Source organism: Lagopus leucura, unplaced genomic scaffold, assembly GCF_019238085.1.
Source record: "Lagopus leucura isolate 7727_CA_CO unplaced genomic scaffold, USGS_WTPT01 Super-Scaffold_100017, whole genome shotgun sequence".
Taxonomy (NCBI): Eukaryota; Metazoa; Chordata; class Aves; order Galliformes; family Phasianidae; genus Lagopus; species Lagopus leucura.
Window position 1 is genome coordinate 5,999,993 of NW_024962271.1, and position 61,961 is coordinate 6,061,953.

The following is a 61,961-nucleotide window of genomic DNA, read 5'->3' on the forward strand; positions in this document are numbered from 1 at the left end:
TGTTTCTTCCTAGCTCCTTACAAGGATCATACACACAGATCACACCCAAATCCTTGCTTCCCAGTCATTTTTCCCACCAATCAGCAAAGCAACACATTTTCACCCCATTTTTGCATGCCATTCCTCATGGCGAAAGCCTAGCTACCTATCCAGCAGGTATACTGGGGCAGGATGGGGTGATTTTTCAAGCACTACAGAGGTCACAATCATTCCCATAATTAAACAAGAAAGGTCTAAAAAAGACTGAGGAATACAATGGGGTAATCACATTTTATGAATAATCACCAAAACTGATGGTGGATGGAGAATTCTTAGGAAGTCAGAGTGGAACAAGTCACTGTTACAGTATGAAGAACGAAGACATTCCCTATCATACATCCTGGTTAGAGAATGGGGAGATGGGGAAAAAAGTGACTCAGACATTTAAGAAATCCACTTTTTTCTATTTACCACCCAAAACCCTGCACCAGCATTCCACCAACAAATCCCTTTTTTTTTATTATTAAGTTCAGTCCTGAACAATCAGCATATTCATAGCCATGAACCTGAACACCTTCAACAGTTGCAGAGGGGCAAGGGGCTGCGCAGACAGCTCTTAAGTCCCCACAGAAGGGAAACAGAGAATAAAAGCCACTCACAATTCAGAGGACATTGGGAATGCCGGCATGAAGTTTGTTGTGATGTTGATTCTCCAGTTTGTCAAAGGTTAGCTTCAACAGTCTTAGTAAAAGTCAGTTTAAAGAGTCAGTCAGCTCAGACACAAATCCAATGGAAACCAGGCTCCATTAGCTCTAGTCCTTAAGAAAAGACTTGCTAAGCAGTAGTTGTAAGCCACTTATGTCTCAACAGACTTTTTAAAGTGAATAAAATTACTGTTTATCTAAAACGTAAGCAGCCAGCCTCAATTCATTTACATCTGTGAAATAGTCAGATCTCTGAATCAAGTCAGTGTATAAACGAGTGGTCAGTAGCAACTAATAGAAAAGATTTTATTATGCTTGTACTAACGTAACATAAGCTTCTACTTACGTCTTTGGCATTTACACCCCTGTAAACTGTTCAGGTTAAAAAAGAGAAAAAGAAACACTACAAACACACACCCCAAATTGCTTTTTTAACTATGACAGCAGTCTGAGATCTTGCAGAAGTGATCACATGCATCTTAAACTAGTTGGGAGCATCACTTCCTTTCCTCAATTTTCCACATAACTGACATCAAGCTGATACACTTCCCTGGGGTACAGATGGCAGGGACTGCTGACAATGAACACATAGTAAGATGAGGAAGAAAAGCAGTTAAGATGAGTCAATAGAACCAACTCTAAAGATTTACACAGCCCAAGGAAATACTGCCACCAAAGCATGAAGTTAAAAAATTAAATAATGCCGACCAACTCGCAAAGCATAATCAGAACAACTCGGCACTTGGGCAGGTCACAGCTGGATGAAATGACATTCTTTAACAGTAGCATATCAACACCTTTCAACAAACAGCGGAGCAGAAGAAAGAGGACAGCTGCTTCACAGAAGTTCAGCTCCTGCAGAACAAAGGTGACTCAAGGTTAACTTCTGAAGCTCCTGCTGACCGCTTGGGAAACTTGGCAAGGTCTCCCGACTACTTGCTCCCTTCAGCTGAATTGCCTATTAATGTAGCAGCATTTTTTTCTCTTTTGCTCTTCTTAGTGCAGCACTGTTCAACAAGGAGAACAACATTAATCCTCCATAACAGTAGGCTTAAATCAGAATTTACTTGCAAGAGTCATATTTCAAGAAGAGGCAGATCATTCTCCGCTGAAGACAGACTGCCATTACATGAAATCTTGCATAGTTCTTCAACCTCAGGTTGATTTTTTGTATGACAAACCTAAGGCTGATAGCCACTTTCACTGCACAAAATATATAGAACCAGCCATAAGTCTTTAAAGCCCTGATGTATTCCAGTCCATTAGTTTTTACGGTTCAATTTATGTTGTATTACGAGGAGCTGTGCTGAACTGCCCGAAAGTACAGATTTGCCAAACTATCCAAAAATAATCTGGAAAGCAAGAAAGTCAGGATACCAGCCAAATCATAAGTAGTATGGGCATTTCGCTGCCGCTTTAGCTGGTAATAATTTTTTTTTAAGGCACTGTAAAACCTATCTATACAAATTTGCCTTTAAATCACACTTTCTGGTGAATGTTTAAACAACTATCGATTTTAAATGAAGCAGATATACAGACTAATACAGATTCACATACATGAATAATGACAACACAGAACTTCCTTTCTTTTAGCCTTGCACATCATACAATTTCTCAAGCTACTACACTGCCTCACAGTAATCAAAAGCGATTGCCTCTATCAGGATTACACTTCTACGTGAATTCTATGATATACAAGAGTTAAGTTGGCCGGCAAAGACAGAAGTCTCAAGGAAGTAGAGCTAGCCAGAGAAGGAAGACACAGAATCATTACCATCACAATATATCTTCCTACCTTAAAGGAGTGAAATACTGTTAATTTAAGCTTATCTTACACAAGTCAAACATATGTGTAAGCTTCTCTTACACAAGTCAAACACTTGATATTTGCTTTCTCTAAAATATACATGACAATTGAAGTGTTACCCAAATGCAGAGTCATCATACAAGCAAAGTACCTCTCTGATCACTTCCACACGAAACTATGGCAGGTACTAAATGTTTGAATTATTTCTGCTTCTATTCTGTGCAGTACTTGATTCAGAATTCTAGGCTCAAGGGCCATCACTGTGCTGCTTAGCAATTCAAACATATTCATGGAAAGACTTGCTGAGAGTCACTTCCACAACTGACGTCTGACAGTTCTTCTCTGACTTCCAAAGTGTGCAGCCATCTACAACCCCTCCTGAAAAAAGAGCTGATTAAAAATAATACCAAGGACACGTAACTAAACTTGGTGAGAAAGCTGCCTTTTTAATGGTGGCCCAATATTTAGAACTTTGTCCTCTTTTTTAAAGTAATGAGTTGGGGAAAAAAAGGCAAAACTATAGAAACTGCAGACAGTCTAATGCCATAGGTACCAAAGCAACAGGAGAGTCTGTCTTAGAGGAAAAACAGAGAGCTGACCTTCAAATCATAGCTGTCATTTTTACCAGGCACTTCAATGGTATTCAAAGAATTTGTTTAGCATATTTGTTTTCCATGCAAAAATAAGAAGTCCCATAAGCACAAATCCCAATTCACATGCACAAGATGAACAGCGATTTCAGAAAATTCTTAAGAAAATTTGGCCAACAACACATCCTGTGTAACGTTTCACAGTCTATCAAAAGACAGTATGCCAACTCCTTCTTATGTAGTGAACAATTTGCCCATTGCTAAAATCCTCTTCCTTTCAGACAGCATTGGTGGGTAAGTAGTATCTCAACGGACTTAATCTGAAGCCTGTTTTGATCAGTGGAAATAGTAGCACTTGGACTATAATGAGCCCTGCATCAAGATCTTCATGCTTTTTCATAAGGCATTATGAATATAATAGGAATAGGATGAGAAATGATAAATATCACACCCATATGAACATAAATACATTGAAGACTACTGGTTATGAAAGATGATCTTTATGTTACAGAAAAAGGACCTACTCCATCCTGTATCAGCTCATATTACAAGGTTCATTAAAGTGATACATGCCATCACCTCAATGCAATAGCTTCCAGTAGTTAAGTGGTTAACTGCTTTTACTGACAGATTTGATTTTTCATCCTTTCTACACAGAGATAAAAGCAATAGAATGTCTTGTTTTGATAGCAGTTTTGGTTGTGTTGCTCATGTATACAGACAGAAATTATTATCCTCTTATTTTAGAGGAGGTGAATCAAAGAAATGCACTTTACAATTGGCTGTGGCGGAGGCAATGTTTATGGCACTACTTTAAAAACATACAAATGAGTCAGAAACTTTCATTAAAATCTCACTATACAGTAATCCATCTCTAGCAAGCAATCTGTTTTTCCTTGAATTGACAGGTAGAAAGACACTGATTTCAGTACTTGCATTGGCAACAGTAAGGAGCTATGTTGAAGGTGGAAAACTTTCAGAGCAGTTTCTCTCTCAACTATTGGAATAATGCTAAACATTCACAAGGGAAGGACTGGTTTATATTGTTCTGCTTTGTTATTGCTGATTTGTATATGCAAGTGCTAAAAGGGATGAGGTAGTTACTGAGACAACACAATGGGTCAAACTTAGTACTTTCACATGACTGAACCATTGATTTTTCCCTTTTACCAGCTGCTTTTCTTGCCTGTATTTTACCATTTCTTCAGGAAATAAAATATGGAAAAATGCCATTGTGGCTCTTGATGACCATATTCAATTTCTTACTGTATGAAATTTATTAAAGAATGGCCTTTTTATTTCACAGCACCTTACCTAACCAACCTACGACTAGGATTTCTTGGCACTACCGAAACACCACCTGTAACAGTGACTACGAATAAACATAAATAAGAGTTTTAAGCTCCCAGTTGGTAGCTTCATGAGTCTCTATTTTTCACTCAGGAAGTTTTAAGCATTCCTAATGTTAAAGAAGCATACTCTGAAGCTTAACTAATTCTGGAGATAGGAAAATTGAAACAGGTAGGTCAAACAATTCCATAGCAAAATAAAAACCAAATCTCAATGCCCTTGTGTTAATCACTCAATCCCAAATACACCATGCAATGTTTTAAAGTATTATACTTAGATCTGTCAAATACAATTCAGGGACTTGCACAGAATAAGCCACAAAACATCCTCCACTCCTAGTCTTTCTTAAGGCCTCTTTAATTAGCAGGTCAGCAACATAAAAAAAACCACAATGGCTCCCTTAGTATCCATCAAGCAAGTATGTAGAACAGACTGCCATTTATTTTCTTTTAAACAAAAACTGTAATTATGTTCTAATTCCACATACTAACATTTCTTGCACATTTGTTTGCTGCAAAGTGGGACTAGATCTGATATATGAATTTCAAAGAGAAATCACAATGTTGTATTATTGGATTTGTAAACTGCCACTGACTTCACTTTCAACAAAAGTAACGCTGAAGTCCATAAGGAGAAGGGGAAATTACAGGCAGCTGTCACATATTACCCACATACCTTTTCATTCCATGCTCCATGCAGAAAACACACACCATGCAGTGTGAGATGAATGGCTGGAACAAAAGCCTGATTATGCAATGGGGCTGAGTGCCTCACCTACCTCTGAAATTGCAGGGGCTGAGATGCACAGCACTCTGCAAGATTGAGCCCCAAAGCATTATCAAGTCAGAATTTCAAGAAAAAATTGGTCCAGATCTCCAACTTACTGAGGAGTTGCATTCTCTTATTTAAGCAGCAAAGAACCTTGGGGAGGCTGAATTTCCACTGTTACAATGCCTGGCTGAGGAGGTCTGAATGACATCAATTAAGAAGAAACTTGGCAGGACGTAATCTGTTAATTTTATGCCATTTACATCCATTTTCTTAGCAATGCCAACTGTCAGCATTTGAACTGTTTAAGTTCTCTTTTTCTCCTTCTGTCTGCTGCACAGGATTGCAAAAGCTTAAGTCGTAAAAGGAACGTTCAGCAGCCATTGTCACTCCAGGCTTCAGTGGGTCTTTTCTTATGCCAAAAAATGTCACTGGCATCACTGTTATTAAGTTTCAGGAGCACACAATTCCCTGCGCATCTGTTAGTGCCAGGATTATTGCATATCTGTATGCTAGCTCTCCTCCCTCCTCTGTTCCTCAGACCCATGAGGTAGCACAGTTCAGATCTGCCCTGCTCTCAAACCTCCTTTATTGCAGCACAGAGAGAGCAGAACTGCTGGAAAACCTGCTAAAAACCCAAGAAGGCAGCTCAGTAAAAAATGGAGACAGACAATTTCAGTGAATTAGACTATGTAAGGAGATTGGTACAACATCATTTAGCTTCATTTGCATTTTCTATCTATTTCTGGCTGCTAGGAGAAAAGTTGCTTCAGGTATGCTTGCAGATAGGAGCTAAGCAGCAAGCACAAATACAATAAAAACATGGATAAATGTTTCTACAACAGCTGTGGCCAGCCAACATTGGAGAAAATATCGTATCATATCTGTAAATTATTACTGATGTTCACCAGTCTGACAAAGTGGTTGCAGGGATGATGGGCTCATTCACCACCCTCTCCTTATCCTCATACTAACAATGGCTGCTACAGCCCTGGACCACACAGGCAGGCTGATAAGACCTGACCCAGAAGCCAGGGGTTTCACCAGCATAAATCCTGATTTAAGCTTTAAGATGCCATTTCACTAATATGATAGTTTGCTTCATTCACCTGCAATAGCAGAAAGGTAAAGATGTATGTGTGATTTTAAAAATTCTTATTTCCTTCTTCACCATTGTGATTCACAAGTCTGCTCATTATTTCTTCCTTCTTGAACATTCCTTGTTGCTCACTCTTGTTATTTCCTTTTTCCTACTTTATCTTCCCCATCTCTCCATAATTTCTCTGTTTTCTTCTTCCCATAAGGTTCTCTCCTTTTTGTTTTCTCTCTCTCTCTCTCTCTTTTTTTTTTTTTTTAACACTCCTTAACTAATTGTATTTCATTCTTCTGGCAACCATGTATACTCAGTTGTTCCCCATTCACCTTCATGGCTACTCATCAGAAATGCTTACACTGCACAGACATTCTCAAAGCATTTATTTCCACTGACATTCTCAAATATACATTTCCCACTTTGACTCCAAGTCTCATTTTTTCTTATTCCTCTTCTTCAACTAAAACAGTTTTTCTGTTACCTTCACTGTTTCCTTTACCATACGTCGGAAGGAACCTTACAGATGAACCAGCTCCAACCCTCCCACCATGGGCAGGACTGCTAGCCTCCACATCAGGCTGCCCAGGATGCCACCCAACCTGCCCTGGAATGCCTCCAGAGATGAGGCATCCACAACCTCTCTGGGCAGCCTGCTCCACCAGCCTACGATTAAAAAATTTCTTTGTAACATCTATCCTAAATCTCCCCTCCTCTACTTTAAAGCCATTCTGCCTTGTCCTGTCACTATCAGACCAAGCAAAATTTTGGTTCCCTATCTGCTTGCACACTTCCTTCAAATACTGAAAGGCTGCAATGAGATCTTCCCAAGCCTGCTCTTCTCCAAGCTACACAAGCTCAACCCTCTTAACTTCTCCTCATAAGAGAGGTGCCACAGCCTTTTCACCTTTTTCATGGCCCTTCTATGGACCCACTACAACAGCTCCACGTCTCTCCTGCACTGGGACCCCATGGCTTGGACACAGTACTCCTCACAAGAGCAGAATAGAGGGGAATAATCACTTTGCTTTCCCTGCTGGCCATCACCCTTCAGAGTCCACCGGATGCCACTGAATACATCAGGTTCATTTGTTGTTAAGTATTCATTTAAAACACATACTTCTGCACTGTCAGCTGGAAATATTCCATATGCTTAAATATAGATGTTGCTTAAATTTTTGTACTTATAAAATGAAAAATAAAATGGGTGCTAATCGCTGTGCGGGGTGGATAAAACAAGTGACTTTTATTGGGCTTATAGTACCAAGATTACTCTGGTGAACATCACTGCAAGCAGTTTTCACAAATGTTGTAGAAAGTGAAGAAAACAATATTGGGGTTAATATTAGAAAAGCTTTCATATTAACCTTATATCAAAGAGCCTTGTCCTGTAAGATGGAATGTTTAATAGCTTGCACTAAAAAAATGGATGAGGAAAAATATATATATATATATATCCCAGGCTTGGTTTTGAAATACTCAGTGCATACAGTATTTTTGCTTGCACACAGGATTCCTGTTATATTTAATTCTGAGTCAAATACATGCCCTAGAAAATTAAAATCAGGAATATCCAGGCAATGTAGCATTTGGCTTTACTGCAGAATGTAATACTTTTTGTTGACATAATTACTGTTGAAATCTTCTGAGCAGCAAGTGCATTCAGAATGAGCCAAGAAAGAACACAGAAGTCAGATAACTTGGGTCAGTTGGGCAGCCAAGTGAAAAATGAAACAGAGCAGATCAGGAGACTGCAATCAACCTCATCTCCAACAATTTTCCTTTGAGAAGAACCCAGGAGAGGCACAGCCACCACTCGCCCGCTCCCAGCACACACCTGCACACCCTCAGCTCTGCAAGCTCCGAGCGCTCAGCAACTTCCAGCAACTGAACTTTCCTCTTCTGCACCACAAGCAGAAAGTGTCTCACAGAGATAAAAAAAGCGTGTTTTACTGCTCAGAAAAATGAGAAACATTGAAGTCTTGCCTTACTGTTGCTATAATGACAAATTACACGTTAACTTCTAGAAGGCTAAATTTTATATACTTCTCTTTCACAGAAACAACTTGTTTGAAACGCTGTCAAAATGCATCAATAACTTACCATTATCAACCCCGCAGGAAGTATCTAGGTACTCAAGAGAAGCTAGCATTCTAATACAAACTTTCAGGAGAGCTAGGAAAAAAAATAGCTATGGTGTTTATACCATAAAACCGTAATAATTCATCAGAAATCTTTAGCAGAAGGCAGAATTTGACCTGCAGTTTGTAGGACAGAGAATTCATCTCCCATTAACTAAGAATTCGTCTTGTTCCATTTCACTAACTATCCACCCTTCCGGCCAATACAGATTCATTCTCTTAAACCTTAACTTAAATCTAGATACATTCTCACTCAAATTTAAGGAAGCATCTCAAACAAGGATTTACTTTACAGTCAATAAAACTATAGCGTTAATTCAATTTCACAGATGCAGCAAACCAATTTATTATTCAGGGATAAGTATTTTTTTCTCCAACTTAATGATGATGAACTAAATAAGCAGCACTCTCAATTGCCCATCACAAGAAATGTTCAGCCCTCATAGTTAATTAGTAATATTTATTTACATCATCATTCTACAAAGATGTGCATGTGAAATAGAAAATGCACTGTAAGCATTTCTTAAGAACAATTCATAACTATTTAGACTGCCTGTGGACACACAGCACTTGCAGACAGAGCTTAGAGGGGTTAGGACTGGTAGGAGTCCCATAACCTCCAACAGTGTTGTGCGTTAACTTGTGTAACCTCCAGCTCAAAAACTAGCACCAAAGAGGTATCTTCTGAATTTAAAAAGTGTAGTCATTGTTTGAAATAATGTATAAGTTAAAAACTGTTGTTCTTTGCCTAACTAAGCCATCCACTTTTAAATAAAAGGTCACTTTCTGTTGGTCCCACCTGAAATATGCATATTTGCATTCTTCCACCTCCAGTCTGCATTCTCTCAGTCCCTAATAACGCAACAGTTCCCTCGGAAGGTAAATAACTGACATCACTCAAGGCAGAGTTTGTTCAGGCAACTTCATAATACACTCACAGCACTTCCTTTCTACAGCATGTAGGTAACAGTGCAACAACACCAAAACAGCCATTAGAGAAATCCTCTTGTATAAACTATAAGTAAATATATGTTTAACTAAACAAGAGCTTCCTGAACAGTGTAACAGACAACATATTTTCTCTTAACATGCAATTTTGTTGATGGCGTTGTTTAAATTAAATCAATGTTTTACACAGTGATTATTTTTTCAACATACCCCCAAATTATTTATCTAAAAATCTCAACTACAGAACAAAGAAAAAGGAAAAAAAAAAGATACCACTGCTGCATTTAATGCTGGCAAAGGTATAATAATTCAAAATGTAGTGAAAATATTTTGTTCTATGTTACAGACCAGATTTCCTACAAAAATAAAACCAAACACCATAATCCAGATGCAATTCAGATCGATTGTTTCATATTCTTTTGGGAACATGTCATAGAGATATCCAGACAGAAAGAACTGCATTGCAACAATCTCAAGGTGCACATAGTGATACAAGGTTTCCACGCTGTTTTTAATCATTATGCATCTTCTCATGCAGCTTTTGTCAAACTTTCTACTGACATGAAGAATCTATTACATAAACCACATTTTGGAGGCTGGGTTGAAGGGAGGAAGGTTGCGCTCCAGTGATTTCATGAAACCTGCAACATTTCTATGGAAAGGCACAGTATCTCATAGCTGCAGCAATGGTTCATTTTGATTCCTTTGTAAAAGCTATCAGTCAACAGCCAGTAGTGTTTGTTAAATCTTGTGACTCCATAAGATCTCAATGCCACCAAAAACACCAGTCTGCTCAGCTGATAAATAATCCTCGACAATTTATGGATACGTTCACTGGAAAATTAGCTACCACCATATTTTATGCCAAATGTATCTAATCTCTTATCAAACACAAACCAAACATCTCATCCAGCATTTCTCACCAGTTATTATACACATCATTCCTTTGGGACAGAATGTTTCCTGTAACCCTGAAAGAAGCAAACACTGAACAGATTACACTCTGGGACTGAGTTTTGACACTGCTTCACATGAGCTGCTAATATACTGAAAGGATAAGCTGGCTACGTTAACTCCCCATCCCTATGCAGGCTGTGGGCTACTCTTTACTACAGCAATACTCCTAGCAGTCATATGAATGTGACACATTTCACCAACACTAGCTGTTGTGTGATCATTGGTATCACCGATGCCCTGAATCTGCTATTTGACTGCACATAAACACTGGCTGCCTTTATTTTCATAAATAGAACATGTAGAAACTCAATGTTTATATAGAGATACATCACACCATCCTTCTCAATTTAAATGAGGAGAGTCTTATGGCTACCACTGTTAGGATTTATTTTTATTTTATTTAAAAAAAAAAAAAACAAAGAAAAAAAAAAAAAAAAAAAACAAACACCATTCCTCCTTACAAGTTGAAGCCCTGGGTTTCATAGGTGATATCTGACCTTGGAAACCTAAGTTTTGTAGTTGTCAATTAACAGCCCAAATTTTTGTCTGTGATCAACTGCACCCTCAGCTCATCAAGCTAGTCCAAAACTAAAGGGATGCCTTTCAGAGGGACCTCAACAGGCTTGAAATGTGGGCCCGGGTGAACCTAATGAGGTTCAACATAGTAAAGTGCAACGTTTTGCACTGGGGTTGGAGGAATCCCAGGCATCAATGCAGACTGGAAGGAGCAGTCCTTGAGAGCAACCCTGCAGAGAAGGACCTGGGGGTCTTGATAGATGAAAAGCTTAACATGAGCCAGCAGTGTGCTCTTGCAGCTCAGAAAGCAAATGGTATCCTGGGCTTCATCAGAAGAGGAGAGGCCAGCAGGGACAGGGAGGTGATTGTCCCCCTCAACTCTGCTCTGGTGAGGCCCCATCTGCATACTGTGCCCAGGTCTGGAGCCCCCAGGACAAGAAAGACAGGGAGCTGTTGGAGAGGGTCCAGAGGAGAGCCATGAAGATGATGAGGGGACTGGAACACCTGCCCTGGGAAGACAGGCTGAGGGAGCTGGGGTTGTTCAGCCTGGAGAAAAGAAGGCTGTGGTGTGACCTCATTGCAGCCTTCCAATACCTAAAGGGAGCCTACAAAAGAAGGGGAATCAATCTTTGAAAGGGTAGATAACAGCAGGACAAGGGGAAATGGTTGTAAGTTGAGGGAGGGAAGATTTAGGTAGGATGGCAGGGGGAAGTTCCTTACTGTGAGAGTGGTGAGGTGCTGGAACAGGCTGCCCAGAGAGGTTGTGCATGCCCCATTCCTGGACGTGTTAAAGGCCAGATTGGATGGAGCCCTGGGCAGCATTAAATACGGAGGTTGGTGGCCCTGCATGTGGCAGGGGGGTTGGAGATTCATGACCCTTGAGGTCCCTTCCAACTCCGGGCATTCTGTGATTCTGTAAACATTTGAAGTAGTCCTACTATCCACAGATTAGACCTGCTTTTAACTGTGGGCATAAATCTAGGGCACCAAAATTGGAGCCATATCTGTACATGGTCTGGCACTGCATCCTCACTCCCCAGTGTTCAGCTAGCTGCTGTATTTTACCTGGCTCTGCTCTGGTGACCCAGCCAAGGCACCACTGGGCTTCATCCTTATTTTCCCCAAAACAGATGGGAAAAACACTGACTCAGCAATCAAAAAATTACAAGTCATCATCTTCTTTCAAGCATAGTTAAAAGATTTTTAATATTGAAAGAGTATTCGGGGGAAAAAAAAATAATTAAGAGTCAAGAAGAAAGCAAATAAAGTTAGAACAAACTCACAGAATCACCAAAATTGGAAAAGACCTCTAAAGATCATCCAGTCCAACCATCCACCTGTCACCAACATTTCCTAGTAAACCACATCCCTCTGTACAACAATCTAATGTTTATTTCCTGAACACCTCCAGGGACAGTGACTCCACCACCTCACTTAGAGAATTCTTATTTACAAACTCTGACGTTCTCAAACTAAAGTGATGAGTCCTATTAAAGCGGAACATCAGCAAAGAGAACGTAAAGAAGAGAAAGTAGAGGTTAGAACATACAGAAAAGTAATGCATCTCTGAAGAATCCCTGCTAAGGAGATGCCAGCTGTCTCTATTGCACTTACTGTTTCGTAGTTTAATAAAATACATAGAAATTACTTTACAAGACCACAAATTAAAAACGTCACATTCATGCAGGTAAAAAGAAAGGAAGAAAGAATAACAGATTCATGGACAGACAGAATACTGCTATTTTCATTCAGAGCTCATAAAACCTTATTTCCTCCTTCTTCAGTAAGAGTTTTCACTCTTAAATTAACATGGTAAACTGAGTATTCTGTAGCTTAATCCTGTATTCTTTATATAGCCAAGACTCCCATCAGCTTCTGTAAATCCTTGATCCTACAGGGGCACATATAGAACCAAAGTACCAAGGGCAGAACTGCGTGTATCTGACAGTCATACCAAGGATCATTAAAAAAACATTAACCAAGAAAGAAAAAAATTACCATGTACATTCATGTTCAAAATGGACTATAAAAATGAGAATGTATTAAAAAAATTCCCCTAGCCTGCCTAATACATTACCTCCATACAGCATACACACAAGCATGAACAACTCCCTGCCTAATTGAGATGTCATATTTCCCCTGCCTGAATAATGAGTATTTGATCCACACACATTACAGAGGTCTGCATCAGAGTAAAACACCAGATTGCTCCTGTGCCTGCAAAGCAGGCTGTGCTGGCTAGAGAGCGTTGGAATGGCATTAGGCAAAACCTCCTTGTTCAGTCATTGTTTGCTCACAAGTCAGATCTCCCCTCTATTCATCTATGTCCATCTATTACAGATGATTAACTGAAGGAAAAAAAATTACTGGTTAAATCACCAAAAGACCACCACGCTATACAGCTCAACAGCTGCTCTGCACTCAGCCATACAGCTCAGTGTCTTGCCATTCTTAGAGCAGAAGGCTGAGTGGGCTATTTGCCTTCCAAGGGACAGAAACATCCTAATTCACTAATGCATCTTCTCCCTGCTCAGTGTAACAGAAGTTCCTCTCTGCCTGACATTTGCACACTTCCTTGGCGTTACAGGAAGGTTTTTTTATACACATGGATCTCTAGTTTCTTTTTTCTTACATGTTCTCGAGATTATACTGCTTACAACAGACTGAACTGAAAGTGAGGGCAAGTATTCACAAGCCCATGGTTATTTCAGTTGCAAAACCCAGTCAGATAATAAAAACATAACTGGGAAACTAGAGATGCAAAATGAACAGGCCCCTGCATACTGTGAAAGTTAAGTCCCATTCTTACCAAGGAATTCTTATTTGCCTTATTCACAAGCAGAGGATCCAGCATTGCTCCTCAGGGTCCCCATTTTTGCACGAGGGGTTTCCAGCCATAGCAGCAGCAGCCGCCTTGTATTAATAAAGCTGAAGCTAGGCTCTCTTGTTGACTCTAAGAAGCACAATGGTTTTAAAGGGCATATGTCTGCTTTCTGGCCTCGCAGGAGGATACACTGGATCCCCCTGAACATGTGCACACTATGCAACCCTCTGCTAATTGTCACAAATAACAAGCGCTCAAGCGTGACCATCTAGTGCACTCAGCTGTTCATCAAAAAAAGCCCCAAGAAAAAGGAGTGGATCCAGAGAACAAAGAACGGGCTATGGGCCACATGCAGCATTATGGGCTCCAGACATTGCCAGGCACTAGCTGGTTTCTCTTCTTCTGGAAATACCATTTCCACTCATACATGCTGCCTTTGAGATTTCAAAAGCCACAGAGAGCAAGGAATAGGGACAGCACTTGGAGCAAAGGGGAGGGAATAGGTTGTGAGACATTCAGGAAAGCAGCAAAGGATGAGCAACTACTTGCTTCAGAGTGCACACTCTGCTCTTTATATCCCATCCACTGGGCACAGTAAAGTGATGAAATGCACTTAAAACACAAACTTATTTTTGTTCCCAATACAGTCTTTTAACTTTGCATTTCCCCCTATTCCAGCTTTTTTTTTTCTTTTTGCAACCCTGTCCCAGCAGTTTGGATATTTGTAACACAAGCATGATTTTGTTTACGTTCCTTCACTTACACCAGCATTCCACACCAGACTAATGCTCCAATGAAAATCTGCCTGCACAGAAATTGAATGTCCTTACTGCACTTGTTCTGAAGACCATGAAGGCATAAGACACATCAGGAACATCCAGACCAGGGGCAATGGAAGGTCACCGTGTGCCAGCAAATCCTGTTCAAATGGATGCTTCCATAGAGCAGCACTCTAAATTAGAGAGTAATGTGTTTCTGTGGAAGCAGTCTCTTTGCCACATTAGCATATATTCCATAACAAGCGAACTGTAAATCTCAGGCATCCAGAGAATGGTACTAAAAATGAGTGCTCATAAGCTGTCTGGGGTGTCTGAACAGGTACTTAAGCAAAGAGCTGCAATATGAATTACACCTGCATGCTTCAGCTCTCACATACGTGCCCTAAACCATGACCAGCAGACAGTGCATTTACAGAGCACATGTAGCCAGTCCAAAATGTCTTAGATATCTCAAAGGCAATTCACTTACATGTATGCTTTGAGATATTCAGTCTTGATCCAGCGAGGTGCAATTTGGTCTCCTCAGGTCCCACTCAGACACATCTCAGAACTCTCCAGAGCAAGACTGCAGGCAGAGAACTAAACAGAGGCAGGCGTCGCTCCTGCATGAGGCCCAGCAGCACAGCAGCACCAGGACAGCCTTCTCTGCAGCCAGCTTGGGCCACGGGAGGATTACACAAAATCACAGTCTGGAGGTGGCACAGGAAACGCAGCTTAATGGCAAAGGCTCCCCTGGGGTTGTGTGACAAACTTGCCAGCTCAAGACTGAACGCTGGAACACAAAGACATGTTCCAAAGAGCAACTAAAAGGCCTCCCAGTGCTTCTACCTGCTGTGGTACGGGGCTGCCTGGTTCAGTTCCTCCTCCCTTCTGAGACCACAGAATTGCTCCCTCTGCCCTTTTGTTCTCCTTTCTTTCCCCACAGATGCCTGTCAGGGTTTTGTGCCAGTCGTTACTCATTTTTTTCTGGAAAGATCAGGAGGTCCATCCATGCGCTTGCCTTCAGAAAAGAAAATCTAGCTTTTCCTCTGATTATATTAAACATTTTTTCTTTTGCCTAGAGACTTCAGGCAGCCATTAGTCACACAAGCACAAAGTATTCCCAGAAGCAACTGAAATCAATAGCACCGAGGCCCCCGTTCCTCCCACCAGCAGGGCCAGCAGTTCCTCCAGCCCGCAGCACCACACACCAGCCACACCTGCCTGGCCTGCTAATCACCTCCTGGCCGCACTCCCTCCCCAGCTCACCCTGAGCTTTACCACTGCTCTCCCACCCAGCTGGCTGTCCCTAGGCATTTCTGGGGCACAGAATCAGGCAGCACCTGCCTGCCAGGCTCAGCTGGCCCGAGCAGCACAGAACACTGCACTGCAGATTTTGAGATTATACACACAGACCCCCAGCAGCACCTGGATCTGCTGATCAATGGGTAAGAACAGGCTTGTGCCTAAAACAAATATGGATTCTTCCTTGCAATGGATTTTCTCATCATGTTTGTGTTATGGTACTAAGTGAAACAGACCAAGATAGTTTTTTCTCTCTACCACGGTCTCCAAATCGATCTGTCCTACAAAACTTCAGTAAGAGGCAGTTAGCTTTAACGCCGCAGGTGAGAAGTAGCAACGATGTCCATGACAAGTTAACATGATCCAGACACACCTAGTCTCTCAGGCAAAAAGGTATAAAAAGGTGGCCTGGCTTCCACAAATATTTCTGTCACTGAAGTTTTTAAGCGTATGTACTAGAGGGTTTTTATTGTTGGTTTGGTTGTGTGCGTGTGTGTGTGTCTCCACGTGTTTCTTATGGGTTGGTCGTACAGAAGGAATGGAGATGTGATCACAGAGCTGACCAAGCACAAAGATGCCATCTCAAGCCTACCACGTCCAAGGTACTCAAAATGGCACATGCGCTGTTGCAAAGTCACTGCATCTCTTTCTCTTCCTGCCATGAGAAAAAAAGGTGCCAACAAAGAAAACCTGAGGCGCTGAATCCAGTTGTACACACAGCAATTCTACTGTTAAACACTTAATTGAGGCTCTCCTGTACGTGCCTACATTCAGATGAAGCGATTGGCCCAAAAGGGCACAAGACAGTTTAATTGACTGACCCAGCACCGGCTGACCTTTAATCAGCCAATTGCTCGGCCAGCCAAAGCTTTTTGCCATCAGAAAGAGTAATAGAACTGAACTATATTTAGCCATACCACATTCCCTCACCTATACATTTTGTTCAGCCATTGAAAGACAAAGTAACACACAACCCTGAAGCTACATAACTGTCCAGAACACTCCCTCCTTCGGAACTGCGAATTGCAGTGAATAGCAAGGAGGCTCTTGTTTATAAGTAGGGCGTTTCTTCTGCACAACACAAAAGGAGAAAGGACCAGAACTATTATTTTTTTCCTGAAAATGTTTTTTAAGAATAGATTTATGAGAACAAACCCAAGCTTGCTTTGGAAGGTAATATTTCATCCAATGTTCAAGGTACTACTCACTTTGACTTAATAATTTAAGTGCATTCAGCACTCTGCTCAAAATCAAAATAAAGAAAAGGTACGTGAGATACACTCAAAACTACTTGTATTTCCCTTATTAACAGCATATTCTCCATGCTTTATTTATCCTTTCTGCTGGCATATCTGCTGCAGACTTTGAATCAAAGTATAAAACTACGTTCTTTTTATCACCAATTTTGACTGGATCTCTGATAATAAACCATTAAAGTGACAAGCAGATATATAAAACAAATGGAATCATTGATGCTTATGCATCACGGTTCTTGAATATAATAAGCACATCTCTCCCCATTCCTTCTTGTCTTACACCTGAAAAGGATTTTTTTTTTACTTTTTAACGCAAGTCATAATTCAGAATTATCCTACTTAGGCATCAAACACACCTACAGCTAGCTCTTTTTGGAGTTTAATGCTATGTTCCATACAAAAGCAAGTGAAGGTAAAAGCAGTGCTCATCTGTGTAAACGTTCATACTATTTCCGTATTTATAGACTACTTTAAATTGCTTTAACCTTAACGAAATTTTGCAGTGAAAAGTATTTAAGAAATTAAATGTCCAGCGAAGTTTTCAATCCTCGGTATGATTTCTTGGTCAGTTCTAGGGGATGCCTCTTCCTCCAGCTCTTCCCCACAGCCAGAGAACTAACAGAAAATCTTAAATGTTAAACAAGCTCAGAGTGCACAGCACTGTAGCAGATGGTTACAAATAGTCAGTAAAGCACACATGAAAAGGAATTTAGAAAGAGGAAGAAGGTTCACTGCTGTTTCCTTTCAACACAAAAACCACGTTCTCTCACTCTCTTGACTGCGATGAAATCAACATTCAGTTTGGTTAGGACTTACAGAAGAGATCAAAAGTGGCCTTGCTCCCTTCCCCATGAAACCAGTTCACTGTCAATATGGACAGCATTGAGAGCTGCTTCCAAACTTTGTGGCTTTATAACTCAAGACATAATTCATAAGGGCATCCCAAGTTAATGTATTTGAGATTTTTAAGTCACTCTTACTGTTTCAAAGGAACCTAGTTATCGTTTAGGAAATGTGGGGCTAAGCAATACCACTAATCTAGTTCATCTTCTCAGAAATAATATAGCAGAAAATAATGCAGAATACAGCAATAATTAAATTACTGCAGTCTACATGTGAATATCACCTGTTTGTCGCCATCAGCTTGAGAATTCCCTACACAAAGAACACTTGCTTCCCTTATATATTATACACTTTCTAAGACTTCAGACTACTTCTGTAAGGCACATTTTCTCTTCTAACAGAAAGCCTCTCTCCCTAAGCTGAGCGGGTGCCTTTGAAATTCACACATTGGAATTCATTCCCATTACAAACCTGCTGATCCAAACAAGCTTACAAACAGCAAGACCCGTGTCCTATATTTGCTAACCTGCTCTCTATGCTTTCAGTTTCTTCCCACGTCCCCCGCTCGCCTTGCTGATAACAAACTCTCTGGCTGGGCCTGGCTTCCACCCTGCAGCAGGAGCACAGATTGAGTTCTGCCCAGCTTTCCCCTCTAGAAGCTTTCATGGACTTTTTTTTTTTTTTTTTCCTCTAGCCAAGTATTTTCACCAAACTTGTGGGGACTTGATATCCCTGAAGCCCCTACAGCTCTGTCAACTTCAGTGGAAACAGCCAGTGGCTTCCAAAGCAGTTAGCAGGAGCCCAACCAAGAGATGTGGGCTGGAGGGACAGGAGTCCCACGTAGGCTCAGCTCCCAGAGAAGACAGGCTGCAAGGCTACTGGGACATGAAGTACTGAACAAATTAGTTACAAGGACAAAAAATCTTTTTCCAAGAAGTGAACGTGAACAAAGTCAGAGGCTGTTCCTGCAACATGTGGGATTTTTAACTCACACTGGAGGCTGATGAGCCTTCTGCCAATGCAGCAAGTGCTGCAGAGCCCTGCGCTGCCCAGCCCCACGGCTCAGCAGTAACTGAGCACAGGCGTCCAGCCAGCACCAGGCAGAACACAAGGACTGAAGATAGTAAACTTAAATCCACGTTATCTGTGTGTATAGTTATAACCAAATTGAAGTCCGATACAGTATTTGAGCTTTTTCACTTCATTTATTTCAAAAATTCTGCTTCACGGATGCTGTAAAATAAAAGGCAATTCAGCCTTAATTATAGTGGTTTAGCTGCGCTTCTATAACTTTCCTGTCCCTTAATTCTCCCCATGTTTATAACTATCTAAGAGCTTAGACTCTGGTAAATTTTTTATTCTTTGTAATTGCAAAGCCTGAGAGGAGCAATAAGAGCTCCTCGCTTAGCATTTCCTCCTGTAACCCACCGGCATACTGCACCAAATATTAGACACTTGAAATAAGTCACCGTGGGTAGCAACATATACGCTTTACCTCATGGCACACTAAGCATCTGATGTAATTTTTCAAGTCACCCACATACCTATTCATATCAAAACCTACACCATAGCCAGACAAATGTAGTACTGCTTCTACAGTAAAAACAGTCCCTATTTTTGTCCTGTTGCCATCCTCTGTTAAATAGTTACAAGTTGTTTCTCCTACATTTTGATTTTACTGGAGCAATTCCCACTCAGAACCCAAATAAAGAGAATTAATGTACACCACCATGTTCATGTGATGTGCTCACCAAACTTGTGAAAGCAAAGACTGGCAGCAGGAGGACGTGTGAAAGCTCGGATCCTGTACCCAGCAGCTTCCTCCTCAGTGGAAGAGGATGATCTCCTACTGCACTCTCTCCTAGACATACATAGGAAGACAAGGAACCATTTTAGCAACAACTGAATGCCCTCTGTCTGGTCGTGACAATGTGCACCTTAGCTCCAATAGCGACAAATTAAAAAGATGCAATCTGCAAAAGTGGGGGAAACCTCACATAATATACAAGAATCTTGGACAGATTTAGGAAATTATTTCAGATGTTGCAATATCAGTTAAAGAAGAAGAAAGTCCCCAACTTCACTTGGCAGACAGCCATTTACTCAGAATTCCCATTTGCCAGCACACAGGGTAGCCATCAGTGATATGAAATCATCATTGCTTCTAATCCACCTCGGTGTTTGTGAGCACAGCTAGTACAAAACAAGAGAAGTTGAGCCCTAAGTGTACATCTGCAGAGTTTGTCATCCAGAAGGCTGCATCCCACAGGAGCAGTCCTTCTCACGCTTACCATTTTCATTTTCCTCCTGTCATGCATAACTTTAATTTTCAAAGGTGTTGCCCAGGACTCTTTGCTGGACTCCTTCACTTTACATGATTACAGCTAAATTCCCTTAGAGTACCACACTGTCCCTTCCAGCTTTGTCCAAGCTGCTTTTTCTTCCCTATCCCTTCCCCCCCCTCCCCCTCCCCAAATGATCCATATGCAAGGGCCTCAGAAGTTCAGTGCCTTGCAAAACAACTGCACACCTAACCCACAAGCTGGCTAGAAAGCACAAATCTGAAGACAAGTTTACACAGGCATCCTCACAAGGGCCCGAATCTCCAACAAACAGCTTGCTGCAGCTTCAGTTTACAGAGTTTATAATTGTTCTGGGAGGTGCATTACAGAGTAATCAAAATGATAACAATTCTCAAAAATTGCAGTGGGCTGTGTGGAAAGATTAAACAGCTTGGTCTTATTCTCACTGGGAAACAGGAGACTTAGCAAACACTGAATTAACATTTTTAATATTATGAAGGGGAATTAATAGCGTGATAAATTTGGGAGGGTGGAAATCAAGTAGTAACCTATCGACAGCAGGTATTCTGCTGCTATCTGGAGGCTAAAGAAAGAAAGAATTCCTCTTGTGAAATTTCAGTAAGGAATAGAGCAAGCATGCAAGCAAGATGCACGATCTGTGAGATAAACATGGTAGGCAGTGGCTGCAAACCATAAATTTGGGGACCCGCTGCAGAGAATTTCATACTGGTGCCATCGTGCTGCTGGGTCAGGCTGCACTGACTGCTGCTCATGGGCATCTGGTTGCTCACAAGCACACATGAAAGCACTGTGTACTTAAAGTCATCACAGATCCATTTTTACCTATACCAATTCCCCTCTGGCATACAACACATACTGTTCACTCTTTGTTTCTTTTCACTTCTAAGAAACGATTTCCAGGTTGTGTTGCCATCACACTTAATTTAGATTTTAAAATGCTCTGGAAACCTCCATGTGATTTAAAGATGGCTCTTAAAAGCATTCTCCAAAGCTGCTTTCTAGTCTTTACACTAAGTATAAGAAATGGCAAGGAGAAAAAGGCAAGCAGGCAGGGCATCATTTGCTTTCTTGTCTGTTATTTAATCATAAATATGCTTTTTTAAAAAATGATAGAAGAGGCCTAAGAACGGCCTTGTATCATAATCAAATATTTAGAATTAACACATCGAGATATGGATAAACTTTCATGCTCCCCTTACACAAGCAGAGTAATTTTCAGAAACTTGCATCCATTCCCAAAAAAAATCTGCATCTTCTTTTCACTGGGTCATGCAGGATTAGTGCAACCCACAGCCAAGGCTGAACACATCAGCCAGTTTTAAGTCAGTCTCAAAGCTCAGGTATTGCTGGAGCCTAAAAGCTGGAGCCATTTTGTGGCTTGCCTGCTGCAATATCCATCCAGCTACGTAAGCAGCTTTTGTCACAATCCCCAAGTTCCTAAAAGGCCCCATAGCTGCACTGGTAAGCTGGAGCTGGCTCAGAAAGCCACAGCAGAGAAAGAAAACGCCAGCTAGAAGAGTGCATAAACAACTCTGACGTCCAAAGACTGAAAACACTACAGCAAAACAACAGAAATTCCTGATTCAGAATATATTAAGCTACATCTAAATGTAGAGCATCCAAATCCTGTTACCAGGTAGTGCTTCTGTATCACTCTGAACAAAGCTGGCAAACAAAGTAGCCAGTGCTAGGTTCACCAAACACACCTTTCACAGTGTCACACCACACCACAAACATAGCATTCACCATTTGTCAGCGTAACTGACAAATCCAGCTCTCACTGTGCTGCTATTTTGTTAACCTTTTAATTTTTAATTTTTTTTCCAAAAAATTGATGTCATTTTAGTACTTTTTTCCTTTTTCCTAAGGCAATTCACTTGAGCTTCATAATGCAGAAAATGACAAGATGTGGGAAGGAAGGTTAAATAGCCAACTCTGGAGTACAATTAAAGCAAGACTTCACTCAGTGCAGTTCTGGTTTTGTAAACGTAATGATACCTTACTGCTGGGTTAAAATGAGAGCATTCATGTTTACTACTGACATATCTTGACAAAGGTTCCAAAAATCAACAACAGTCTGAATAATTGTAAAATAATACATTCTTCTCTACTTTTAATTATATGAAATAGCTTTTAAATATCAACATTCTCCACCATTAGAGCAGAATTTGATTAAAGGCATCGTATTATGCACAAAACCACAAACAAGATTGAGTTCGGTTTTTGGATTGGAAACAGGCAACAAAGCTAAGCTTATGGGCTCATCCTGCCCAAATCCTGCCAAGTTCTGGTGGTTTGAAGCAGAACTCACCTCCCTCCGAGAGACCTGCATCCCCAGGAGGCACCTGAAAGTTCTGCCAGGCCAACCAAAAGAGGAGTTCTGTGCTCACCAAATGTCTCCTCTAAGAATTTCTATCCCTTCTCACAGAAGAAACTGTGATCCCAAATTTGACCTCCGTTAATATCAGTGCTTTCTGGAGGAGTCCCTATGTATGGCTGTGTTAACCACAGCTGATGCAGCACAGACAGCCCACAACTAGCCTGCTCTTCAACAGCACCACACTTCTCATCCAGAAGAAATACACCACTGTAAAACAACACACTGATTGTTGGGGGTTATACAACTAATTGTGAAATGCACGTATCATCCTATTGCTACTCCCTCTGGGTACTGATATATCAATGAAACAGAATCTTTTAAGTTTGATGCATCCAGCTCCCGAAAGAAATGTGTTACATTTGGAGGTTTGAAGGACACACCTCAGGTGAGATTAAACTAAACTTTGTTTCCCATGTGAAGGACCCAGATCCTTTTGTAAAAATAAATAAATAAAACTAACATTAAAATTAAATGGCAGTCATTTCAAAATGCTCCAAACCAGTGAATGCAAGAGCTCAGGAAAACCAGCATGCTACAGTCAGTTGTTGTCTGCATCAACATCCCAGCACTCCACAAGCATGGAAGAACTGCCCCAAGGGACCTGCAGCCCTGCCGCCCTGCCCAAAACAAAAGCAGCCTCTGGTGAGCAGCAATCTGAAAGACTACATCCCCTCTTTGGGAGGTTACAGGACCTCTTCAGGGAGGATTGTAGAATGATTTAGGAAGCTGGGCTTGTGTGTATTTCTAATATGCATGGGTGGGAAGGAAAGGGATCTTCAGAAATTTATTTGTAGCTCAATACAGTCTTTCGCAGGACTTCGACTTGCTTTTATTCATCTAAATTTCTAAGTGGAAGTTGGGAGTTACAAATGGAACAGTAATGAGACGGGCAGCTACAGCTTCAATTTGTATGAAATGTCTCTCTGGAAAACATTCTTATTTTTTCTCTGCCTCACCTCCCAGTAACAAAATGATGGTTACACTTGTCCTCCTGTGTACCCATCTTCACACTAGAAATTACAACTAAATTACAAAACAGCTTGTCCAGTGCTCATGCAAATAAAATTCCTAGTCCACTCCGCTACAACTAATTAGTTTTTTTAAAACTGCATCCCAGAGTGATCAAATGAGACACAAGCTCTTTCATAACAAGAAAATCCCACTTGAGTTCCTTAACATCAAAAGTTAACAAACACCAATGTTCTAACATTTGCATCACCATGTTTGAACCTCCATGTTTGCATATGTAAGCACACATTTGCATGTAAGGATTATGTATTATTAATATCGATTAATATTATTATTCAAAAGTAGTAGTCCGCCTACACTCTGTGAAGCTTGTTTCCATGCATGCAAAGCCAGCTTGCGAAACAAACCAGAAGTAGATAGCTGCTGGTTAAGGTCATTAGAAGACAATATATGATCACATTGAGAAGAAAACAAGAACCAGGCTCCACCTCTCAGCATCTACTGCACACAATGGCTGCACTGCATTCCAACAGCACAGCGTTTCCTTTGTGTGTCCAGGCCTGGGAACCCTTTTGTGCATTTTCATATAGCTCATATTAAATATGAGAATTTCAGCCTCTCTCATGAGATGCACTTCTGCAGCTATTTTCCCTAAATAATAGCCATCTGTTCTGAATGACCTCCCCAAACAACCCACTCAGCTAATGGCAACTTTACTACAGTTAATACACCAGTTGGGATTACTCCAGCCAACTTTCCACAGGCCTCTATTGTTATGAAAAGCTATTATCAAGCAATTAAATGACAGCAAGAACGTAATAAAGTACAATAGTTTTACTTGTATCATTATCCTGGGTGCTGATGTTAATGAAAGGCTATCGCACCCCAGACTGTAATTCCTAGATACTGTCATGCAGGAGAACTCCAGTCAGCAGCTATCTGCAACCTTAATGGTCTGAGCAATTACAAGCCCTGCCTAAGCCCTTCCACGGTATCTTGCCCCAAATTAAACTAAGGACAGCTCTGAGATTATCTTCAGGGCTTGCTGCTGAAGGCCAGATGTAAGCCTGAGGCTCACCTAACCTCAGCTGCTCTGCCTAGGCACTTGTTTGTTTGTTTGCTGTCAGACAGGCAAGCCTCCCCCATGTGCATCCACAATCACTTGTCCTCCATGTAAACGAAACAATAAACCAACTTTCTGAATTCTCTGTTCCGTACTTGTCTCAGTAGAGAATAATGAAGTTGAATTGCCCTGGCAATCCTGTTAGCATCCCTCTGGCAGGTTGAATTTCCACATAACACCTTTCCCTTTCTCATTTCTAGAAACGAACATAAACTTAAATAAACCTCTCTGAGAAACAAGATGCACATAATTGCCAGAGATACCACATGACATCTAGAACATTTCATCTTTCTAAATTATCCTGGGCTTCAAATTTATACAATCAGCATTTTGTATTTCTGATATATAACTTAGCAGTAGGCTTAAAACAATTTCTTTTTTTCCCCACCATGACAATAATCTAAAAATTTATGTTGACATGAAGTAGTGCTTTCTCTATCACTGAGACAATTCAAGTGCAGTCATACTGTTTGGCATGGATTCAGCTAATATGCATTTATAGTTCTCCTTCCTTTACAGAACACAGTATATTTACCAGCCTGTATCTGCAGTTAGGCTAAAGTGTTGTTTTTCACTGGGACTCATAACCTCCACTCTCCGGAATATTTATTTTCTTCCTAAAATGCAATAGGGGAAACTTTATGCAACTTACTATATCACTTCTACATCAATACTACATACAGGCTTCTTCCAGATAGCTGATCAAAACAAGTACATGAAAAAGCTCCCCAGTCTAGCTTACCAGATGACAGATAGAATGAGAGCAAGAAAATGAATGAAGCATTTTTAGAATGTTTTAGTCTTATAGCAACACTTAATTGTTTAAGACAAAAGTGTTTAATCAGTCCAGTTACACAGGCAATGTGCATGCAGGCTGTCTCAGGAGGGACCCTGTAGAAAAATGTTTTCCAATCCAATGAGAAACTCAGCATTCATTTATACCGCCCCCTGGAGGAGACGCAGTTCTCACAAGAAGCCACAGCTGATGAGGAGGGACAGACTTGATCTCCAAACCCACTCCCTTTCCCATCACGTTATGCAACACCAGTCATCATCTCTTTTCCAGCTTTTAGGCCTATAATCCAAGCCAGAAATGGGAAGATCTAAAGTGATACCTTACTTCTCTTGCTATCCTGCTGAACCTACATGAATACTATGTTGTAAAATCAGGCCTTGAACAGCAAATAATATTCTTCCTGATGGCATTCATTTCAGAAGTCTTCTACGTTAAACTGCCCTAGAATAAGAGAGGTGAGATTAGTGTACCTGTGATAACCATTTGCTACACAAAATTAAGCATGTTGCCTTAAAATTAGGCTAGGAAATGAATGGAGAAAGGCTTGCAAATAAGGCAGAAATAAATTATTATTGCTATTTTAGGAAATTCTAACAAATTTTGCAAAATAGCATTTGAGACATCTACTTGCCTGCTTTAACCACAGAGACCAGGCATGTTTTTTCATTCCCCCTACCAAGTGCTAGTGAGGCAAACCTATTGCCTGCACATGTCGTTTGACATCCTGAACACAGAATGAGTGCTCCACTGGCAGTAAAGGAAAACAGAATCATTCCCAGCATTTGTCAAATTCCCTGGTTGGTTCTTATTGAGCTGTTTGGCATGGAAATGTGAGTAGGAATGAAGCTCTGTAGAACAGAGCACAGGAAAAAGCTTTTGCAACAAAGCATCATCTGCTCAGAGGTGAACACTGAGTTACAAGGCTGAGACAGGAAAATGCATCACAGTGATACATTCTGATAGCACTTTTATGCAAATAAAGAGGAACTTAATAACAAGTACCAATTAAGTATGTGTTCACTACTTTGCTAAAACCCATTTATTTTCAAGAAAGCATATGGAGACATGCTTCACTTCAAAGTGGATGCAGCTCCAGTTTGCACCTCAAGCTCAGCATATGACAGAGCGCTTTACTGGGTAAGAAAATAGACAAAGAGCTGGTGTACATCAGCCTCCTGAACTGCCCCATGCAGCCATAACACACTGACAGACAGGGAGTTAGCCTGACTGAAATTTCACATCCAAAATGACTGTGAAACATTTGAAATCCACAGCAGAAAAAAAATCAGAAGAAAATTGAATTATTCAGGAAAAATGTAGAGAACACCATGTTTACTTTGACCAAAATTCCTCTCCATTCACTGGAAGGTTTGTAATCTTTCCGACACCTAAAACTTAAGTCCCAGGGCGCAGGGCAAGGTACGTGGAACTTCTTCTCAAGGATTAATTTCATGTGGTTTCCTCACAAACTTCCACACTTTCATAGTTACACAGGCGCTCATCATCTACGTATCAGCAAACTCTCCTGTTTGTTTTAGAAAAATAAAAGTAGCTAGTGATGCCTACCAATAATCAGCTGACAGAAAAACCCCAAAATATCCTATAAGCGCGCAATGAGTTTTCATTTCTGAAGCCTCTCAGAAGAATAACATACATAAAACTCTTTAATCACGTAGATTATCTTGATAGTATCGAATCAGAGTTGATTCTGCCTTGACTTCAGCAGGGCTGACATAGTAGCTAATTGCTGTACATTGTGCCCTGTAACCCATGGGAAGTAGACAAGTATTCTTATCTCTAAACGCTTCACAAATGGGAAACTGAGGCAAACAATGGTTAACTGAATTACTCAAGGACACAAGAAAGGTGAAAAAGTAATGCTTTTGTGAACAGTGAATAGGAGAATAGCTGACTTATCTCTTTTTTAGGCATTCTGAAATAGAGTAAAAATAGGCTCCTCACTTTTAAGAAGGCTCATTGGAATTCTCCAGCATTTTATTTTTCTTTCCACCAGCAGCAGAGACGGCCTCACGCATAAAAGCAACATTTAACATTAGAATGCTTAAAAGTTACTTTGCTGTCAGTGATGCTTGGAGATGAGCTCCACCGCTTTGGCTCCCAGTGTCCCATGAGCCACTGGTAATGAAGCTCACAGCTGCTCCCTTCCTCAACAAGAGGTGCAATTCTGCCTTTAAAGCGCAAATTCCTTTGCTACTACATGTTTACTTAAAACATCAATTCAGATTTTATTTTTTTTTAAATACGTCTCTGGAAATCACTGTATGACAAATAGCCCAGCAGCAGTGATCACAACCTCAGAGTACAGGATTCTGCAGGGACTGAAAAGATTGCATACACACAGTGCAGAAAAACTGATGGAAATTGGAAGCCAGGTAAAGTTGGAGTGTTTCCTGTTGCCCAATATATACAAAAAGAAAGTGATTCAAAGAAGAACTTGTGGCTTCATTTTGAGCAGAGTAACTGGCTGGATAAACTAGAGAAATCAGGGTCAGAAAGCAATACATCATGGCTATAAATAATTCTAAATTTAAGGCTACTGCTAAACGAAAACAGAAAATACAACTGACAGCACCTATGTTTCTTGTCTTTCTCTATATTCTCTTACAATTGACCTTGAGAATACCTTAATATTAGCCTAAGGGTGAAAAGAAGTGTTCTTCTTCACTACAATAATTTAATAATAGCTTGTCCTCCTCCTACTCAACATGCAAGTAGACACTGCTTTTATAATACCTTCAGAAGGCACTTTGTTCATACTGTCAGCTACTGCATAAAGCATAGGAACTGCATATGCCCACGACATAACATTATAATACCAATGCTGAGCATCAGGTATTCAGGTATAATAAATTGCCTCATCATCACATAGCACAACACCATGATACAATTCATCTGTCATTCAGCACAATCATTTAGAAGGCTGCTTACAGTGAGGGGACCCCTGCCCCTCAGCTGGAGGGGAGAAGTTATGAAATCAAACTGCAGAGTGAATTTTGATTCAACAGGCATTTTGTCAACTAAAAATGTCTGCAAGCAGTTTGGAGTTGGGGTGAAATCAGATTGTTAAACTGTATTTTGTTCACATTTATGAAATGCTACAGTTTGACATTGTCATGAGGCTGGTGATGGATGGAGGAGAGAAGGCACAGCCTTGCACTGCTCCCGAGCAGCCGCAGCCCTAGAGCCGCACTGCCCTCTCCTGAGCTGCTGCGCAGCCAACAGGGAAACACAACCTGCTTTTATGGAGTGCATGGTGAGCAGGAAAAACATCCACAAATGCAGTTCAGGCATGTTGGGTAAACTTTGCCGCTTCACAGCCACGCTGAGAAACAGCAGGGAAGTCTAAAACATGAATACCACTGCCTGCAATCTGTTATCTTTCCTCCCATAGGTCACAAAGCAGATTTTCAGCTACAGCCAGGATCTGGGGATCCTTCCAGAAGCCTGAATGTGAGCGGTGATGCGGTCTTGGGTTATCTTCCTGTAAATATGATCAGAACAACTTGAAATCAGGGATCTACAGAACAAAAGACTTCACCCTCTATGCCAAGAACAAGCGCTTACCCAGGATGCTGCAGGATGACAAAACTAGGACTGTGAAAGGAAGCAGAAGCTTCGTTCTTCTACAGCAATGAGCAGTGCAAGGATTAATCAACCAAATAGCGCTGGGCCATTTTGAAGACATACCCTTATGAAGCAGTGCTGTAATTCAGAAGGGGAAAATGTATGTGCATTCACATCTATAATTACTGTGATTTCTGGGTTACTCGTAAATGTACAGAACAGCTGCCAAGGAGAAGGCCGTTAGTGAGCAGAACTAATGTAAGTGCATACATCATTCCACTGTGCAATGAATTTCAATGGTAGAAAGCTGGATCCATGCTGTACAGAGCGTATTTTCTTTAAAAACCATTTCAGTCATTTTGTAGGGTAAATATAGGTTTAATTTCAAATAATGGCAGTTAAACACTCATCTTCACTTTCAGCTATCATAAAACAGTCTTTTGAAATATTTTTTTCCCTCATTTTTCCTATTCACGTATTTTCCTAGCCCTCTGATCTGATTTCCCTTTTTCAGCTCCAGCCCTGCTTTACAAGCCTGTGCCTACTAAAGTGGTCAGAAATGCTTTCCCAACTCTCTTGCAGGGCTTCACAAAGACACACATACCCCATGCAATTCTGTTCTCTGAAGAACAAAGTTTAAAGGATAAGGACACCGTTTCTTTATTTTTATGCTTAATGCTTCATTTCCCCTCCCCTGCCATACCACAATTGCATTACGTGCTGTAAGTTTATTCAAATAGAAATCACAGGACATGGAAAGCAAAATGACAATAGGTCAGATTTTGGCCCACAGATCTTTGCTGCCACTCTAACCAATAAGACATGCAAGAATTTGACTTAAAGCATTTCTGTACTGCAAAGAGCTCACAGACAGAAAAGGACACGTGCACATCATCCCCTGTTCTGAGGACCCACCACTTCCACCAAGCTCATGGATGATCCCACTGCCAGAGGAGCAGTGAGACCACAAAGGAGAGGTACTAATGGCTGTGCCTTACATTAGTACTCTGTTTGCTGTTACCAAAGTAACATCTGTATATTCTTATTTCTATGCTCACAGTTCTCTTTCTTGCAGGCCCTCTTCTTCATGATGCTTTGCTCATTCCCATTTAGAAATGTCAGTTCTTTCTTTAAGTTTTAAACTGGACTTAAATTAATGCTGCTGCTTTGTTTAGCAACAGCAAGAACTTCAACTACTAACGCACCTTTTCAATGCCAGAACATCTTTGTTTGTGCACCAGCAACAATGATTAATGTCAACACAGCTCTGGGAATTGTTTGTTAATTAACTGCTGCTGTAGAGCTAGCAGGCAGAGTATAAAACATGGCGTTCCTACAGGGTATACACAAATACTTATTATTTTTCTTATGCAAAAGAAAAATCCCAATAGAAGATTTATTGTTTGGTTTTGTTTCATGTAACAGCTGAAACAGTTACTCTCTCTGCGAGGTATATTAGGGTAGGGACTCCTCACCTGGGCTCTGCTAGGCAGAGCACGCAGCGGGTGATCACCAAAGGAGGATGGGTTTCTGTATTTTAGAGTCCTCTAAGCTGGTTCACCCCTGGAGCAAGGCAGCGTCTGCTCTAAAATGAAGTGTGATAAATTTCTGAAGGGGATTATATGATACGGTTTTCTGTGATAGCAGGAGACTGAACTCAGTGACCCAGAAAGCCCTTCCCAAGCGTGTGCTGCTGAATGCTACTTCCCAGGCATTGGTTATGGACATTGGTAAGGCACTAGCTCTGAGAGCAGCCTGAAACAGTGTTGCAGGTGATGCTGACAGGGAACATGCAGCAGCCTTTTGAGGGACTGCTTAAATCACCCGGTCCTGAAAGAGTTCTCCTTGTTGCTCCAGAGAGCACAGCCATTTGGGGCAGCCAGCTAATGGGATAGCACAGAGCTCGATGTAACGAGGATCTATAGCCTGAATGCTGCTGGCTGAGGGCTGCACACCAAACAAACTTGCTGAAATATGCCCTGGCTGGGAGCTGATCCATAACAATAACCTCTCCCCGCGGCTCTCCGCAGAACCCTTTTTGCTATCCTGCATCCTGGGATGCTGCTGTAATTGACTCCATCCATTACCTTAAAATGTTCTCCAGTTTATCCTGCCTTTATCACATCTAGCCATTGTAAAAATCTCTTCTGTTTTACATCTTCCCTGTGCTTTCAGCAATGCTATTACTCCTGTAATAAGCTTAATGAGGACACTGAGTGGAAGAGTCTTCACATAAATCATCACAACAGAAAATGCTCCGGAGATGCATATAGCAATGTCACACTGCCCTCTGTTGAAATTTGAGACACTAAAGCAATTTGGAAACTTCTAAGGACTAAAGGTTAATTATTTAGTATTTTTTTAAACAGCAACAGCTCTTCCCAGGCATTAGATAAGATGATTATTTTTTCCACAGAATACAACATACATACCGAAATAAATTTAATTAGCTGTCAGAGAGAGAAATCCTTACACCCTGCCTTTAAGGCAGAGAAGACAGTAGAGGAAGGCTGCAATTCTGACCCTGGATCTGCCTTTCAGACCTGAGGAGCTGCCCCACCACCAACCTCAACTGAGCCCTTGAAACACCTCAGCCATCTGCTTGCCCACAAACCAAATTTTCATCGATGGTTGCAATGATCATATCCCCAAACTCTGGCAACCACAACAGAACACCTCTCCTTAAGAAATAACACTGAGGTAATACTTCCTCCTCTGCCAAACCTATTACTAAGTGGCACCTGGGAAGAGGTCCTGAGCAGTCTGCAGATGTCACCAACATTATGCTCTGCACTGCAAAGGGTTCTCCCCCTGTTCTCATCTCATCTTTGCAGCTTATAACAGCATAAAACACAAGTCATTCTTCTGTACTTATCAGATTGTGCCACATCTCGTTTTTAAAAACCCAGAGTACATCCCGTGATCACACTACAATGAGATTTTGACGCATAGACCCATACTGTAATCAGCCCAATTTGCTTTGAACAAATTGCCCCAGAGATGAGTCAGGAACAATATGTAATACAAGTGTTGCATTCTGCACTCAGCATATCTATTCTTAGGTATAGGAGGAAATTATACTGCACAAGAAACAAGTGTGTACTCTGACCCTATTCAGCTGGAGTTTGCTCTCAGTGGGTTGGAAGTGGGAGAAAACATCTTTGATATTATTGGCAGCAGGTCACTGCCAAGAGCAGCAGCGCTGGAGTGAGCAGCTCGAGGCAGCCGCCTCTCAGCACAGAATGCAGGAGTTGCACCAAAGGGACACAGACTGCACTGCACCACACGTTCTTCTCTGACTGCTCATCCTCACACAGCCACACAAACCTCTGCAAATGCTGCATGAGAGACAATGAGAGCAGCTTCACATTGACAGCAAGTTCACAGAGGGCCCGTGCAGCTCTTTGTGCGGCTCAGTGCTGCACCGGCTCTGCGTAACAGCAGCAGCAGAGCCCGACAGCTCTAGAGCAAAGCCCATTCCATACTCAGTGACCAAATGTATGTTTATTGTATGTGAGACATTCACAAAAGCAGAGGCAAGCAAGACTCTTCCAAGTATATTTTCTAGTAAAGATGTTTTTACCTCAATGAGAGCTACAACACCAGATTCAACTCATCAGCATTCTTCTCTGATCCATAAAGTAATACATCAGCTATACCACTGTATCTAATAAGAATAAGCTATAAGGTCTCTGCTTCGAAAAATCTGAGTCAAAAGCATTTTTAAGAACCCCATGGAGCTTGTTTCATTATCTAGCATGCACTGCAGACACCGGAGCATCAGCCCTTCCTTGATTTCATCTACAGCAAAGGATGGTTTTTCTAGTGTCTCCAGAGATTCCTTAATTTTAAAACTAAAAATTTAAAACCTCTCTAGTATGGCCTGAGACGACAGGATGTTTTGGCATTAAGCACAGGTAAGTCTAATGTGTATTTATTTCCATTTCATCACCAGTAACACAGGAATACACTCACTGGCTTTGTTTACAAAAGACTTTCAAATCTATGGAAGAGTGAATTATTATTTTGGCACTTTTAAGCAAGCTGGGACAATTATTTGAGGCCCCAAGGATAACACTGCGATGGAATCTGAGTATATTCCAAACAGCATTAGCTTGAATTATGTGTAACACTGCTCCGTGGCAGTCATAAGAAGTACATAGAGCACCTCCCTTTCTGTTACCAACACCAACAGTGATTTGCAGATAGATCACCAGTGTCACTTGAGAGCAAACTTCACATCAGAATTGAGGTAGAAATGAAAATTTTCTGATATATACACTTTTATTATTATAATTACCAGAACTATGTGAAATAGAGAATGGAAAAATGTGACTTGTGAAAGCTGAACATTCAGATACACGCTGTAACAAAACCACCTCAAAGGCTATAGGTAACAGAATGAGATCACAAGCTGACCCATCCCAAACATTGCCAAATGTTAATCTGAAAAGGGAATTACGCATCACTTTCTGCTTGGAGCCAAGTTCTATTAAAAACACACAAAAAAAGCATGCTGTGCTAACCAAGAACCCTGTGTTAAACTCATGGCCAAGCCCATGTCAGCCTGCAGGAAGAGAGAAAATTTTCAATGCTTCAGCTGAATAACACTTCCCCCTACGGCAAGTCTGCATGCACGACAGCTTTACAACACTCCTCAGTTTAATTTTTCAATACTGATGCTGAAATATTAAGCTCAAGTTCAGTCTTTAAGACCTGACATCATTCAAACCAAGAAAGAATTTTTAGCAGGAATGAAGACAAATGTGCTGAAACACGGGTGAGGAGGAGGCGACTGTTTGAACCAGACAACTTTACATAGACCTCTATCAGTAATTCTATAAGGAAAATAAGTACATTATTTTAGCTAAGATTTAAATGGTTAAAAAAAAAAAAAAAACCTGTATATCAACCTAAATGAAAAAAAAACCTGTAAGTAAACTTAAATTAGTTATATTGTTTTATGAATCGTACTGCAAAGTACAGTCAGTGATAAAACCTGCATGGGTCTACATCTACACTATACGTTAATGCTCTTTGGTTTAAAACAACGAAAATGGCACTGAAGTACATAGCAAATCCACATACAAACGCCAGAGAGGACCTTCATTTGTTTGCTCCCTTCTCTATTTGCTCCCACAACCGTAACTCCTACAGTTTGTTTCAAATGTGGTTATGCAGTTGGCAAATATTGCTGATAAAATCCAGAAAAAAAACAATATTGTTGTTTCCCTTCGTGTACAATAAATATGCCAGATAACATTTGATCCCCAATTTTTTTGTTTGTTTGCCTTAGAACTGTCAATTAGTTTGAAGAAGGCAATTTGATCAGCACATACTCCTTCCTGGTAGCAGCACACAGCTCAGCTCTTTCCTGACTTGAAAAACATGGGCTGCAGAAGTCTGCATATTCTCCTCTTCACAACTTCAGGAAAACAAACAAATCAAGCTCCCAGCTCATTCTTTTACATCCTGGGCAGAGACAATATAAGCCAGACTCACTATTCCAAGACCACATTCCAGATCACCACAAGCAGGGAAAGCAGAGGCAGACACATTGCTGGCAACGGCCCCACACAGCCTGCATGGCAAGGACAGGGCTCAGCCCCAGCCTTACATAACGAATACTGCAGAGTTCTCTTAGCACATGCTATGACTTCTTTCTGCATTCTTGTAACAGTTCTCCTCATGCAATAAGATGTTTATCTTTTCAGATATTTCCAAAAAGTTGTCTCATAAAACTTATATACCACAGACATTTCATTAACAACTAGCATTTTATCTGTAGCTTCTTCTTCCCCCAGGTGATGAAGAGAAGAAGTCAACAGCTCTTCAGACAACTTCCTTTGCCAGCTCCATCACAGCAGTCTGTGTGGCATTGTGGTGTCCTCAGGACACACAAAGCTCAGATGTTCACTTGGATGAACTAACTTCGCTTAATATCTTACATTGCTTTGCATTCTTAGAATATCTTATTTCTCCTACGTACTACCAACTGCAACCAGAACAAAAGAGCAAGAAGCCATTTTCCATTCACATTCAAATTACTTTTGATCTAAGTTAAAAAATACAGTATGGTTTTACTGCAGGTTTTAAGGGGAATGCCAAACGGACCGCAGCCCAACAAGAAGATGAATGTACTGTCACTTTTGTTTGTTTGTTTTTAGGAAGGACTTGCTTGAGTCCACTGGTGACAGCAGGGCCAGACTCACGCCCAGTCACTCCCCTGGAGGAAGAAGAGGAAACTCATTTCTGAGCTTCCTCCCTGGCATCCACAACAATGGGCAGAAAGCTTTGCTCTCTGTTCCAAGGGGAAGCAAAGGAATCCTGTTTTGCTCATGTTTTCCCAAGCAGTTTCCTGTGAATATTTATAAGGGAGGCTTCACATCAATACATTTTCAAGCAAACCCAAAGAGTAGATCAAACAATATAAGAAGGCACACACTAAATGCTGAGGTACTGAGACCTCGAGAGAAATAAGCCACAGAATTAACTTATAACTCTATTTTATTTTCCAAATTATGTGCCCTGCTATATGTAAGGCATCTATTTCAAGTCTTTTCATTTTTCTTCAGCCTCCAGAAAGTAAAGTCTGAAAAGTATTCTTCTCCTTAACAGTTCTTTCCAATGTTTTATATTACACTGTCTGAATTTCTTCTACAATTATTCAGATAATTTATCTACCAGAAGTGTAAAACAGATAATTGGCCAGCTATGAAAATACCAGTATTCTTATTCAATATGTGCAGTTATTTCCTTACCTAAAGAAAGCAACTGAAATCCTTGTCTGCCTATTACAAAGATTTCAACTTCCTAAAAAGCTGAGATAAGTAAAATTGCCATTCTCAAAGGTCCACTTTAAAGCAACTAAGTTACATTTTGCATTTAAAGGTGAAGTTTCTTCTTTCACCTTAAGGGCTTTACATTCTCATCTTGATGTATTAATTAAAAGCACATTTATGGTGAATTTTTAATTATCTCCCTAATAAATGGCATCACAAGGAATAAAATGGTCTCTTCACAAGTCTCTCTTGACTCCCCCGTGTCTTGGAAGCAGCACTAATTCCACAGCAAAATAAGAACGCAGATTGCTGGGAGGATTGCGAATGCTGATGGGCAGAGACCAGATGGCTGTCTTACACTCTCTAGATTAAGGCGTGCTGCAGAATTCTGCATCCAGAGCTGGCCACACAAAAAGAACAGAGGAGGCTGCTACATTTCTTTTCTTCCACTGAAACTCAGAGGGAAAGGAGCACTTTTGTGAGGTCAGTCTCTATGTTCTTCCCTAGGGCAGCTTTGTACCAGAAATTGGAGGTACTTCCACTCTGCAGTGCTGCAGCCATTTGTGTGTATCACACACAAAGCAAATCCTCACCAGGGAAATGTGGGTCTGGGTTTGCATCACAGCAGCAGTGAGCACGGCCTGCACAGGGAGGCAATAACTCAGCACCTCCCGAGCTGGAATGAGGAGCACCAGCAGCGCCGCAGGAACATCAGAGTAAGCACCAGGACAGCTCTGAAACAACAGCCAAGATCAACTTGTCTCATCTCAAAAAAAAAATACAATATACAATTACAATACAATACAAAGTACAATGTAAAAGTCATAGTGCCCAGTAAGAAGAGAAAAGGTGTGCTATTGTACAATATAACCTAGGCTTTCAAATACTGAACATACATGACTCTACTTGTCAAATGTAGAGTGATGACAGCACACAGAAGGTGGGAAATCAGACATTACTATCCAAACAGTAATATGTAGACTTTTTACTCACATTTACTTATGCATACACAAAAAATGCAGAAGATGCCCTCCCACCTTAAGACTTGATTCTTGGATCACTTTCTAAGATCTGCAGTGGAACACACTCCAGACTCCATCAGACAAAGTTTAACAGACCCAGGTTTATGAAACCCCAAGTGCTAGAGGCTCCTCTGCACCGAGCTGCGGTCTCCCCCTGAAAGAGGTGGCAAATGAAGCCCTCTGGGAGAGGGGCTGAATGCTCAGCTTTTCATCATTCACCCATCCCTCCTGCAGAACACTCATGACCCGATCAAGCCAATAATTCATATTTCTATCTAGCTTTTTCTGTATTATATGAGGAGAGAAGTATTACTAGTTCACTCATAGCTGCAGCTCCAGATCTTTTTTTTTTTTTTTTTGTAAAAGCTTGAAGCCAATTGGTATCATGCAGCTGAAATCCTGTTCACTGTTTGCAAAACAGACTGCAGCCCATAGCCGCAATACCCGTGGCTCGGTGCCAGTCCCTTTAAATACAGAAAACAATATCAGAATACATTACTGCTACGTGGGATGCTTCATTGATTAACAGAGAACTTTTGATTATTTCTGTTAACCACAGCCTTGTCCTTCTAATCAATTTTCTCCACTTTTAGTTAAGAAAGTTACTTCTTTCTATATGCAAAATAACAAGCAGCAGCAGCATTTTTAAATACTTCCCCAATCCAAGGTAAGACTCCAAAGTATGGAACACCGCTACATGCAGAAGAGCATGAACAGAATACAAGACCAAGACCATAGCATTAACTGACAATTAGACTTTAGGTTTGTTTTTTGTGTGTGTGTGAAATTTCACTCGTGTCTGTAGTCAAGCTGTAGATAATTAAGAAGAATTGGTATCTCCTAACTTGTACTCATAGGTGTCCATTGACCAAACTGACGAGTAGGTAAGTAAATAATTATTTTAATATATTCAATGATCAGCATCACCATAGTATTTTGCTAAAGTGGAATGTTAGCCATTAATGATGGTATTTCCAAACATTTCCCTTCAGCTGCAAAGACTTCAGAAGTTCTGAAAGACTTATGCACTCACTAGTTCAAAAGCTATTGTTTGTTCAAGGTGTTAAACAGCAAAAAGTCAATAGTATACATTATGTGCTGTCATTACATGCTGGCACAATTCCCCTGCAAAAGAGATTAGTCTACATTTCCAACATGTTGATTTCCTAATAAAGCATATTAATTTGTCTATGACAGTTATTGCCTTAAACCACCACAAATTAAGGATGAAATAAAGTATTTTATTTTGAATGTTTTCATTTATATTCTCATCTGTTGAAGTACAAACATTATTTTTATCCAAGTTATGCCACGCATGAATCAGATTCACTTGCTTGTAAACTCTTAGCAGCTTGTAATTAAGTAATGCAGAGTAGAGATGTACTGCATGTATACTGCCCTGGCATTTGTGCAACCTCCCTTGCAGACCTGCACAGTATAGGCATTCAGACCTCTATTATTATACTTAATGCTCACAGTCATGCAGCCTACAGAAGGAGCCTAGGCAGAAGCTCAGGCATTTGGCTGACCTAGGTCTGCTGAAGGACACTCCACTCAGGTCTGAGAGTCCTCAACACATATCAAAAAAAAAAAAAAAAAAAAAAAAAAAAGACACTAAATGATAAAAAGGGTTTTTTGTTGGCCCTTTTTTTGGTCCTGACAGGCCGTGTTAACTCACAGCTTCTCACAGGAGCACTGCATGCCAGCAGCACAAGTAACCAGACTGCGGAACCATGCAGGGCAGCTGCTGGCTGAGTCAGTACCACTGTAAAACATCTTCATCATAAATTATGACCCTAAATTGCAAGAACTCCCCCACAGCACTAAAGCCAGCGCAAAGCCCTTCAGTTGAGCACTCACCAGCAGAATTTCCATCCTCTCTAACGTGTGCTTTATTACCCCTCAGAGTAGGCAGCGCGCCAACTGCCACAGAGCAGAGACTGAGTCCTCAAAGCTGCACTCTGCTCCCAGCTCCTGCACTAACTCAGTGCCAGAGCACAGATCCTCATTTTCACATTCCTATCTCATTTGTGTCATGGGTCCAAACTGGAATGAGAGTATTACCATGGCTGATACTAGAGGGAGGCCACAGATGCACGCAGCTAACTGCAGCATTAGCTGCCAAAAGAAGCCATTGATTTCCACAGAGACATAGCACAAGGCATTGCAGCACACCTTCCAGCAGGGTAGAGGGCAGGTGCAAGCAGGGCAAAGTGACTTTATACTGACTGAGCTTCCATTTACGAGGCAGTACATGGTAATAAGAATACATCTAAATATGTATTTAAAACACACTGATCTCGAAGAAGCCAAAATTTAGCTCCAACGCTATTGATATTACCAATCTGATGAGAACTGCATCAGAAATTGCATCAATAATCTCCAGCACTTGCCATCCACTGAAGTGCCAACCTCCTGACAGATAAATTACTGAGGTTATATCAATATGGAAGCTTTTCTGTAATAAGCAGCACATCTGTTAGTAGCAGAGCAAACTTTTTAGTATAATATTGCAGGAGATGAAAAGGTGCAAAAAGACTCACAAAAAAAAAAAAAATAGTAGAGCACTCTTTGCCCAAAGTAGTTTAACAAAAATCGTTTACAAAATCAAGCTGAAATAGTATAGATATTAGTAAGGAATATGAAGGGGAAAATATGTTGGATGATGGATTATTTGGATGTTCCTTATGCTACCTACCAGAAACTCTGCTGAATTTTTAGGAATAAAGTACTGCTTCAAAGCAAAACAGATACCTACAAGTTCCATTGAGACCTGCAAGTTCATAACACCTTGCTGCACAAGCGCCACAGGGAGCGCTCCAAGCAAGGCGCTGCTCGCAGGGATCCATCCCCCGGCTCTCAGCAGGATTTCTTTTGCAATATGCACTGAATTTCCAACTAAGTGTCTCCCAGTCACGTGTTCTATTTCAGGCGAGTTTAGGGCTATACTGAATAGCCACATCAGTGACAAGAGAGCATTTTTTCCAGGAGTTGTATTTTTACAGGATGCACATACAGTTACAGGCTCATGAAGGAGGTTCTGTCAAGGGGCAGAACACAAACCACAGACCTGTAATTAAGTCTCATGCACTTCAGCTGCTGCCTGCTCCCACAGTCCCAGAAAGTAGCCTCTCTTTCTCCCTTTAACTGACTTCCTCTATGGAGGGGTTTCTTCCCCAAGTCTTGGGAAGGCTCTCTCCTTCTCCTCAAAGAAAGCAATTAAAGATCACTACCCCTCCCCAGGAGGTCTGGCTACCATCCCCAGATATCCTTTCCCACAGCTGTATGAAGATGGTTGCGCTGTGTCAGCCAGGAGCTGCTTCTCTGTCCCAGCCTGTGCCAGCAGCCTGGCTGCTCATGCTCTGCACCACAAGAAGCCTGTTCTCTGCGCTTCCAACCTATCTAAAATATTTAATGAATATTTTAAATGGGTACCAATGGTTAGTTTGCCTCCTGGAAAACAAGGGGGAAAACATATGGGTAATATGCAGCTTGTTTTGCAAAACAATAACAGAGCATCTGGTAGCTTCTCCGGAAAAAGAAATGAAAGCTGAGGGATATTTTACAGATCTTGGAAGCACACATGGAATGGTGCGCTGTTATCCAGCATGTGTCTAAACATACACAGTCTCCTAGCACAGCTTGAGGAAAGCTATCTGCTACACTCATTGTAAATCCCTGGCAGGCACTCACAGCCATTCAGTGCTAGCACCACCAGATCCAGGCTCCAGATCCTCTGGCAGTTCACAGGGGACCATGATGAGCTGCAGGCACTCACACCTGCCCCAAGCACCAGCCATCAGGAGCAAATTGCTTACCTGTTAGGGGCAAGAGGCCTAGCATAGCATTTGGACTCTTTTTCCACCCCAAAATTAAAAAAAAAAAAAAATCTGTGTTCACAGTTTATCAAGTCTAATTCTCCATCTCGCTGCAGAGAATAAACAAATTCCATTTGTATGATTGAAACCTAAGGCACCAAAACAAATCATCCAGTTACCCCTTTTATTGTATTAATGTACTACTTCTACACCTTTATAAAGCGCCAGACTCAACAAGCGCTGCGCACTGTGCACCACATACTGCTTGTGCACACACACGCACCCCAACAGTATGGTGAGCCACACCATCAGCTGCTACAGCAGACCTAAGATTTGCCTTAGGACTGCAAGAGAGGAATACTAATTAGAGAACTGCAAGACAACTCATCCCAGAGTTGTTATAAAATACTATAAAAAGGATGGATGCAGACAGAGGGAAGGGCAAGCAACTAGAATGCAGTCAGCAAGGACATGATCAAAGCTAGGACAAATAGACTGCAAATACCATATAATGTGCAAACACCTCTAAGGTATGCATAAGAATCTGTGAAGCATCCTCACAGCAGGAGGCTGAAAGCACATTTGGTGCAGCCTAATTTGCCAACATATCACAGCCAACTAATAAAAGCATCTCTCAAAGACAAGCAAGTTCTGCTGGGCTGGCCTAGCACCATGTAGTAAAATTAAAAAGCTGTTCTTCATACAGTACACAGCATCCATCCAAATCTCTGTTACACTTTCAGCCATGCATGTAATTCATTGCTAGGGCACGTTGTCTTTTGCAGAAGCCACCAGCATAAGGGGAGCCATCAGAAGGCAGCCAGCTCCACACCAGCAAGGGCAGATCCAGCTGCAGGTGTGGGGCACCCAGCACAGGAGGGCTCACTGCCCAAACCACCAACTCGTTTGTGTGAAGGAAACACTTTACCCCCAAGATGCAGCTCATTTCCCAGAATCATGCAAGAGCTCCCTGCATGTACCTTGAGCTGCCGAATACTCAAGTTCATCTGAAAGTTAAAACAAACAGGAAAGGAGCACAGTCAAAAAGTTTTGCCTCATCCAAAACCAGTCTTCTGTACAAGTATGTGTAGCACCTCAGCTTACCAATTTCCAAGGAAGAATTAATTATTAATAACATAATGCAATGAGCACTGCTGTCTTCATTCTCCTCACAGCTGTCAGGAAGGCACAGATGCACCACCACCTTCTGTAATTGGAATCTTAATTTTACAAACACTGCAATAGACTGTGTTTTATCTCCTTTGATCCCTATGTAATACAAACAAGGCTCACTAATCAAGGCTCCTTCCCCTTTGTTTGCCCTTCAAACACAGCGGAGAGCCTCTTCTTGCTGGATATTGCTGTTATGTACACTGTACAGTGAAAATGTATGTGATACAGCAGACGCTGCAGTTTCTGTCCTCACTTTAAGGTATCTCCATAGTGCCAACTGGCAGCACATAACAGCTTGGCTGGGTGCTGTTCTACTGAAGATACCATTATGTACCAACGATTAACAAATCTATCAACAGTTTTCCTTTATGATTCCTGGTGTTACCAAATTTAAATACACTGCAAAAGAACAATAGCACCCAGACAGTATACAAAAACATATCTAGCTGGCAGACCTGAAGCACAAATAAAGCAAAGCAGCTCAGCTAAACCACAGCACGGATGGGAGCACAAGCAAATCCTAACTCTGTGTAAAGTCCTTCAGGCAAAGCCAGAAGCAGCAATTATTGCTGGGGCTGTAGAACCCCAGCCTCAGTTGGTAATTTGTCACTTCCTAACTATCTGGGGCATTTGCCAAAGGGCTGAATTTTCTGTGAGCATTTCATCCACAACATTTCCACCATTTCTGAGAAGGGCCCCTGAGGAAGAACAACCTACTGTTGCCAAGGTTAACTGTAAATTTTTACAAGCTTTTCTTCCTTAAGAGCAGAAGTGTCCCTGTGCTGTAGAGCAAGGAAATAAAACACAATAAAAAGCTTTAGTTTTCATGATAACCTGCCTGTTTTTCACTTAACTTCATAGGTAAAGTTCCCAACCACTGAATATATTTCCTTCTACGTGGTTTAGCTAAAACACTTCAAGGAAAGAGCTTTTCCTTCGTGCCTTTATTTTTTTTTTTTTTGTCTCTTTATTCTAGATAGTCCTAGGAAGCATGAAAGATAACAAAGCTTAGAATTAGTGAAAATAAGCATCAAATAATCAGGGACAGGAGGGAAGAGCAACAGGTAGAGGTAACTGAGACTGGCTAGAGGAAAAGAGACAAATCAGAAAAGGGACGAAAAGTCAAACAAGCAGTTTGGGCTACAGCAGTACAAAAAGAAACACAGAACAATTGATGAGGAAGCAATATACCAAGGAAACAAGCATTCTCTTGACAAAAAGCAGCATCAATGAAAAGTCAGAAAGACAGGAAAATAAAGACAGATCTGGTTGAAGAGACAGGATATTGGTGTGGATGATGTGAGGAGTAAAGACAGTTATTGAACGGTCAGAGGCTCTGTATCAAGTTTTGCTGGTGAGCAGAGTACCTGCAGTAGGGAAATCAGGGCTACCTGGCAGTGATTTGGGTTTGGCAGGTGAGGAACAAAGGTTACGCTTGTACACAGCTCACCTAGAGAATTGGGCTTTTTTGGAAAGGGAAGGAAAATATTAGAGAGTTTCAGGATAAACAAGTGGTAGAACACATTTCCAAAGAATACATCACATGCATTGCATGAATATAGAAATCTTCATTATTTTTGGAATGGTGAAAAACTATTTAAGCATAATAAGAAAGCTAATTAGAACAGTTATTACATTACACTGTTAATTCAGCTTGCTCAATCCGCTGGTAACTTGCAACCCAAGATGAGGGCAGCTTCAGATGATCTATTTTTCCCCCAGAGTGTGAGCAGCTGTTAGCCGAGGCCAGAATGGATAGCTCTGTAGTAAACTTGGCCACTTTTTCCAATCACAGTGATCACGGAAACAGGATTTCTCTTTTCCTATGCAGGGAATTAGTAAATATAGGCAAAAATAACCTGCACCCCAAGCTTACTTTTCTATTAGAGCCCCAGGGACAGGAGATGCCCTTCTTGCAGGGCACCAGGGTCAGGCCTACCCCACTGCCCCATTCCTGGCTGAGCCTTCCGTGCCTGCAGGTCTCTCTGCCCTCCCTTCTCTTGAGGTTGAGAGAAACCTGGTAGAAGAAGACAAGGAGGCTTTGGATCAGATTCTGCATTCCCTACCTAAATCCCAAGGGTTCAAAAGCTTTCAGTTGCATCCTATTCACATCTTCGCCTTGTCTGACATCCCTTGATGAGAACAGAACCTGACAGGAGAAGAGGAAGAAGGAAATTACATAAGCAAAACAAGAGTGTAATTAAATTCCCTCTGCAGATGAGCTAATCAGGTCTAGGCTGTTACTTTACTTCATTCTGTCACATTCTGGACTCTTTTTTAAGGGACTCACAGCTAGGCAAAATTAAGAGGGCAGCTTAACGTTTCCTTTTTCCAGGGAATGCCAGATGTCTGGTCTCTCCTTTCACTCCTGCTGTTTTATGCTGTTCCTACTAACGTGAGCACTGACTGGATGAAGCAGAAAGCTTATTTTTTCAAAGTACTGAAATAAAAGCACAGCTGAATTATGCAGGAAGAAAGCATGCTTCCAAGTACTAGCCTTCATGGGTACAGCCCTGAGCTGCCTTAGCCATCGCTTGCAGCAGTAACAAAATGCCACTTGACTGACACTGGTGGTGTTTCTCAGGCATCTCATCAATCACAGCCTAAGCCTCTCCCAGTGAGCAACTTAGGAAAACAAGGCCACTCCTCCTGCTTGTCCAGCTCAGATGATTTTCAGTAGGTCCATTACTCCATGTTACTGATGGAAGCTCCGTTACTTCTGTTGCACAGCTTTGAGGTACAAATGACTTTCACTTCAGCACACAGATTGAGCCCTTACCCCCATTCACTTTTCTAACTGGAAAAAGGCTTGAAGCAAATTTGAGAAAATTGGTTGATGCTTCTCTCTTTCAAAATAAAGCAGTTCATATTAAATTAAAAAAAAAAAAAAAAAAACCCACAGAGGAGCTTCTAAGTTTATGACACCACCCAGGAAGGAAAGAACACAAGATCCTAATAAGAACACTAAGTATAGTCCTATTAAATTGCCATATTTTTGTTTCAAGGTTATTCAGAATAACACAAAGATTTACCTTATAGTAGGGAAGTAAGATGACTCCAGGTATTTTATCCGCAATTAGAATATTATTCTTACATGCTTAAGGGGCTAAAAGAAACCATAACAAACTGCCAATGCCAAATATTCTTAATTACATTGTGACTCTTATAATTGTGATGTAAATGAAACAAACAGCAGCAATGACTAAGTGCTTTTGACACCATGCCACAATGGTTACAGCACAACCGTTCACAAGGAGTTCAGTGCATTGTGTGCCATCACTTCAGTATCAGCCACTACACTAGTGAATTACATAAAGAAGTATCATTGCATATCAGTCTGAGCATCAGCATCTCCATCACACAGTAAGATTTGCTACTGATACGTTACACATGCCCAAATGATATCCCCAGTTCTGGTATATAGGCCAGAAATTGATTTTTAAAGAGACAACATTCATTTAGGAAGAAAAAAGACTTCAGGTAAACCAGATGAGAACTTCTAAGAATCAAAAAACAAATCTCTAAACGTAACGCTGTAATGCAACAGAAAGTGCAGCAATAACAGCAAAGTAGCAAGGTCCTAAACAACATAAAATGAGGGTTTGCTCAAACACAACAGCTGTAGGCACAGAAACAGAGGGGAAAAAAAAAAAATCTGCTTACTTTCAGAAGGCCTCACATAGGCAGGAATCTCCAGCAAGAAGCCCTCACCTCCATGGCCAACCCTTAAATGAGGGCTGGGAAGGGCTGCATCCTGGCTCCACCTCTTCTGGTCACTCAGGTGCACTGCATGCACGGAGCTCCCCTGGTTGGCCCTGCCTTCCCACCAGATGCTCAATCACTGATTCAAGCTGTGACTTGGCATTTCCACTACACTGAACCACAGCAGACCTCTGTATTTCAAGTCCAACAAGAAGGCTTCCACACAAATATATTTTTGCTTGAAAGCCTACTTGTAGCATGTGCAATCTGAGATATTACAAGGCTACTATGAAAAGTGATGAAAGAATAGTTTGAACTAGTGATCTGATCAGCTAAATGGAAATTTCACCTTCCTTCTCAGACACTTAGAGCAGCTAGCCATGAAATTACAGCAGGCAATTTGTCCAAAAACTTCCAAAGCAGAAGTCCAATTTATTACAAAAATTATGTCTAATTTGTCTCTCAGTATTCTGATCAGCTGAGAGCCATATTTAATTTTTGAGGTGCAAAATAAGGGAATTAGAAAGTTTTAAAGTTAGGAACAGAAAGAATGAACTTTCAAGGAGATTGGTAGGAAAAGAAAGTGAATCTTTCAACTCAGAAATGCAAAGTAGGCAGCAAACTCTCAGCATTTAAATCAACAAAGACTACAGCACAGTGAAATCAGGCTTCCTGCATTGTCAGTTTTACTTCTCAACTTTTAACTTGACGAGATTTTTTTAAGCTACCAGGAGAATGTCAGTGAGTTCAAAAAAAATGAAAGCAACAACAAACAACCACATTCCACAATAGAGCTGTCTCTGAAATTCAGACTCCAATTGATCTAGTGTGTTAGATTTCCAAGCACTTAAATTCATTACTTAGACACCATCAACTGTGCTCATACAAAATTAGCACCTGCCTACATTCACTCATCACAGTTTAAGTGACCATTATTAGGAGCCACCAATGCTTTCCTGAGGTTGAGGAAGCGATCTATAAAGGATCGCTTGAAGAGGAAAACAGTTCCAACGCCTGATTCCTCAGCCTGCTTTAAAATCTCATCAAAAGCCAACTTCAGAAGGATCAGTTCCTCATCTGTGAAGTATGTTTGAGACTGCAAGCAGTCACACTGCCTTACACCACTGACATTATACAGAAACGTGATTCTGATCAGTTTAATATAACAGCAGGTTTGGTTCAATTTCACGGCCACAAAATGATCTCTCATTATAGTAGACACAGAGTTGATTGGTCTTAAGTTAGAAGGCGTTGAATATGCAATAGAATGGCTTTACAAATACTGCAGCATCCTTAATGATACAGATTTTGAGAGTATCACAACATATACTTCAGGGAGGATTTTGTACATGCAGTTAGACAGATGGCTGGCTGGCTGCCTATCTGTACAGTTTATTAACTGTATGAGTTACTAATGATCATATTTCCAGCCAGTTTTACCCGCAGCTTCTAGCTTTTATTCTCATGCTGTGGCATAGTCCCTGTGCTCCCCTCTGGCCTTGCACAGCCAGGCTCCCCGTGCAGGGCCGTGTGAGGCACACAGAAAGCTGTGCAGAAGCCAGCTGTGCACCTCTGTGCCTGCAGAGCCCAGCCACAGTTACAGGGGGCAGCTGTCCAAAGCCTGCCTTCCAGCTTGGGTGTTATTTAAACAGCAATCTTTCCAGGAAAAAAAGACAAAGCATTAAAGCATTCCTGCACCATTTAAGAAGGTCTAAGTAATGAAATGGAACAAGATGGTCTTTAAGGCCCCTCCTAACCTAAACCATTTTATGTTTCTATGAAGTAAGATTGCTAAATGAGTTAAGGCTCGCAGTGAAACTTGTCACTTCAAGGAACCCACTGCTCTCCAGGTTCCTGAGTATTTGGCCTTAGGGCTCACACAGCTGAGCTACTTAATGAGCCCATACTCACATCAGAAAGAAACAAATGTCTGCTTTGGTTAGCACATACTCAAACAGCCCATCCAACTCTAGTGAGGCAGAGAAACATCAGAGGATGCAGAAGCCAGTAGAATTTGCTGAAAATTCAAACAGAGAAGCTGTTGGGATGGAGCTGTTTTTGGAGAACTACTTGCAGGCTTATAGAATTGGGGGCTTTTTGTGGTTTATGTTTTACCTTTATATATCTGTCTAAAATCAATATTATATTTGAACTATGATGTAAAACAAAATACTTCCTTGGAGAGGCTGACTAACAGCAGTGTATTTCTGTAAGATACAATTCACATAGAGAAGACCAAATCAGAGCACAATGTTATCCATTCCATCAAATCTGGATAATAATTTAACTGTCAATAGAAGCTGGAACGAATGTACAGCTTATATAATCCAAACAACTGTAATACGCACAGAAGTAAGGAACAAACATTATCCAGATTATTAAAACAGCAGCCTGCTGTAATATGCCTATATAGTATAACTTGTAGAAATATTCATTTATCTGTTTGTCTAATGCAGTGCCTGACAAGTGAAAATTATACTTTGCACCATCTTATTCACAACAGAGAAGGTCAATGCAGGACATCGTATTAAAGCTCACTTTCATTCCTTGAAATAATTAAGTGTAGCACTTGCAGAATCCTTCTGAGGGGATTTGCCAGTGCTGTTAAATGACTCCACAGGTAACTGCATTAAAATAAATCCTCAGGCAGTGAAGATCTAACAAAACACAGAACAAAACAGCAGCCTCCTCTTTTGAGCAAGGGCAGCACTTTGTTGTCCCAGGCTTTTTAGGTTCTCAAACCAGCAGCATCCATTGCACACCATTTTGTTTTCTGGCACATGTATGGCACAATAAGAAAATTCAGTTTTCTTCTATTTAGAAAGAGGCTAACACCAGATTTTCTTATTGGAACAAATCTTTAATGGGCTCGAAATAGAATACAGCCTGCACTGTCCTCTCACCAAAATCTCTCAGCATCACCAACATGGCTGGAGCCATCCACAAATCTATAATGGGAAGCCCAGGAGATGAGAACAGGAACTGAACTGAAATCACCATGTTCCTGTGCACAGATGTTGTGCTGGACTCAGAAACCATCTAGGCATGTGAGAGAGGTTACACTGGGTCAGAGTAGATGCAAAGACCTCTCGTGATCCACAAAACAGCAACAGAGAAATGGTGTTTGCAGCCATAATGAGCAAACCCAGAACAACTTCATGAATACTAACATCTGTGACGCAATAGCATTTCCTGCCATGGCTTGGGTTGTGGCATTTTTAATAGATAATGATATATGCAAAGAAAAGACAAATCCTCCATATTTTAAGAAACAGTCATAGTCTGTATGGCAGCATCATGGTATGGCCATACCAACTGTAGGAATGCAGTAGTAGCAAGCACTTTTTCCCTGATTGAGGTAATAAAGGTAGCAATGGGATGTATCCAAATTATTCGGTGGAGAAACTCCCACCTTGTACATTTTGGTGGCCTTTGTTCATGCTGACAGCTACAGAGACATTGCTTTGCTTGAATTACAGCAGGTAATTTCTCAAAGCAGTGACAAGTCAGAGAATCCTCGTGCCCATCCCTCTGGCTGGGAGCAGCAGGCAGTCCCCAGTCAGGAGGCAAGATGGTGTGGAAGGAAAGGCTTCTACCAACACAAACTACTGCAGCACAAACGTCTGACATTTTTCTGCTGAACTCTGCTGTCCTTTTCATGGCTGTATTTTTTACCCTTAGACACATTACAAGCATAATAGAGAATGCATAAATGAATGCACAATCATTACAAATATTTATATGCATCCTGCTACTGAGAGATCAGCCCATAATTCATGTGTGGCAAAGCCACAAAATTAAGAAGGTCTTCTTACCACAGCCATTTATAACTCAATGGGAATCCATTACATTTTTATTTCTCATGTTACACAAAGCAATTTATGATTATCTGTATATCACATCATGTTTTAAAGGTGATGATAATATAAAAGCAGCCTGACCTCAAAATGGAATAACTGATTCAAGCAAAATGCTACTTCACAAAAATTGTATTTGGTTTCTTAGAGAAACATGTAGCTATGTGCAATACTTTATATATTTCAGTTATGACACTGATTTTGGAAAATCATTTCCATCAAAATGATATCTTCCTTAAGTCCATTTACTTAATTTTCATTTTAGCAAAGAAGGTGTGTTTTTTTGTGTGTTTTTTAAATGTATTTATTTATTTAATCACAACCATTCAACTTCAGCCTATTTCAGAAGCTTTAAACTTGCACGTTCTCTCAACTTCTCATTCTGGCTATTCCCAAACCAATCTGTGATCCCAGCCAAATGAGAGTTCAAGACTGTTGCAATTTGACCAGATCCTAATTGTGCTGTGAGGCATAAGAATTTGGTGCACTCAGCCACACTCAGAATTGCTACTATGACATCAGTAAAAGAGAACAAGATTTCATGTCAGATAGTGGAAATGCTCAGCCACTGAGAAATGTAGTAGCATTTTTCTTAGTAACTATCCTATGTCCTCCACAGAAGCTGCAAAAGCAACCAAATGATATTCCATTAGGTACATCATAGCACTCCTGAATACAGGGCACAATATGGATGTTCCTTTACTACTGTTATTATTGATGATGATACTAGTTCTAATGATAAAAGCTCTATGTCATTTGTTCTGTTCCTCACCAGCAATACCATTCAGTTCAGACCTTTGCAAACCTACCATATTCTAAGTTTCAGATTCTCAAGTTTGCAATATTAAAGACAGGAAAGTCATATTCTGGTTACTGACTTTTTTTTTTACATCTGTGAATTCTGTTCTCTGTTGAAGAGCTGCCTTTCTGTGAACACAAGAACATCCGAACAGATTCAAAACACTGACAGCTTGCTAAACTTTATGCTTCTTGACATCACAAAGAGCTCAGTTTCACCTGCAGCAGAGGTATTTATATTGGCATAACGAGTTATGCAAGTATAGCTGAAGTCCAATTACACTTAATAAGCTAGACCGTAATCTAAAAAGAAGATGAAATAATGGCTATAACATTTAATGTGCCACTTAACTGTCACATTAATAATAAATCTATCAGTAAAGATGATGGAGGTGCAATGATTTAGCAGTTGCAGTCCAGACCACTAGAGCCTTATAAGAACGGATACAAACAGCGTGGTGGGAGCAAGGCATACTTTCTCTCATACAGGAAAGTCTCTTGAACTTCCTGAATCATCCCAGCTGAGACAGCTCACAAGGCTACCCAGAGTCAGTCAGTCCAACAGAAAGAGGATCTCCCTCTGTTTTCCAGGCATATCTTAACAGGGTTTTATGCAACACCAGGGAGATCCGCTGGTTGGTTACTGAAGACAGACAGCTCTTCTTCAGCACCAGACAGGATCCTTCCCATACACACAAGAGCTAGCAGAAAGGAACCACTGTCAGCCAGACCTGTTGTCCCTGAACAACTCATGGTGTCCCATCTGTGTGCCAGAAATCAGAGGAGACACAGTGAAGGACCAAGGCTAATAATAATAATAATAATAATAATAATAATAAAAGAAAGGGAAAAAAAAAAGCCAAGAAATAAAAATTAAAAAAAAAATCCTTGAACATTTGGGTCAAAAGAAATTTATTAATTTCTTCTCTCTTTAGAAAACCATCTTGATTCTTAAGCTTACCCATGGTATGTTTACCAAGTTTCTAAGAAGACTCTTCTTTTGTTGTCAGCATTGGAGGTATACTTAGAGTTGCATGATATCTGAAGCAAAGAAATATTACTTCGAGCTTTTCAAAGCAGTTCTGCAACAGCAGCCCGATGTGAGACACATTCAGTTCTTAAATTTCTTTTCTAACAGAGGATAATCTACAAATGCTTCATTCATTCTTCAAAAGTTTCAAAACATGTAAAGACACTGGGTTAAGTGCTTTGATTCTGTAAACATCTTGCCATTTCACACAGATGTCTCAGATAGCAGAAGTGAGAGAAAGTATAGTAACTACTTGCTTCTCAGTTATGCATTTCAGACCTTCTCCATCTATCAGGAGACTATTTTCAGTGTTTTCATATCATCCTGACTTCACTGTTCTTTATACTGAAGGAACAGCTTCCTCTTTTCATATCAAGCAAGCTTAATGCTGGACAAAAGTGCAAATTCATCTCCTGCAGTCTAATGCTTAAACTCTGACTGAACTCTTCACTCATCAAGGAAAACCACAGTTGTCCAAACAGCCACCTCCTTAAGTAGAGACAACAGCTTGAGTTCCACTGCTCATTGAAATGGCTGCCAATACAGGTTTAGCAGATGCTACACAGCCCACATACTTGAAACCCTTTTTCCTTGGGCACTGAGTATTGCCCAAGGCACTGAACACTGCTCTTCAGACACATGCTAGAACCAGTGGAAAGCTCCACGGTCCATTACAAACATCCTGAGCTATCTGATCATTCAGATTAGAAAGCCTCTGAAATGCTACAGAAAAACATGCTGGTTTACAATTAGCTGCTCCAGGCTGCTTACCGTATAAATTTGTGCTTGGTGCACTCTGTGAAAAGCTTTCTCAACAGAAGCTGAAAGTCACACTTCTATCTTTAGTACCGTCCTCCCCCAGAATTGTGGTACAGCCACAGATAACCATCCACTAAGTAATCTTACATGTTATGCTCTCAGGATTAAAAAAATGTGGCTAAGATTACGCTGGCTTTCAGCTCGCATTCTTGCACCCCTCCTGAACTCCAGCTTCCCAGGAGATTCTGCCCAGTGATTGATACAATGTGTTTTTCCTCTCCTTCTCAGAAGTGGATTCATTCGCCATGTGAGGTGGGGTGCATTCCTTAAGCACTGAAACCAGAGCTGATCAGCGCAAAACAGCAGGAAGGGAACACAACGCTGGTGACAACAGACCTGGTCCAGTTGCACGGGCAATGCACAGAGCCTGTCCTGATGGGCAGGAGAGCTGGTACTGAGCAGCTCATTGCAGCTCCCTCTCAGTCTGTAAGTCTCAGCTCCCTTTCTGCTAATTATGAAACATTAACAATTAATAGTAGTAAGCTGGAATATACATAAATCAAAATTTTCTCTCATTTTGAGGCCCACTTGGGGAAGGCATCAAGAAAGAAGGCGTGTAGTCCAGATTAATATTGGCTACATAATGAACCTGACTTTACAGACAAAAATTATTCCAAGTCTTTTCCACATAGCATTCGAAAGACAGAGAGTTTTATCTTCTCCATTTATATTTTCCCCTACACTCATCCTCTTAACTCGCCCATATAAATGCCAAAGAAGATGTTTTAGAAAATATAGTCCAGCTTTCACTACAACTGAAGTGTCTTACATTTCATTATATGTCCCATCATTTACTTTCTACATTATAAATGGAATTAGGATGTAATTAATACACATCAAATAATATAAGCACTCATAAGATTAATGCAAAAAATTCCATTTAAAATCATAGAGAATTAGTAACAGGGTAGAAGGTTTGCCTTTGTACAGTACAGATATTCACACTTACTAAAAAGTCCTCAGCCGTGGCAGATTTGACTTTTTTAAGTACAGCTATTAATTTTGGACAGGCCACAAAGCAGAAGGAACAGAATTTCATCTATAGTGGCAGTTCCTATTGGCACTAATGATTTTATTTTTTTTAATACAGAAAAAAGACAGACAGATGCCATAGCCACAGAAGAGCATCAGGAGATGTTTACTCGCTGAAGCTGTATTTGCATGCAAGCTGATTACCATATCTTGGGTCACAACAGGAGAGAATCTCAAATGTAGGCAAGCTGAGACAACCTGGTGTAGGAAGAGAATACATACATCAAAGGGAGCACATTTTATTTTTATGTGACTCTTCTTTTTCCTTCCTACAAGGTCTCCTATTTCTAAATGCAATTAGCATTAAAACTCTATTTCAACAGAGAAAAACATTTTTCTCATTTACTTTATATTTTGCTTTGTTTTCTCAATAACCACTTTCTACTGCAAAAACAAACTAACTAAAAAACAATTCATATAGGGAAAGCCCTAATTCAAGGATACAAGGTAGCCATTTTACAGTGGCATTATTTCAGCAGTACAATGTACATCCTGCCCCATGCTTTGTTACACTAAGCCTTTGCATGGATGGGTGAAAACAAACTAGAATTACAGTATTCAGAGAGAAAAGGAAAGTTACATTTTCAAAGTAAAGTACAGCATTTTTTCAAAGGTGACCCAAGACACCTGAGCAGGTCAATCACCACTGCAGAAGTAAATCCACAGTTTCAACTATTTGAGTTACTGCGAAGAGTTTCAGCAGCAGCCACAGTAAAAGCCATTTGTGTCTACACCTGCATAACTGTCAGAGATCTGCTCCAATAGCGTCAATTGACTCATAAAAAATTCTTACTTTGTTATAGGCTCTCATGTAGTACATTAAATATCTCAGCCTGCCCATCAGTGCATCTTCACTGTCAAATCACGGTCTGAAGCACCCATCACTTCAGCCCTGTTTTGACCCACACCTTAAAGGAAATCTACTTTTTGTAATGACAGCAATGATACCTATTTTTTGCCCTCCAGCTAAGATAGGACACAAAACCTTTGCTGTGATGGTCGGAGTGTTTACATGAAACAAACACACTGCAGCACAGACGAGCTCGGCTGTTCCCGTGCTGGGGAAGCTTCCTGTGCATGGCTGCCTCCCAGAACAGAGCTGCTCACCCAAAGCAGGGCTGCTCAGTCCCATCGGACACCTTGGAAGCCACCAAAGAGCAGCTACTGGCAGTCCGAGCACCCTCAGGTTTGTTGGCTCACTGTATTTCACTGTAAAGGTATGGGTGCCTTCTCATTTCGGATGGTCTCCACTTTAAAAACAGGCTCAGATGTGGTGTTACATTTCTGAACACTTCTGAGCTCATTTCCTGCGTGGCTGCCCAGCAGTGACAGCACTTGGCTAGCTGCAAATGGCACGTACCTCATCCAGCCTCCATGGGAGCAACCTCTGCCACTCCGAAGGAAGCAGTACCAGCACTGCTCATTGTGCTGCTGTGCACCTGCAGGCCCTGGCCAAGGTCAGGAGCGGAAACAACAAAATTCTTTAAGAAAGTCCATTCCTTTGTCATCTGAGCCCAGGCAGGAAGCACTGGAAGTGTCACAAGAAAGTTTCTCTAATGAGATCTCAACCCAGCCTTACAGAAGCCAAACAAAGCTTTGAAGAATAAATGCACTAACATCTGGCTCCCACAGTCAAACACTGTAACGGGGCAGGTCCTCACCTTCCTGCAGGTTTCTGTGCCCCAGCCCAGGAGCACTGAGCAGCCACTGAACTCTTCCCACCCAAAGGTGCTGCGAGCCATCCCTAACACAAACACCAGACATGTCACTTTAAAGTTACTTGAAAGATATTAGAAAATACTGAGTATGCACTGAGTGTGTACATCATATATAAAAGGTGTTTTCTGAAAATCAACTGTTCTAAAATTATGCTTTCTTTTCTAACAATCAGCATAATTTTCTGCTGCATTAAACCAGTGACAAGTCAAAATAGCTGCAAATCTACTTGCAGTAATTCACGAGCATTTATCTTTCCTGTTGTTTACTGTAAATATATCTCCACACAACAAGCTCATTTAGCAGCATGTTTTCAGGAATGCTCTCGGGCAGATAGATCCCACTGTCTGTGCTCAGGCACAAACTTTGCAAATTGCAAAACCATTCATTTTCTGTCTCTCTGAATTTCCAAAATTTACGTAAATCCTGAGAAGTTCAAGCATGGATTTAAATCTCTTAAATTTTCCATTGTGCTCTTAAATATACATGTTCTTTCATTTGAGATTCTGTTTAGATGTTATAGCCAGCTCTTACTCTTTTTAATCTCTGTTAAAGTGCACAGGGATGGGCATGGCCCAACCATTTGTACATTCAAGATGAAATATCAGCAAAAGAAAATTGTCCAGGGCAGATATATTTCAGCATGAATCATTAATCCCCAAAGCTCGAGCTTTTTCATTATTCATTACGCATTTTTCATCCTGCATTATTCCATCAGTTAGCAGAGCAGCAGTGAGATACGTACTGAGCAGAAGCGCCAGCACATGGCTGGGGGTCCCACCCCACGCCTTGGTACCAGCAGACCAAGCAATCCACGGGTAACCTGAAGATTCAAAATGATTTTAAAAGATTTAAAACGTCTTTGCATTTTTCACTGCACTGCAAAGACGACAGCCATGGAAATTTGGTGTTTCATAGACTAGGCCCGTCAGCTCAGTGACTTGTTTCCCTACACTCGTTGCAGGACATCTCAATGTGCCAAAAGCACTCAAGCCTAAACCTTTGGATTTCCAACAGATTTGTGCTCCCTCCCTAGTTGGAAGCTAAGAAGTTATTTAGGCTGTAATAAATACATTCTTTCGGTTAAGAATTATATGTTATTTTATCCGTTCCAGCAGAAGACTGAGATGATACATTCCACATCTCACTGCAGTGACTAAATTCAAGCTGGTGCAAATAGAGCTCCTTTACTGCAGAGAGCAGCATCGTAGCCCAGAATGGCCTCCAGTGTTTAACTAAAGGGAAATACTGGCTGCTGATGCCACCACACGGATGGATCCGTTTCAACAGTATGAGGGAAAAAATCCATACTGACTGATTTCCAAGCCATTAGGAGTTCTTACACATCCACTCAGTGGCTAAAAGAGGCACAGCGCAGACTGCAAAGCAGGAACAATACATAGGGGATCACCAGTGATACACTTAAACCATCTGCATTTGCACAGTGTTTGGCAGCAAAGCCAAAAATAAGGCAGCCTAGGTCTGGGGGTGTAATAAAGGGAGTGCATATAAATGAGTAAAAGTCACTGAACCAATTTACAAGGCATTAGTGCATTGGCTCCTAACTTAAACCCCTGAGCAAGAATTCTTTCAGAGCAGCTCCCTCCACCCTCCTTTTGGCTCACACTCAGCCCGGCGGCAGATTCATGAGCAGCTTGTACACAAGCACATGGAGCTGCTTCCCTTCTTCCAAGTGCTGTTTTAACACAACACATCCCAAGCCTGAAAACCCATGCTCTTGGGAAGAGAGTGGCAGCCAGCAGAGACGTGGGTCCGTCTGACGTGTGCTGCAGGGGGCCGGGATGTCTCGCAGGCAGTCTGTGCTGCAGCAGGACCCCAACTCCATGCCTCACACCTCTCCATCCCAGCACCTTGCCTGCAGGCTGCCACAGCCCCTCTCCCTCACAGGAAGGCATATGGCAGGGAGAGCCAGCCCCAGAGTGATCAGCCACGTTACTCTGTGTGTGTGTGTCTGTGTGGAGAAGATGCAGGAGATGCTAACATCCAGGCGTGACTTCATGCGTGGAGAACAGATCATAGGAAAGCCAGAAGTTCAGTGGAATAAGATGAAAGGAAAATCCAGAGACTTCAAGGGGCATCAAGGAAAGCATTCAAGATATGGGTCATCTCACGTCCTGTAAACACACAGCGTAGCTTCCCTTCCAGGAACTTGTGAGTTCACAAAGACTCATCTGGAAGTGAGCAAAGCACTGTGAGACACGCTCCATCTCTGGCAAGGTTACACATGGGTATAGTGAGACAAGAACAACACTGAGGTACAGTGGTACCCCAATTGTACTCTGAAAGCAACCCCAAGCCTGACAGCTACCCTCCTGAGTATGCTATTTTCACCCCAATACTTTAAAATCCTCCCTTTCAGATCAAACTCCGGCACTTGATTAGACTCACATGTCCCAGCATTACAGACCTATTTGTGTGATGTAGCTTGTGGGATGACATCTCTCTGAATTCTGGAACTGTTCTTTGGCACATAGCTTGCAGATCAACTACTAATCTGACTTCCTATCTCCTCCAAGGCTCTCATAGAACAGTAAGAGGCACAAAAGTTAAGTCTTCTTGAAGGAAAATCTGCATTTTTTTCATCCTTTTTAAAATGTATCTGAAACCTCTTGGTCTAATGTTTCCCAGCAGACACTCAGCCGCAGAGCCAGCAAGAAGTTGGCATAACAGGCCAGGAGCTGGGATCTGCAGCCTTCCACCATCCCACACCAAAGGTCACAGGGAAGTGTTTCAGCGGGCAGCACTTGACTATTAATGGGGAGAGTGCCACAGGAATGGCAGTGTCAGGATGGGCAGATCAGTTACACAAATAGTGCAGGAAGGAAGAGAAGAGGCCATATCCCTCTCCAGCTCCCTGTTCCCGATACGCTGCATCCTCTCCCAAGAGAAAAATCACAGCACGCAGCCAGGCATGAGCAGCACGTCCAGGAACAGAAAAAGGGGTTGAAACAAAAGCCCTGCACACAGCTTCTCCCGGCCCAGCAGCTCCCCAGCACTGCCTTTCCATCCCCTGCTGCAGCTCCTGTGGGTGCTGGCTGATCTCTTTAGATGAATGCCATGGGCATAAAACTGTTCGCACTGCTGACTTCCCAAGAATGAAGATGGACGTTACTCCTTTCACAGGAGCAGGCATAAGAGGGAGAAGCTTCGACCCCAGACACAAGCTTCCTTTTTGCATTACCAGTCAGAGACAAAAGCTTGGTTCTATAAACAATCACAGTGATAACAAATGAAAGGCAGCTATTTTTATCAGTTTTGTTTAGGTAGGAAAAGTTTGTGTTTTTTTTGTTTGACTGTTTTAAAGGAACATCTTTAATGAAAGCAGGAACGTTCTTTGGACTAAAAAGTTTCACTGAACCAAGATCATCAGAACCACACCTGGGACGATTCTGACAGGCATTACATCACTGCATCAGCCCTTCTGCTAAAACCCAACCATCCCACCAAGGTCAGTGGGCCTCAGCTGGCCTGCAGGCTCCTTGCTAAATCCCTGTGCATTGCGTTTGCAATGAACCATCAGAGGGATTTATTGTTCCTTTCTTCAGTTCGATGGTAAGGCAGTTTCATTTTACAGCTCCTGCCCAGAGTGCTACTAAGACTGTTAGTAAAATTTAGATGAGTTTTCTTCCATCTTTATTTTCCTCATGTTTCCAAACAAGGAAACCAGGCAGTTCGGGATCATTCCCCACCAAACAGCTAAGACTGAAGTCCTGCTGTTACTTCTGTAGCCACAAGCTCCTCATCTGACAAGAGATTCGTCTGTTAAGGAGTGCAGGATTTGACCTTCCAGGAGAGATCTGCCTTAATGAAATGCATACAGCACGGCCACAGCGGCACTCTGGAAAGCACTACAGAGAAAGACTATTGCACGTCCCCAGCAAAGCTCCAGTTCCACCAGCTTGAGCTAAGATTCCTCAGCTGCTTTCTAAAATGCACCTTGCAAAAAACTACAATGAAATTGAGAGCAACATTCTTTTGTTTAACAAATCTGACAAAAGGAAGCTGAGTCAGACTCACTGCAGGATGCAGACCTCCATCAGTGACAAAGGGAAAATGGCTCCCAGTGGAAATGACTGAGAGCACTGCGCTGCTCTGATTAAAGGCCCCAGAAATAACCAACTTTTCACAGAGATTAAGCTTTCCGCATGCAGCACTAATTGTTATTTTTCAAACTTTAAGCAGCATTACTTCCAGAGGCTTCAGACAACTGTTAGATATGGTTGCATATTTCAAATGGGTGGGGATTTCACAATTATTGTCTAAACTGTTCCAGATTAGCATTTCAGCTTTATTTTTTGTAACTGAAGGAAAGAGTGCGCTCTCTTCTAGCTGGCCACAAAATACAGACACAAGTCTTATCACCGTGACTGAACTTCAAGTCCTGGCAGACCTTTGCACAGTGCCTGCAACACGCTGCTTCTGGGAAGATGGACCACAAGGTCTCACCCTCATCAGCTCTTAGAAACATCACCAGCTGTCTTTGGCTGTGATGACAACTTAGTAAGGGTTTATTTCTCAGATGAATTTTTACTGTAACTGTTAGTACTGGCAAGGAAAAAAATGCGTGCTTACTCAGTGAAAGGCATGGGCTATTCTATCAAGTTGGCTGGAATTTTTGCTGCCTAGGAAAGCAAAGAACTTTTTCTTACAGCTACAGTTCCCACTCATTCTTGGAGAACTTCACAGCCCATTAATCACATTGGGCAGCAAACAAGCACTACAGGGAAAACCTGAAACAAGATGTTACCAAAAGCTGCTATCATAAAAGTCATATTGCTTTCCTGGCTACAGAGAAGATAATGAAATCTGAGCTTTAGATCACCCGAACAACCTCCTCAGCAACATACAAAATGTAATTCGGAAAAAAAGATGAAACCTCCAATCTCACATTTATTCTATGCAATTGTAAATACCATCAATTTATACAAACTCACTCCCAGGTATCCATGTATAGTAAGAACAATCAAACTTAATAGATTTAGCATACTAAATGAGGGCTCTGCTTCTGCCCATTATAACACATTACTCCTTTCAGCAGTTACAAGATGGCAGTTACTAGTTTAGATTCACAGAAAAGTCAAATTCAAACTACGCACCAGCACCTTCAAAGCAAACTTGAGATCTACCCCTGCCAATAAAGGAAAGACTATTTTTATCTCTGCTAGCCTGAGTAGTCTGGAATGCTGTTCAGACACCAGCAAGGAAGTAACCATGTAAACGTTCTTAGGAAGAGATGCTGATCTGAGCCACGCACAGCTAGCCCAGGTGCCACGGAATCAAAAAACAGCAGCTAATAGACATCCGTGGGAAAACCTCTGGGAAAAAAAGTGAGTGAGCCATTAGGAGCAGCTGGAGATAACCAGTCAGAAAACTTGGACAGCACTGCTGAATAGATAAGGTAAAAGAGTTGGTGTCATGCGGAACAGGAACCTGACAGCAGCAAAGGTGTGAAACACAAGTACACAGTTAGCACTCCTACTGCTCACGACACCAGCTCTGTCCGCAAAATGAGTCACACGGAGTAGCACGAAATTCCTACATGCTAAGGATGCTCTTCACTTTTTACCTTTCATTTCCAGAAGTTTTGCTATTAGGTAAGATAGGCATCCAGACGGCACGTACATCCGTTGATGTTGCCTGATCACACACAGGATGTTTCCCGTTAGCAAAACTTGACATAAAGTACTGATATTTTGTTTAAAACATTATCACAGTATGCAAAAGCAGCCAACCATCAAGGGCTTTTTTTCTAACTCTTATCATTTAGCACTGATGATGAAAAGTCTGGAAGTCCAAGGTCTACAGGAAAACTGGCTTGGTAGCATCTTGAGTCAGCAGCTTTGAAAATCTGATGGAATTCACTGCTTAGAAAGTGTGATAGTGAAAATATCTGGGATTAAGTAGAGGAAATGAGGTGCTGTGAACCATTAGTTTTCTACTGAGAGGGATGCAATTTCAAATTCAATAAAATTTCCATGCACATTTCCTCATAGCCAGAAAGAAACTTTAAATAATCACTTCAGTATACATTAAATCTGTAAAACAGAATATGAAAGATCTAGAGATTTTAATAAGATGCTTTAAAATTTAAGTGAAATTATCTTCCTTATAGCCCATAGAATGGTTTTTGGTAACTCTACTGAGCTCTGAAACAGAGGGTGCTGAAAATGTCTTTAGAAACATTCTCGTGTCTTCCTTGAACTTTCCAGCAGAGATAAAACAAGTACCTGAAACAAAGCTTATTTAGTTGGCATTAAAACAGACCCTGGTAATCTAGGCCTGATGCCTCAGGGCACAGAAAACCTAGGTCTATTCTCATTCCTTTCTTTGGGTAACAGACATGAAGGGCTCTCTCATCCCCATCCTTAGTTTAGATTAGCTAAATAGCATGCTCACTCCCAGGTCCACAGATATGAACATCAAAGGCAATGCAACGGTTGTAAACACAGTTGAAGTCATTTGCAAAAGTAAATCATATCTGGGACTGCTGTCTGCTGTGGGTACCACTTTATCACTGAGCTACATCCTGACCTGATAGCTGCAGTTCCCTGGAAAACTCTTTATCAACATCCTCCCTGCTCTTCTCTCAGCAACGAAATGAGAACAGCTTATTTTCTTGGAAGGGGTCTTAATACTCGCTGGTCTCCCTAAGTAAGACTTTGAAAAATGCCTCCTCATTTGTCGCTTAACTTTCTGAATAACAAATGTATCAAAATTTTGAAAACATCCATCTCTGCAGCTGTATATCATAAGAATGTGAAATAACACAGCCACTTCTAGCCTTTGAGAAAGGTAGAAAATCAATCCCATCACCTGTGCTGAGTTGTGATGACAAATAAGATCTAGAGAACATTTAACTGTGGATCATTATTATTTAAAGTCCTACTTAAGGTATGTTGAACATTCGCCTACTTTTATTAAAACTGCCTTTGGTTGTTTTTTTAAGTGGGTTTTGATTTAAGTTTCTCATTTCTCAGATTTCTTTCTGCATTATTTAATTTAAAAAAAAAAAATCCTCTTTCAGTTCTTTTGTTCAATATCAGAGCTACACCTCTGCCTTCAGCTTGTGAGATGTAGATAGGAGTCAGCCAACAACAGGTGCAAGAAGAGGAGGCATCTTGGTCCTAATAAGGTTTGGGTAGTCAGGCTAGGCTGTAAGAAAGCCCACAGGCTCATCT

At 41.1% G+C, this 61,961-nt stretch overlaps 1 long non-coding RNA gene across 2 annotated transcripts; it reads right to left on the minus strand.

Annotated features, from left to right (window-relative positions):
* Window positions 1–25,802: 25,802 nt before the first annotated feature.
* Window positions 25,803–45,493, minus strand: LOC122183362. Of its 2 annotated transcripts, none has more exons than XR_006180250.1 (3): window positions 45,472–45,493; window positions 43,875–43,957; window positions 25,803–25,869 (listed from the first exon to the last, which is right to left on the minus strand). It is a non-coding gene; the product is annotated as an uncharacterized LOC122183362 (long non-coding RNA). The 2 variants fall into 2 exon arrangements; XR_006180249.1 differs by lacking the exon at window positions 25,803–25,869 and adding an exon at window positions 36,474–36,529.
* Between the last annotated feature and the right edge of the window lie 16,468 nt (window positions 45,494–61,961).